At 40.6% G+C, this 72089-nt stretch overlaps 1 protein-coding gene across 2 annotated transcripts; it reads left to right on the top strand.

The window, feature by feature from the left end:
* Positions 1-35100: 35100 nt before the first annotated feature.
* On the top strand, positions 35101-53831 carry LOC141917634 (nuclear factor interleukin-3-regulated protein-like). 2 transcript variants are annotated; one of them, XM_074810974.1, is made up of 3 exons: positions 49585-50309; positions 51102-51178; positions 51293-53831. In XM_074810974.1, the coding sequence occupies exon 3, from the start codon at positions 51302-51304 to the stop codon at positions 52661-52663; it is 1362 nt and encodes a 453-aa protein (XP_074667075.1). In that variant the 5' UTR covers positions 49585-50309; positions 51102-51178; positions 51293-51301; the 3' UTR covers positions 52664-53831. The 2 variants fall into 2 exon arrangements, with proteins under 2 accessions (XP_074667074.1, XP_074667075.1); XM_074810973.1 differs by lacking the exon at positions 49585-50309 and adding an exon at positions 35101-35431 and having other exon boundaries at positions 51102-53831.
* The last annotated feature ends 18258 nt before the right edge of the window (positions 53832-72089 follow it).

Here is a 72089-nt window from a genome sequence, read left to right on the forward strand (position 1 = left end):
TTGGATGATAATTGTAAATGATTTATCATGTTAAGACACCAAATAAAATAATAAAATGTAAATATTTTGTCCTGATTGAGTATTTGTTTATTTTGGAGCTCTGGGAAGAGCTGTGGGAATTAGCTGTGTTAATTTCAAAATGCATGGATTTGTTTTTACTTTGCTGCTTGTTATATGTGTAAGTGAGAGTTTTAGACAGGATTCAATGCTTCATTGTCAAATGAAGGATGGTAGAAGTCCACTTTATGAAGATTAATTTCCACTGCCTGTGGCAGATACACATAAATGCATTTGATTAGGTTTAGGAAGATGCACAAAACTTCAGGAAAGTTTAAGGTGGCAACTTCTGAAGAGACTGTCATTTGAAGTGGATATAAAATTGCCTGTCACCTAAGGAAGGTACACATAAACTGTGTGTGATGGTTTAGCCCCTGCCGGGGTCTGAGACCACGCGGCCGCTGCCCCTCCCCCACAAAGGGAGTGAAATACAAAGCCCCGAGACTGAGATAAGGAGAGGTTTAATACAACAGTGCAATAGCAACACAACAAACAATAACAATACCAATAAGAATAACAGTGATAACAATGAACAGAGCAAAGTATATACCGATACAGCAGTGAGAGAACCGACTGTGCCAACCCACGCGATCACCGATTCTTCCCGCGCTCGCGCCAGGATGTGACGTCAGCATGATATATGAATAACCCGGCTAGAGCTTCGCCCCCACTGCTGGGGAAACTTAACCCTATCCTGGCTAAACCAGGACACTGTGACTGAATATCAAGCAGTTGAAAAACTACGTGGATTGTCTTGCCCAGACTAATGTTTAGTAAGGTTTTTGAGTGATATACTGGAATGAGCAACAACAGTCTAGGGTTAGGTAAGAAAATACATGCTTAGACATCTTTATTTTCAGCTTTACATCTTTGGTGATATAGTTATAGATAAATAATATATTTTATATAATATAGATCATTTTATTTTGGAAAAACTTTAATCTCCTGATTACTACTCCAAGAAAGGACTGCTTATGTAATATTGACCAGATCCATATGTATTTTCTGAATGTAAATCTGGGCAACAGAGATGGACTGCTCTAGATTGGAAATCCAGTGAGAAGAACTGTGAGTTTCTCCCTTAGGGAAGTGCAGATGTAGGCCATAACTTGAAAAAACATTCACTGGGAAACTGAATGTAATATTGCAGATAGGTAGTAATCAAACTTGGAAATGACAAATGTATAGCTAACAGTGCCATGCTTAGCACCCTCCTCCTCAGGCACCATGGTCTCCCTATGTTGCTGAAGTTGTAAAAGGGAGATTTTGGCACAGTATTTCTCCTTTTATGGTACATTGTTGCCTGTTCAACTGAAGTGTAGAGTATGGTTAACATAGTCCAAGACTGCTAGCATTCTGAAATGCTTTTCTGAGCTCTTGGTTGTTTTCCAGTACTAGCTTTGTTTTACTGCTTCTTTTAACATGGAAGTAATTTAAGATACCCTTTGACTAAGTATAGTCTACATAGACAGTGCTGTAGAGCTGAAGTTGTGCTTGGTCAAATTTCAGTGGATTGTTTTTTAATTAAAAAAGCACAGTTCTAAACGCTGTACCATTATAATGCCAATGAATGAAGCATTAAACTCTACCAAGATGTTTATTAGTTGTTTATATGATAGCATTGCTTCCATGATTGTTAATATACCTTTTTCTTTCCATAATAATTGTTAAAAATTCATTATAAAAATGGCACAGAAATAGAGGACCTGAATATTAAGATCAGCTAACTGTACTTCCTCACAGATCTAAGGATTAGGGAAGGAGATGGCTTTGCACTTGCCAATTCATTTATTCAGCCTCTGTCACTGCTGCTCAGCCTTAACATAACATAGCCTCAGCTGTAGTTTAGTTTTCCCTCTGGTAGTAATTCCAAATGCTGTTCTATGAGGGAAAGGGACTGTGCTCTGGATGTGGTTTTCATTTTCCTCCCACAAAAATAACTGTACCAAAAGAGGGGTTCTGCTGAGTCAAATTGTCTTTTGAGATCATGTTGCGGAAGCCCTCAAATAAGCAAACAACCAAAAATAAAAACTTTATTTCCAACACAACCAACTAGCACTCTACAAACATACAACAGCAGATTCGAATGTCCATAAGAGGAGAACAAAACTATCATCACAAACTTCCTAGGGTTTAACAACAATCCAAAACACTCTGTCACTCACCTAAAAAAATGAGGGCTCTCAACCTTGAGGAACTTCTTAGGGCAGCATCCCAACCCATAGGAACCTCAAGGAGTTTCCTTGGGCAGCATCCCAACCCAAGGGGGACTATCTCAAAATGGCTCCCCCAAGGGACTCCATTTATACCCAAGCTCAATCTGATCTGTGGTCAATATCAGCTCCCATTGGCCAAGGGCCCCAAGTACCATAAAGCCCTGAGAACAGGGGCATGGAAAAATGAAATCAATAGCCTCTACATTTCAGCAGCCAAGAAGCCCTATTTTCATCAGGCGGGTGCACCTGCCAGAGATCATCATAGCCAGTTTGCACACTGGTTATTAAAACATACCTTCAGTATGACCTGATGTCCACTGCTTCTATCCCCCTTCTAGTGGAATTAAAATAGTTAACACTTCATAGGCCTTTGCAGGTTGCACTAGTTAAGAAATACATGTCAGCATGACCTAACGGCCTCACTGAGTCAGCATGATTTAATTAACAAAGGAGTGAATTATTTGTAAAAAAGAAGTTGTGTCTGGAGCTTCCTTATCTGACTGTTTGAAGCCTCCATATATGAAGCAGTCCATATGTTATTGCTCTTTGTTGCAATTTACTATAGTCCTGCTTATCTGACATGCTTGGTGAAGAACAAGTTATGTAACCTTGGAAAAATTATGGAGAAGATCATACTGGGTGCTATTGAAAGGCATTTAAAGGACAATGAAATTTTTATCAATGATCTGGATGCAGGAGTTAAATGCACCATTAGCAATTTTGCTGATTATACCAAACTGGGAGGTGCTGTTCACTGTCTCGAGGGCCAAGAGGCCTTTCAGAGGGATCTAGATAGATGGGAGCATTGGTCAATCATCAGTGGCATGAAATTTAACAAGACCAAATACTAGGTTCTGCACCTGGGATGGAGTAACGCCAGGCACAAGTATAGATTGGGAGAGGAGTGGCCAGAGACCAGCCCTGCAGAAAGGGGTCTGTGGGTACTGTTGATGGTAAGCTCAATATGAATCAGCAGTGTGCCCTGGCAGCCAAGAGAGCAAACAGCATTCTGGGTGACTTCATTGCTTTCTACAGCTTCCTGAGGAGGGGAAGTGGAGAAAGTGGAGAGGGAGGTGCTGATCTCTTCTCCCTTGTATCAAATAACAGGATGCGTGGGAATGGTTCAAAGCTGCATCAGGGGAGGTTCAGACTAGATATTAGGAAATACTTCTTTACCAAGTGGGTGGTCAAACACTGGAAAAGGCTTCCTAGACCACAGAAAACTTTTTCTTTTCTAATTATGCACTGGATGTTAAGGGGGACAAAATTGCTTTGATGGTGTTACATAACTAGTGTGTTTGTTGGTTGGGGTTTTTTTTAAACTTACTGTGAAACAATTATTTAGAGAATTTTTTGTTTGTTTCCTTTGTAGTGTTCAGTGAGTGAGCTGATTGAAAATATTACCTAATACATTAAACTAATATAGAACTAAAGATATTTTATTATTAGAGTGAAGAAAGTAGATATATGAAATATTGGTGAAAAGAGATATAAGAGAAACATGAGATGAGGAGCTAGGAAATTAAAATAGGATATAGAAATTAGGCACTCAAGAAATGAAGGTATAACTTAGTTTAGAGATAAAGATGGAAGACTTAGAGATCAGGCTAGGGGCTAGAGGCCCATTAGCTAAAAGATAACTAAGATTGAATAGGATAATAGATCATAGTTGATGGGCCAGAGAGCAGAACAATATGGAAACCTTGACTAATGGAAGCTGTGAGGGAACGCTTCCTGATGGAATAGGAAGACAGCCCTAAAAACTGGTCAAAACCAACCCTATGGTCCGGCCCGAGTCCAGGAGGCTACAGAGACTGCGCAAGGAACGGAGGTAAAAAGTTCAACAGTGAGGAAGAGGAGCTACTTCATCTCGGCGACCCCAGCCCACGACCACCGGGACACACTGCGCAGGCGTGACTAGGAGGAGACCGGGGCGGAACATATGAAAAAGACTTTCAGGCTCATTATAATACGAAGCGGGGATAGGTCATGCATATGTATAGGCGTATTATGAATATGTGATGCTTTGTAGCATAAAGCCAAGACAAGGTGCCACGAGAGGTGTGCACGTTTGTGGTGGAGCGATCCCCCGTGTGCCTCAGCGCTGAATAAACATACCTACTTTATAACCTTATAGGTTGTGGAGTCGTGTTTCCGCAAGTCAAACATTTCTAGAAATGCTCAGTTAAAATGGTCACACTCTCTTAATAGTCCATATTTCATAAGGTTTTCTATTACTGGTTCCAGTCCTCTCCTTGCTTCCAATTTTATAGAATATTGCTTTCACCTTACTGGTTGGGCTCCTGACTTTAATTCAGTCTTCACTGGTTCAGCTAATTTTGACCAACCTGGTACTTTAGATGCCCATACAAGGGGATTCACTACATCCAAAACCTCTTCTGGTATCTTTGGAATTTCTTCTGCTGTTTCCTGCTGTAACAGAAAAACTTGCACCTCCAGCGCCTTTTCTTCAGGAATCTGCACACGGATGTGATTACCTTCAAACATGATTTGTGCATTCAATTTACTTAACGAGTCTCTTCCCAATAAAGGCATAGGGCAAATCAGGTACATACAAAAATTTATGCATAAAATCCCAAGACCCATATCCACATTTAATAGGTTGGAAAAATGGCCTGACTTGTCTACCCTCTGTGGCACCAACAATGGATAAACTTTGCTTACTCAATTTACCTTTACATGAATTTAAAACTGAACATGCCACACTGGTGTCAACTAAAAATTCCACTCTCTCACTCCCCAACTTCAGGGTAAGCAGGGGTTCTGTTGGGGAGACTTCCAAGTCACCCCCTGGTCCCCATCAGTCAGAATCCTGATCCAAAGTCAACAATTCAGTGAGTTTAGGATTTTCATTAATCCTAGGGAGTCTCGTCTGTGATCTAATTTGCGGACACTCCCTCTTCCAATGTCCTCTTTGTTTGTAAATTGCACATTGATCTTTTTCAAGAGGAGTAAAAGGACACTTATTTCTCTCCTTCTGATTCTGATTTCCTCTATTCTCATTCCACCTTCTACTTCCTTGATTCCCTCTCTCTATTGCTGCTGCTATTAATCTGTCTCTCTTGAGCTGCTCCCTCATTTGCCTTTTCCTTTCCTCCTCCTCTCTATTATTATACACTTTCGAAGCTGCCTCTAGCAGTTTATTTATAGATCTCGCATCCTCCCCCTCATATTTCTGCAACTTCTTTCTAATGTCTGGATAAGATTGTCCCATAAATATATTAATTAGAGACAGTGTATTTTCTTCTTTTTCTAGATCTAGATCTGAGTATTTTCTGGCTGTCTCACACAATCTTTTGTAAAAGGCAGAGGGCGTCTCATCTTTTCCCTGAACCACTTGATAGATTTTTGCCAGATTTTTGGGTTTTGGGACTAGTGATTCACAGAAAAAGACTCTACAACTCGAATAGAGTTATACAGCAGGTATGTTTACTCCGGCGCCGGGGTGCAAGGGGATTTCTCCACAAAGCTTGCACACCCACCGCACATTTTACCAAAAACTTATAGAGTGCGGATATGCATATTCATTGGATTACATAACACAAACATACATATGCATGAGTAAGGCTGGGTTAGTGCTAGAGGCTGGTGTCAGCAGTTTATGTTCTCTTTGCACCTGCGCATTGCCTCCTGGGGGGGTCTTCGGGGGGGGGGGGGGGGGGGGGGCTTTGGGAGGAAGGCTCGTAGTCTTTCTCACCTTGGTTTTTTCCCCGGAGCATGCGCAGATTCTCTTAGCCAATTTCTTGAACAACAAAAATGTTTTTCAGCCGGTTTACTCATCCTATCTTATCTAAGAGAACCAATGGAACTTCTACAATCCGTATATGGCTATCTTTACTCATTACCGAGCCCCAACTAGTTAGAGCACACCTGTTCCTCAAGGACAAACACATGATATTTTGCTGAACACTGCAGTTCTTGGTAGATTTTCACAGTAAACTGCTTTGTTTTGATGGACACAGCAGTCCTTGGTAAAATTCCACAGAACAGTCTGGGCAAGCAGGATTCTTAGCAATATTCAAAAATACTATAAGTAATACTATAACTTGCTAGAAGTAAGTAAATAAGTTGCTAAGCAGTTTTCTATAAGTAAATACGTCTCAAAACAAGTAATCATTTCTCTGTATCACTATGTTCTTTACCCCAAACAAAATCAATCTTTTGTATTCTGTTAAAAGCAACCTTTGTACTCTCTCATTCGGATCCCAGTTAGGGTTCACAGTGGGGAAATGATCATCCACTCTCCCTGCCTGCGCATCCTGTATGTGCACTTTCTCTGCCTCTTCCTTGGCTTTTGCTATTAATATTCGTCTCCCTTCATGCGTAAAAAGAGTATTCAGGACAACCTGCACATCTTTCCAATCCTGATCATGATTTTCAGTAATAGTTTCCAATGCCTGAGCTGTCTTCTGTGGATCTTCCCTGTAGATGCCTGCCATTTCTTTCCAGGCTCTCAAATCTGCTACAGAGAAAGGAACTTTTACCCACACCGGCTCTACAGCGGGCCCTACTGACTGTCTTAAAGGGGCCTGCAGCACAGCTCCTCCTCATCTAGTACAACCAGCTACAGAACCATAATTTCCACTCCCAGATGCTCTCTCCGCTTCCCTGCTAGGCTCTCCCTCTTCCCTCACTTCCACACCTTCACCCTGAACATCAGGTGGCTGCTGTGGGGCCAGTGGTCCCCGTGGGGTTGCTAGTATCTAAACATCCTCCTCTTCCTCAGTATCATTATACCTATTACATCATTTTCCAATACTGCAGGCTGAGCAGCAACGCTTTACCATTTTTGATTTTCCATTTTCTTGTTCCAAAGCCAATACATTCATATCATTAACAATTAATCCACAATCCTTTCTACTCATAGTCATTTCTGAGAGTAAAGAACAAATCAACATATGGTATATCATCCCATTTTCCTTCCTGTCTACAAAACAACATTAATTGCAATATAGTATTATAATTCAATGTTCCAATCTTTAGCCATTTTTCCTGATCGTCTGATATATACATCATCCACTAATAATTGCAATATTCAACCAACATTGTTTGAGTTAATGGACCACCTCCAAACTTTTGCCAGTGTTTCAATATACAACCCAAAGGGGAGGCTTTTACAATGCCTCCTTCAGAAGATGACATTACATTTCCCATTACCCTTATGTCTACCTGCTCCAGTTGTCACCATACAAACGCAGGAGAACCCCAGCAGCTGCAAATACCAACCTTTAATTATAATCCACCAACACATGTTTTCCCTAGTGTAAAGGAAAGAATGCTGTTTTAGCATAATAAGCCTGATGGGAATGGCAGGAGCATTCACCAAAGCAATCAACAAGAGCAATTCACAACCATTGAAATCCCTGGCCTAGGGCTAGAAGGCAAGTGGTCTTTTTGTCAACCGTAATGACCCAGTACTTGGAACTGGCTTTAGATGGATGCAGATACCGAAAGACTTGGGGAACCTGAATTTCGAACTTTTCCCTCTTAGTACGCTTGCGTGATGAACTCATGCATATTAACTTCTCCGCCCTGGAGAAAGCCAAGGTTCATTCCCATGAACATGCGACGTATGAACACATACATGAAGGGGCGTATCGGTAGGCGGTTCGGGAAGTCTGTACACCCTGTAGTACTCAGCCAATGAGGAATCAGGGGAGGGAACTGGCGGTTGGGAGAAAGGGATATAAACCATTGCACGATGGCTGGTAGGCGCGTCCACTTGATGGGGGCGCCCGGTCTTGCAAGAACGTAATAAAGAGTGCTTCACACCGCATCCTGTCTGAGCTATGGATAATTGGCAACTGAGCGTTTCTCACAGAGGGTAATAGGGGAGGACTAAAAATCCTACTGACTGTCTTAAAGGGGCCTGCAGCATGGCTCTTCCTACGACAAGCTACCGGACTATAATTTCCACTCCCAGATGCTCTCTCCGCTTCCCTGCTAGGCTCTCCCTCTTCCCTCACGTTCACATTTTCCTCCTGAACACCAGATGGCCACCATGAGACCAGCGGTCTCTGTGGGGACACTAACAACTGAACATCCTCTTCTTCCTCAGCATCCTTATACTTATTACAACGTTTCCCAATACTACAAGCCGAGCAGCACCGCTTTAACATTTTTGATTTTCTATTTTCGTGTTCCAAAGCCAATACATTCATATCATTAATCATTAAGCCACAATCCTTTCTACTAGTATAGTAATTTCTGAGAGTAAAGAACAAATCAACATATGGTATTTCATCCCACTTCCCTTCCCATCTACAAAACAACATTAATTGCAATATAGTATTGTTACCGTAAATTCAGTCTCAAAAGAACCCCCTAAGACTTAGTTTGAAGTTTTAGCAGGCAGGCATTCTTTATTGCAGCACTGGATGCACAGGGGATCATTCCACCTAACGTGCATGCCGAAAGACAAAGGCACACTTATTATATACAGTAAAAGAAATGAATATTCATGTAATTTCTGAGAAGTACACACCTATTTCCAGAGGATCTAATACATATGTTGATACATTGTGCAAGCATACTAAAATTTGGAGAAAGGTCTCTGAGGGGCTTCCATGGGGTTTTTTGGTGGTCTGTGGTGGTCCCTAGTGGTTGTTGAAGAGGTGTCTCTTAGTGTCCTTTCCATGAACTCTGAGTTGTGTTTTTTTCTTTTCATATAAGGCCTCATCTTGGCTCATCGCTCTGTCTGTAAAGTTTCTCAGCTTTCTTATCTTTGACTACCACAGGTGTCTGTTGGTTTCTCTGCCCTCCCCTCCCCTCCCCGGGATGTACCCATCACTGTGGGGACGAAATCCCGTGCAGGCCACAGGAGACAAGACCACAGCCAATCAATATGATTGGAAGTCAAGCTCAAAGCTTTATTAGCAAGCAAGCCCTTATATACTCTTGTGCCTTCTAAAAATAGCAGCAAGCCTTTATATATTGTTGTGCATTCTAAAAGTAGCTCCCCTTGGTACTTTCCACAAACATTGCTACCTGCACACAGCCAGTAGATAAGTTCCTGCTTTTGCAATTCCATAAGGTCCCTTCTTTATCAGTTTCTTCCTTAACGAGCACATTCTTTTCTTCTGGCCTTCTTGTAATTATTTCTTGTTTTCAGTTCAGTCGTTAATCTTCTGACCCAAGTGCTGGTTGTATTTTTCCATTGTCAGTGTGGGCAGAAAGTTCAGTAAGCCAGCATGCACACCCACACATCACAGTTGCAAAAATTATGTCCTTGGGTGCATTCTTGTCTGAGGCCCTTTACAGCAATTAGCACCAGCTGCTTGCAGGCATCAGCTAGCAGGCATCAGTATTATATTTCGAAGTTCCATCTTTTGGCCATTTTTCCTGATCGTCTAATATATACATTGGCCACCAATTATTACAATATTCAACCAACATTTTATGAGTTAACGGACCACCTCCAAACTTTCGCCAGTGTTTCAATATACAACCCAGAGGAGAGGCTCTTACAATGCCTCCTTCGGAAGATGACATTGAATTCCCCATTACCCTTATGTCTACCTGCTCTGGTCATCACCGTACAAATGCAGGAGACCCCCAGCAGCTGCAACCAACCTTTATCCACCAACATGTACTTTACCTAGTACAATTTACTTGTGGATTCCTTTTATTAAGCAATATCTCAACTTGCTTCCAATCGAGTACTCACCACCCTGCTGGGAAACCACCAGTGAAGTCCCTGGAGAAACTGTCTGGTGTGTGCTGGAGTTCTTCTCATGATTCCCGGTGGCAAAGAGAGTCGGCCGGACTTCAAGTCTCACTGTCGGCTGTGTCCCAGACAGCAGAGTCCCATCTGGGTTGCCAGAAAACTGTTACCTGAAATAAAGACTCTTGAAACCAGAAATCAGTTTAGAGAGAAGATATTGCTTTATTCTGTGCAGGGTGCTAGGTGGAAAGCATCCACAAATCAAGCACCCCACACCAAAGAATTACAAAGTATTTATATACTCCAAACTATGTGATTACATATTTTCTGTAATGATTATTAGCTACCTGCTTATCACTCCTATCCCTTATTGGTTAGTAACATACAGTGGGTTTGTCAACTTTCTGCGCAAGCTCAAAGGGTAAGGGTCTGCATCCGGGCAGGGGTCTTAAGCTTATTTACATAAGACAATTTTAACAAGCTTCCATGTCCTAGGATGTTTCTCTTCTTCAAGAGCTTCTGATTAGAAGTTCCTTACTAATTATTGTTGATGGTTTGAAGAACAGGCTGACCTATCTGGTGCATCCAATTTGTCCTTGTGTTTGATGAGAAACACTTGTATGGATAACAATACGTATTAACTGGCCTTGGGTGCAATGAGAAGCATTTGTGGGGCAGGCAATGTGTGATGAGAAACATTTTTGCAGCCTACAATTCCTGGTAAACAGTACATTCTTTCCCATGGGTTACAAGCACATACGGTTTAAGCAATTCTTGAACAAGGCCTCTTGTTCGAGTAGCAAGCACATACAGTTTGAGCAACTCTGAACAAGGCTTCCTGTTCAGGGTAACACTGGGAACCCTGAGTGGTGTAGCAATGTAGACTGAGTAAAACCATATGTTTGAGTTAATGCCTAAGCTATAGTGACACTTTAATTTAGGATTGAATGTACTGCACTGGTCTTCTAAGGAAGACCACTAATCACAGACTCTATTGTGTAAGCCTGATACTTTGTATAAACAATGCATGCCTTGCTAATGACTATACTGAAGGGAAGCTGCTACAAGTATACTTGAAATTGCTAATGTACAGGGACCTGTAAAATAAGACATTTAGTTTTTATGTTAGACATCACTTATGTTTTACTAGATTTTATTTTTTCCTGTATTTTACTGCAATGTATATAATTTCATTTATACTTTTTTCCTAACTACCCTCTATAGTCATTACCCACTTGTAAGATGTTTTGAAACCTGTAACTCCTTGCCTACTAAAGATAGGACAGACCTTGGACAGTCTGAAAAACTCCCTCAGTACATCCCTAATAGCAGGAACCTAAAGAAAACAAGTGCCTAAGAAGACACCAGAGTCAAGATAAGTGACTGGAAGCTGGTCTGAACTAACCTCCTTGGAACAAACAGGAGCTGAAGGACGGATGAAGTAACTCTATGCCCACATATGGACATGAGAAACCTAAAGTTCACTAACGGACGGTGTGAGAAAGGCTGTGGGGACCCCTAAGGAGGGGAGAAGACCCTCACTCTACTTTTACTACGCATGCTCAGACTATGTAAATGAATTCTGAGAAGCCAGTAGCATAAGACTGCCTTTTCTAGGAGATCTGATGCATATGTATGCTTTTTGTGTATATTGGTCAGAGAGTTTTGTTAGTAAGCACAGCACTCGTGGTGGAGCAATCCCCAGTGCTGCCCAGCGCTGTGAATAAAGAATTCCTGCTTGACAGTTATACTCAATTCTGACTGTTGAGTGAAGCTCTTTGTTTCAATACCTTTGAAGAGGAGCTAAAATATTGATAAAAGGGGAACATCCCACCCCAGAAGGTGCCTAAGGCTGGATGATTGCCTGAGAATCATAAAGTCAGCAAAAATCAGCGGTAACTGTGGGAAAGGTAAAGGCAGCAGGGGGAGATCATGACCACCAACTCAATTCAAGACCAAAAAGACTTGCCCCCTCCCGCCTGTAAGGAGCAAGCGTGCTAATTTACATAGCAAGCAAGGCTAATTTAAATATAACTAACCAATGAGGGACAAAGCAATAAGAAACTAACCAATAGTCATTACAGTAAATGTGTATTTGTGTAGTTTGAAGTGTATAAATGCATTGAAGTTCTTTTGTGCAGTGTGCTAGCTTTGTGGAATTACCACCTAGCACCCATCTCTGCGCAGACATGAGATAAAAGAAATGTAGCCTTGTAGCCGCACCAATGTTTCTCATCAAGCACAAGGAACACTAATCACTGGCTCCATTGTGTAAGCCTGATACAATCCAGGCCTTGCTAATGACTTCATCATTGAAAAGGTGATAAAAGATTGATAAGAGGTGAGCATCTGGCACCAGAAGCTGGATGATTGCCCAAGAAGCATAAAGTCAGCAAAAATCTGTGGAAACTGAGGGAGAAGTAAAGGTGGCAGGGGGAGACTGTTATAAGTGCCGAGGCAGAGGCGAAAATATCTTTAATAAATTTATTTGCAATAAGAACAAGCAAAAAAAACCAGGCATGCCGGGGGGCAGGGGGGGTTCCCACTCCGCACCGACGAGCACCGGGTGGTGCTACATCACTCTCTTTTATAGTCCCTCCTTCACACACGCAGCAGGGTCCCTCAAACTTTCCTGGGCTTTCTGGTGTTGCCGGGGCTCCTGGCAGGGATTCCTCCAATCATATTTCACCTGCGCAATCCAGTGTTGCTGGGGACTTCTGACAGGGGTCCCGCTGGTAATTTTCCACCTGCTTAGCATCTGTCACTGAGGAAAAAAACCTCCAAATTCCTTTCAACAATAAAACCATGACAAATCTCCTTCAACTTATGTACATGGCAAATTCTTAACAAAGTCATCATATTTTAACACGAATCACCACCCTATTCTTCACAATCCCTCGCCTTTTGTTTTATTAAATTGATTCGTGTTTCGGTTTCAAAACGTGCTAGGGTTTGTTGTATGGGATTTGGGTGTTCCGTTTTCTTTATTTTAACTATCATTAGTGGGTGTACCTCTCCTCCTTTGGCTAATTCAGGATCTATTGGTATTGCAGAGATTTGCATCCCTTGAACAACTGAATGAATCAATCTAATAAAACATGGAATCATACATGGTATAAACATTAGGGCAGCAAATGCACACAACAAGTAAAATAAAAGCTGTTTTACCCATGGAGCTCCAGGTAACCAGGACCACAGATCGCCATTCCAGCTACTCCATGTTTGGACATGGACATGAGCCAGTTTTCTGATATCTGTGGTCAATTGAAGGACCACTTCTCTTACATCATCTATTTCTAGGCAACAATTGGAGACATTTAATTTTCCACATACCCCTCCCTCTTCAGCAATCAGGTAGTCCAGGACCATGCGATGTTGGAGGATCGCAGTGCGCATCTGCTGAGCCTGTTGAGCTAAAAGATCTATAGCATTAGCAGTTTTATTCGTAATGATTTCTAAAACTGCTTGCAGTCTAGTTATACGATTCAAATTATAAATTGGTTCTCTTGCCCCTGATATTGGTTCATTAGGGTTCCAGGTGGCAGGTCCATAGAGTTTAATTATTCTCTCAGGAGGCCACTCATTTTCCCCCCACTTTTGTGTTCCACCTATTTTGAAATCAATGGATCGCTTACAACGGGTAATACTCTTATTTCCTAATTTTATTCCTAATTGGGGGCCATCCGCCTCTGGAAGAAGGAAAAATAGAGGTCGGATAATCCCTATATAACAAATTCCTGACCAGTTCATTGGCAATTGTTTGTAGGCAGTATGTCCGCATATCCAATAGTGGCCTTTTTTGGCCTTCGTACCTTTGGCAAATGGTCCCTCTGCAGTCCTTGGGGTTTGAAAATAAGTCGTATTTTTGTCACCCAAAGGGCTGAAAACTTTGTTTAAATTGTTATTTATCCGTATAGTACAATACCAGGACCCAGTGTCATTTTTCCATTCGCAAGTTCAATTATAAAAACTGTTTCCTCGTAGTTTGGCATATTCAGTTTCATTTTTGTCTGACCAGAACCCCTTGAATCCTTTGCTGCATCCTTGTCCATTAAGCCACAACCATATATAGATACCTCTATCTTTGTTAATTAACTTATGTGTAAGTGTCCATTGACACTTACTCTCTCCCACATCAACTCCTCCTTTCTGAGTTCGGTTCAGACAAAATTTACCCTTGTTAGGAAATTGAACTGGCCATTTTTCACCATCTTCCCAGGTAGTATTATTAACATCACTATAGTTACTTACAATTTGTGATGGGGAAAGCGGTACAGAAACCCACAGCCAACTTGACAATCCCAAAGGTCCCCCACAAACCCAGCAATGACTTAAATTGAAAGTTTTACTTATAGTTTTTGCTAACAGAACAAACTCCTTCTCTTCAAAGGGGTCATATAAGCTGGTAGTGTTTTGACCCTTTTTAGCCATCACAAGGCCAACACACAAAATGAGGAGAAAAAGCCAGTTGCCATCGTGAGGTCCGGTATGGCACATTTTTCTGTTTATCCCTGGACCCATTGGGTTGCTGCCAACGGTTGGGTTTGTGTCTTCTTAACAGCAAAAATGGAGGCCAACCCGGTCTTGCCCTCACTTGGACTTACTCTCAGCTTTTCCCTCACTCTCTTACTTCCCTTTTCTTTCAGTTTCTTTGTCCAACTATACAAACTGACTTATGTTTTCATGCAAAACCGTCTAAAACCGAAAAAAAACCCTGTGAATGTTACAACTTTTTAACATATATACATACACACAGGGTTCATGTGGACAATTCAAGATCTTTACTACTGTTGATGTCGCTCTGTCTGTTTCAGTAAGTCCAGTTCTATTTTAGCTTTGTTGTATTTGAAGCTTCAAATCTCCAGGTGCTGACTAGATCTTCCAATCTGATTCACCTGTGACTGGTCCTTTCACCCTGGAAATATGAGTCCATCCTCTTTCAGCAGTTCTTACAGCTGTCTCCGTAGTCAACAATACCAGGAATGGTCCTTCCCACCTAGAAGATAAGCTTTCCTCCTTCCAAGTTTTAATCATTACTTTACCAAATATAGTCAGGGGATAGTTGGTTAAGTAGCATATAGGGGTTTGCTACCACAGGGAAACGAGCCACAGTTCGCTGATTCACAGCCCTTAAATCTTGCACCAATCTGTAAGATCCGTCTGATTTTAAAACTGGTAAAATAGGTGTATTATGTGGAGACATGCAAGGTTCCAATGTGCCTTTACTTAGTAATTCATCTATTATTTGTTTCAACCCCTCTCGACCCTTTAGGGGAATGGGGTATTGTTTTATCCAAATTGGTGTCTCCGGATCAATTAAATTAATTTTAATAGGCTTTATTTCAAGTTTTCCAGTCTCTCCTTTTGTATACCAGACCTTCGGATCTATTTGTTGTTTGTCTTTTTCCATTAAAGTTTTTAGTTCTTTTTCTTGTATTATTATTAATTTTAACTCCATAATTAAATCTCTTCCCAGAAGGTTATTTTCAGCCTCTGGTAGCAACAGTAAATCCCCTATAACGATACGGTGTTGGGATTCTATTCTTCTACATCCCCGACACTTGGTACTTTAAATGGTTCCTCTTTAGCTCCTATTACTAGAGCAGTTTCTTTTTTCACTTTACATCCCCTCAGAATGTTTTTCACAGGTGATTTTTCGGCACCCACATATACTAAAAACTCAAACTCCTCTCCCTGGGGACCTAATTTCAATTTTATCAAGGGCTCCTCTGATGTCTTTGTCCCCAGGAAATAGAGCCCCTGACACCCCTATTCTTCTTTAAACATCCTTTCATCCCGCTCTCGCTTTCTACAATTCCATTGTAAATGTCCCTTCTTTCCACAATAATAGCAGGTTAATGTGTTTTCCCCAATTACTGTCCCTCTCTTTTCACCACCTAACGCTCCAGGTGATTCATTAGAGCGAGATCTCGGAGGCTTCTCCTCTCTCCGCTGAGTTTCTCTGACTGCTGCAACAAGTATTTTTGCCTTCACTCTCTGTTTTTCTTCATCCCTTCTAACATACACCTTCTGTACTTCTATCAACAGCTCCTGCAGACCCTGATCTTGCCAGTCATCTAACTTTTTTAATTTCTCTCTGGTATCACCCCACGATTTGGCCACGAACTGAGTTTTCAGTAAAGCCTCTCCCACCGGGGAGGTCGGGTCTACCCCCGAACATATTTGTAAAATCTGTTGCTCGCTCTCTGCTTTATTCCCCGGCCGTGCTCCTCTAGCACCGCGGTCAGACCGCAGCGCTCGGCGCAGCCCCCGTGGGGGTGCAGCCGCCGTCGGGCCCCCTCCCTGCGGTGCCGCGGGGGGGCCGGGTCCTGGCGCGGGGTCGTGCCGCGGTCCTAGGGGCCGCCCGCCGCCGCCAACGCCTCCCCAAACCTCTGCCCCACTATTTGTTGTTTGTTTCTGTTTTTCTTGGTTGCTGGTTCTGCTAGTTGATGGAGGGGAAGGAGCGGTAGGCTTTGGTTCCTCGTCCTCTGAGCTTCCCTCATGAGGAGGAGGAAGATTTTCTAAAGGCTCCCATTCTTTTTCTTTGAAAGTTTTATTCTTTAGTGTGTTTTATTCTTTAGTGTGTTTTATTCTTTAGTGTGTTTTATTCTTTAGTGTGTTTTATTCTTTAGTGTGTTTTATTCTTTAGTGTGTTTTATTCTTTAGTGTGTTTTATTCTTTAGTGTGTTTTATTCTTTAGTGTGTTTTATTCTTTAGTGTGTTTTATTCTTTAGTGTGTTTTATTCTTTAGTGTGTTTTATTCTTTAGTGTGTTTTATTCTTTAGTGTGTTTTATTCTTTAGTGTGTTTTATTCTTTAGTGTGTTTTATTCTTTAGTGTGTTTTATTCTTTAGTGTTTTGATGTTATTCGGGAACCTCTCCACACCTGAGCATAGTTACATTCTTCTTGATTATAGGGTTTTTTATTGCGTACATATGAATTTAATGCCTGACATGTCCAATCGTCCGTAGTTCCAAATTTTGGCCAAAATAAATCATCAGATTTGATAGGTTCTTTGGTCCACTCGACCATGCAATACTGAATCATTTTTTCTTTACTTTTTCCTTTTGGTTCAGGCCAATTATACCAATTTTTTAGCATACAACCCAGGGGACTGTCCTGAGAAATATCGGGCAAATCGCTCCCTCTCTGGGAACCTCTCCGTGGGTTCCCCGAGCCGCGGGATTTACTCCCTTTCTGGCCCATAGTCTTTGCCGGCGTCCTGAGATAAGACTGATCCCGTAAACCCTAGGATAATGCCTATCCTGAAAACCCTTGCCTGAGTCCTTTCAAACCCTTTCTTTCTTTCGCTTCGCCCCTTCGCCGGCCAGGCCCCTCGCGGGACTCTGAAACCGCGGCTAGAAGGGCTCCGCACTCGCTTCGTGACACTGTCATGTCTGTCACACCGCACTCAGGCAGAAAATCACCCCTCCCGCACCAGGCGTCACTCACAGTCCGAGGTCTTCGCCTGGATCCTTCGCGGGGAATCTCCGGGGAGCGTCGTCTGGGGATTTCGCTTTTCTTTCGCTTGTTCTTACTGCCTTCCGTTCGTGATACTGTCGGTCCGAGGAAGTACTGGAGTCCAGGGGCCACCTAAAAGGTGGGGCGCGCCTCCCCTGAAAACCAACACTCCACGGGTCCCGAAGTATCACGTCGGGGTCACCAAATTGTTATAAATGCCGAGGCGAAAATATCTTCAATAAATTTATTTGCAATAAGAACAAGCAAAAAAAAAACCACAACCAGGCACGCAGAGGGAGCTTCCCACTCCGCACCGAGTGGTGCTACATCACTCTCTTTTATAGTCCCTCCTTCACACACGCAGCAGGGTCCCTCAAACTTTCCCGGGCTTTCTGGTGTTGCCGGGGCTCCTGGCAGGGATTCCTCCAATCATATTTCACCTGCGCAATCCGGTGTTGCTGGGGGCTTCTGACAGGGGTCCCGCCGGTAATTTTCCACCTGCTTAGCATCTGTCACTGAGGAAAAAAACCTCCAAACTCCTTTCAACAATAAAACCATGACAAATCTCCTTCAACTTATGTACATGGCAAATTCTTAACAAAGTCATCATATTTTAACACGAATCACCACCCTATTCTTCACAAGACTGTGACCACTGACTCAATTCAAGACCAAAAAACTTGCCCCTCCACACCTGCAAGGAGCATACATGCTAATTTACACAGCAAGTGAGGCTAATTTAAATATAGCTAACCAATAGCAAGTGGAATGGTAATTATGGACCAATGAGTGTAAACTTAGATAGATTTTTGCTAATCATGTAATAGGATAAATAGGTTGTAGTTCCTTTGTGTGGCGTGCTAGCTTTGTGGAATTACCCCTAGCACCCATCTTTGTGCAACTATGGAATAAACTGATATCTTGGCTCTGTGTGTGAGATTGGCTTTTGCACACCGGGTAACAAACCCTGTTTGAGGGACAACAGAAATACCTCGACCCTGCATGTGTTGGCTTGCATACTGGGTGAAAGAACCCTTCTTTTGGGATAACAGCATCGAATGGGCCTCCAATCCACGTGCAGCACACCGGGCAGACCCTGTCCATAGAAGAGGTTCTCCCATTTCAGCCATTCGAGCTATTATATAATTTTTCTTACAAGAAAAAAACCTCTATTCATACAGGATGTTCACACGAGAACTTCTTGCTGCACTGTTAGATAAAGGCAAGGCCACGCAGGTGGCGTAATCGCGGTACCAAGTGGGAGCTGCCTGCAGGCTCCTCTGTTACACTGAGCTGGCCGAGTTTAACCTGCGTCCGAGAGATATGCGCAACACAACACAGTCCTGAAAATTCATTCCCGTTACAGTGATCTGCCAGTCAGGATCACTACACCTCCTAAGGGTGTTTTCCAAGCTGTCTACAGTCCTTGAGAGTGAGTGTCTAACACTAAGAATTAGACTCAGTCCTTTCACAAGGCTATAATTAGCCTGCCAACAGTGCATGTACCACTTCAACATACAATAACCATAAAAGATCTCATGCACAGAACAAAGATGACTTCTTGTCTTTCTGCTAATCATTGCTGTGTGACAATCTTTTTTATTAATGTCTTTAAGTTTACTACTTAATTTTCACTTCAGTAGAACACATTTACAAAGTATTTTGCAAAGCATAGAGGCTTCAACAAATGACTCACTGATAATTAGTGTCATAGAAAAGCCAATTGCTCAATATTTCAATACATATTTTATTATTCTTAGCTGTTATGGTGGCTGCACATCACATCATGTGATGTTTGCTCTCAGCATCATTCCTCAAAGCACAGTGTCATACGAAAACGTCTGTCCTCAGCATCTGTCTGTCTTCAGTGGTCAAACATTTTGGTGAAAATCAAGTGAGATATATTTATTATAGATTTTTTACTATCACTTGAGTAAGGATTACTCAAAAATGTAATACCATAAAAGGCAATGGGAAGACTAATGTCAACAAAGATTAAATGGCACGATCACATCTCAAATGTATGTAAGAAATTGCTGCAAAAAACATCTCACTGGCTTGCTTTATGCATCTCTCACCACAAATGAAGTGGGAAAGTAGATGACTGGCCATATCTAAAAAACTGTATCTAAGATTTTCCTTTCCCTTGTCATGGGTTTGCAGGATACCAGGAGGTGAAGTTTTTGGCCTGTGTCATCATTTTTGCATAATACCATTTAGATGACTAATTGAATCAAGCATGTTAATGTTGTCATTTGAGTAATTTTCATGCTAGTCAATTTCATGTTGTTTTGAAGATGGCTCATATCCATGGGGACAGAAAACAACAGTATCTTAAAGGGAAAGATGTGAAAGTGTTTTTTTATGCTTCAGCGTCAGAAAGCTTAATTTGCTAAGGCTTTAGACTAGAACCACTGTCAGTAATTGCTTCATTTTCTGTAGACTAAGAGACTCTCTAGTTACTAGGGACTTTCAAGCCCTCTATAGCAGAAATGGTCTTTCTTCTTCTCAAGAAATCATCATTTCACATCACAAATCCTGCAAATTATTGCCCTCATTTTATTAAAATTATTCAAATATCATCAATAAGGCAACTCTGAGTAACTAAACATTTCAAATCTCAGCACGCTGTCTGGTGAGCTCTTTTTGCCAAGAGCTGAAAATGGGTGTTTCTGATGACATTGTAAGGTTGTTCTTCTCCCTTCTGTGCTGTTGGCCATGAGAAATTGCTGATCTACCTGTGAACTTGTGTGTGATCTACCTTCTTTCAGTCATGTTCAAGTGTAATGTGTGCCATTTTTTTGAATGTTGCAGGGTGCCTATTGATTTCCTTTCTCCAGTACTTTATGTGGATTTCCCAGTCATGATTTCTCCTGCTCAGTCACATGTAGATGGATGCTAGAAGTGATTTTTTCTTGTTGTTGCTGTTACAGTGATATTCATAGCAGTTCTTCTGTCTATATACTTAATATACACTTCATAAAATGGCCCATTTTTACATTCTTGAGAGCTTTCTAGTGATTTTTCAGTCTGATCTTAAAAATGAATGGTGATACAGGTTTCTACTTTCCACAGTATTGGTAGCATTACTTCAGAGTTTCAGTAACTGCAGTGTTATTTACATCAGCAGCACATGTGCTCATTAATGAAAAGAGCCTTTTTGAAAATACTTCTCATCTTTACTGTGTTCAAAATTTTCAGGTGAAATCCTGATGATTTTTCTGTTCTCTAGATCCTTTTTAAATCTAAGTAGGGTAACGTGCTAGTTTCCAGTACAGTTTCCACAAATTTTCCCATATGCATGGAGATATTTTGATTAATACTTTGAACTGCAGTCAAATGACCTGCCTCTTTCTTTACTGTATTTTATTTCTGGCTTACATCTTTATAAAATCACAGCATCACGTATTTTATAGAACCTTCACTACTACTCATCTTGAGCAGGAAGCCCTGAAGGACTTGGCTAGTATTAAACATTTTTGAGTACTGATCACATTAAATATATAAAATGATTGGTGAATATAGTTTTCTCTGACTACATTGTTATGTACTAAATATCCTATGGATATAAAGAATGTAATGCAAGGAAACCAAGGATAATACTAGAAGTCACTATATCTCCAGTTAATTCCAGGGTGTGTATGTATATACATATGCATATGTATAAACTCATTAAAATACATTTCATATATCATGATCTTAAAAAGTATTTTATTCTTATTTCCCTCTAAACTATATGTTATTTGGAATATTATTTTGTACTGTATGTGAGCTATATTAAAGGTGAGGAATTAAAGCCTTTTCCTTGTGACTGGGACTTTTACTATTGACTTCAACCGATAATGAATTTTAGACTGGGTCAGATTCAGATGTTACGTTACAGAAGGCCCAAGACGTGTGGACATAAGTGAATGTAAATGAGTCAAAGGATGTTAGGATGTTACTTCCTGTTATATTTTTGTTAAATACTTTTCAAATGCCCTGTTTTCAAACACTCCATTTAGTACTGTGACTCAGTACAGACTCAGTTATACAAAGCCAAAATCAGAGATAGCATTAAGAGGGTTTAAATCAGGTGCTAATAAATACAGATGAGTCTAAAGGAGCTGAAGTTAATAGTGTTGTCCAAAAGCAAGTATAAATCCTACCATGCTAGAGTCAGTTGAGAATTTAGTTAAAGATCTCCATGATCTACTTCATCCCTCCAGTAGGAAAATCCAGAAGTAGATAATCACAGAAAGATTATATTTTAGAGTTTTCCCAAAGTCCTTAGACTCCCTTTGTGCAGAATGCTAACTACAGCTCTCAGCTGTGCTATTTTTTCTGTACTTCAGGAGAGTAGGAAAAATGATGAATATGTTCCTTCAGCCACATCAGCATTCTGCCCTCTATCTCACCTTACCCTTGGATTTACCAAGCACCCACCATAAGGTTTGGAGGGTAAGAGCAGATTTTTCTGTAGAAGGTGTTGACTCTCCTTACTTCTGTAGAGTAGAGGTAATATGAAATACAGTAGCTTGTCTTTGTTGTGAATCTGGGAAAAAGATCAGGTCCAGATTTACAGCTGATTATAATTAGCAATGAAAGTATAAGCAAATAGGTGAGCAATCTCCATCTGGAACATTATTTCCAGGACTATACACCCACATGGGAAGGATATTATTGCCTTGGAGACTTCTTTCTATATTTCAGTAATCTAAGTTATGAAGGCAGATTTGAGGCACTTGCATCTATTCTTTGTAGAAATGAGATTTTAAGTTGCTAAAAGTATATGCCCAGGCTTCATCAAAAATATTTTCCATAGTAAAAGCCGAATATACTTTTCAGTTAAAAACATTGTCTGCAATTTTGAGGTTTGCTTTAATTTTTGACAGTCCTGGGGAATCTCACTGCATTATATTAAATACAACATGTATAGTATGGGAAATAATGTGTGCAGGACAAGTCACCTAAGACTCGACTTAAATAGACCACCAATATTAATGAGAAAATAGATCTTCAAGCTCATTGCTAGCACTCACTTATGAAATTTCCAATAGCATGTCAATTGTCCAATTCATGTGTCCCCTGGCAAGCAGAACTGTGGCAAACAAATTGATCATGCAGCCTCCAAAGGGAGGCAACAGTTGATCTCTCTGACTTGGGCTGCTGATAAATCCCCTTCCTAGTAATGATGGGGTCTGTAGTCTGTTACCATTATTAAGGCTCTATATTCTACATATTAGAAGATTAGGAGTGGAGAGGGGGAAATTGATGTGAGTAATGTTTATTAGACTTGCACAATTAAAAACTCGAGGACATAAATATAAATTAATTCATAAATTTATTCAGGAGGGAAGGTATAGATAAGTATGATAAAAGATCAGGGACAGTGTGTTGGCCTTCATGGGCTGCAGGGGGGATTGGGTTTGTATATGTGTGGCGGGGGTTTTGGTAAGTGGGGGAGGGGGCTACAGAAGTGTCCCTTGTGAGAAGCTTCTCGAAGCTCCCCCAGCTCCAAATCGGACCTGCCTCTGTGCCAAGGCCAAGCCAATTAGAAATGGTGGCCGCACCTCTGTGATAACATATTTAAGAAGGGGAACTTGGGAGGGGGAGTGGGAGTTGTGAGGAGGAGTTGTGAGGAGAACATTTGTGCAAACACCGAGGTCAGTGGAAGAAAGGAGAAGGAGGAGGGGGAAGTGTGCTGGAGCAGAGACTCCCCTGCAGCCCAAGGTGAGAGGGCAGGCTGTGCCCCTGCAGCCCATGGAGGTCACCGGTGCAGCAGATGCCCACCTGCAGCCAGCGGAGGACCCCACGCTGGAGCAGGTGGCTGTGCCTGAAGAAGGCCGGGACTCTGAGGGAAGCCCGCACTGGTGTAGTCCATCACTGGGAGGATTGCGACACGTGAGAGGGACCCATGCTGGAGCAGTTCGTGAAAAGCTGCAGCGCTGTGGGAAGGACTCATGTTGGAGGAGTTCATGAAGGACTGTCTCCCCTGAGAGGGACTCCACGCTGGAGCAGGGGAAGAGTGTGAGGAGTCCTCCCCCTGAGGAGGAAGGAGTGGCAGAAACAATGGGTGATGAACTGACCGCAACCCCCATCCTCTGCCCCCCTGTGCCACTCAAGGGGTGAAGGTAGAGAAATCAGGAGGAAAGCTGAAACTGGGAAGAAGGGAGGGGTGGGGGAAGGTGTTTTTAAGATATGGTTATACTTATCACTGTCCTACTCTGATTGATTGTTAAATTAAGTGTTGTTGGTGGTATTTAAATTAAACTGATATTCTTTTTGTTCCCCTAAGGAGTCTGTCTTTTATCCATGACCATAATGGGTGAATCATCCCTCTCTGTCCTTGTCTTGTGGCCTGAGCCTTTTGTTGTATTTTTTCCTCCCCATCCCTGAGGGGGAAGGGGTGAGGGAGCGGCTGCATGGTGCTCAGTTGCCCTCTGGGCTCAAACCACGACAGACAGATAAACTGAAAAGTATTCAATGAATTAATCTGTTTTCTGAATTTGCCTTCTGTTAGGAAAGAAATACAGAATCATAGAATGGTTGAGGTTGGAAAGCACCTCTGGAGGTCATCTAGTCCAACTCCCCTGCTCAAGCACAGACACCTAGAGCCAGTTTCACAGGACCATGTCCAGGAGGCTTTTGAATATCTCCAAGGAGGAAGATGCCACAACTCCTCTGGGCAGCCTATTCCAGTGCTCAGTCACTGTCACAGTAAAAAAAGTGTTTCCTGACGCTCAGACAAAACAACCTCCTGCATTTCAGTTTGTGCCCATTGTCTCATGTTCTGTCACTGGGCACCACTGACAAGAGCCTGGCTCCATCATCTTTACACTGAAAGGGCTCAAATCAGTGAATTTCTGATTAAGTCTAAACTGTAATGCATGAAAGTTTTGCTTGTGTTTGTTTCCCAAGGACTCCTCAGCTGTTTTTCCTAGGCCTCTTTGTCTGTCTAGACAAAAGTAAAACGCTCCCTATATAACTCACTGATAGCAGCCTTCAATGGGCACTTGGGCAAACTAAGATAAGGGGGAACTTGAACAAAAGGACACAGAGATACAATCTAGGGAGGGTGATCTCGCGGATTTAGGAAGAAGACACCTGGACTTTACCTCACAGCACATGCTCTGGAAAGAGCCAACACCGTGAAGATCACATACTTCTTCCCTCGACCAATGAGGACCCTCACCCTATTTTCACTACGCATGCTCGGACTATGTAAATGAATTCTGGGAACTCATCATCATAAGACACCCCTTTCCAGGAAATGTAATGAATATGTATGATTTGTGTGTATGTAAACTGATGTCCCTTGCTAGTTCTTGGGAGCCCCGATGGTGGAGAATCCCCAGGGCGACCCCAGTGCTGCTAATAAAGAATACCTGCTTAACAGTTCTATTGGATTCTGACTGTTGAGTGAATTTCTTCGTTTCAACACCATCCCTTCAGGTATTTATATACATTGATGAGATGTAAGGAACTGAAGGAAGTAATGCTTCAAACATTCATCGACACAGAAAACCTCAAGGACAAGCTGTGGCCTTTGTGATTAGTCTAAGGAACGTCACCCAAGGAAGCAGGAGTGTATCGAAGGATGCACCCCCCACTCCCTTGCAGTTGTATTGACAAACTCCTTAGATAAGCCTCAAAGGGGAGAAACATGGACTGAGTGAAACCAAATGTTTCTCATCAAGCACAAGGGCCACTAATCATTGGCTCCATTGTGTAAGCCCAAAGAGGTGACAAGGCCTGATAAGAGGTGAGCATTTCTGCCCCAGAAGCTGGATGATTGCTCAAGAAGCATGAAGTCAACAAAATCTGTGGGAACAGAGGAAAAACCAAAGGTGGGCAGGGTCAGTACGACCACCGACTCAGTTGGACAAGGGGTTGGATTTCTTGCTGGCCACGTGTAATTTTCTACACAGAGGTTAAACAAGGGGCAAACCAACACCAGACTCTTCTATTTAGTCTTCCTTTTTTGTAATACTCTGCAAAGAGAAGTATGGTTTGAGGGTTTGGGAGATGTTGAACTGCAGGCAGGTACTCAGTCCCTATTGAGGAATTACCTTGTTACTGTGAGTGGGATTAGAAGCAATGTAAATGGGTTATCCAAAATATTTCCTCACTTTTAAGCATTTCAGCACTGGTATTGTTATCGATTTACCAATAAGTAGAAGAAATTGTGTTTGATTTAATAGAAATATAAAATCATCAGAAATATTTAGTAAAAATTTTTGTTTGTTGTGGTTTGTGTTGGCAACCGATTGCTGCTTTAGAGTCACCTATACAGTCCCATACCAAGGCCGAAGAGATTGGTCATAATCATTTAGTAGAAACGTTTGGAACCTAGGTAACCAAATACAAACTGATCTGTAAGTTGATTTATAATATATAGATAGGACCAGGAGAATACAAGTAGTTGTCAAAGTCTAGGATTAATAGAAACTTGGGGAAACAACCATAACAGCTTACAAGTACCTGCCAAGGAAACTGTGTTTGTGTATGAAGCTGTGTCCTTGGGAATTGTGTTTGTGTATGAAACTGTGTCCTTGGGAATTGTATATGAAAAGTTCTATATAAGATGAGTGATTTTAGTGCTTGGCGCGCGTTGTTGGTGAGAACACTCCCCTGCGCGCCCGGCCGTCAATAAAGAAGTGTCTGCTTATCTGCATCAAATTGGTGTTGATAAGTTCTTTATTCCGGATTTTCGGTAACAGTTTCTGGCGACCCAGATGGGACCTCGCTGAGAGAGACCGGAGGAATCGGGGACCTGATCGGTTCCAGCCGGCACCGAGGATTTCTCGGGGATACCCATCAATCCCCGATCCGTAAGGCTCTTCGCGACGTTCCCTGGATTTTGGTAAGACACTTCTTTTTGTATTAGGAGTGGGTTAGAGTCCCACCCTTGGAAAGTGGGTTAGAGTCCCACTTAGGAGTGGGTTAGAGTCCCACACAGTGGGTTAGAGTCCCACTGTATAAGCCTGCCTGTCAGACGCGGCGAAAGCTGCGCAGGGTTGGGCTAGAGGATCCTCGTGTATTGGAAGCCTAGGCGTCTGCCCGTAAGACATGAGCGAAAGCTATTGCAGGGTTGGACAATTGTGGATTGGGAAACAAGAGAACCTATATGCTATAGCGTTCTCAAAGGAAGTGTCTCTAACACAAAGTTAGAAGTTTTACATGTGTTATGTTGTAAAACTGTTTTGGAGAGTATTGTATAAGAATTTAAGAATTGTATAATATTGTGTTATATACCTTTGTATATAGTAACAGTTGTGGAAAGGTGTGAGTGTGCTTGTAAGCATGAGACGTGCAATTGAGCACGAAGCGAGTGCGGAGCTCAGATCTGTGTTTCTGTTACTCCGCGAGGAGTGCAGCCAGAGAAAAACAAAGCGACAGATTTGAGTGATTAATTGGTATTGTACTGTAAAGTGATTTATTATGGCATCTAAGTGGACTCATTTGTTTAAAAGTAAAAGTATGGGTAATCTGACTGCAAATGACAAAGTTCCGAAAACTTCTCCGTTAGGATGTTTGTTAGCACATTGAGGAGATTTGCATGATGATTTGCGGAAGAGTCAGATGACTGAATATTGCAATCAGTGGTGGCCTCTGTATATTTTGGAAGATCAGGAAAAATGGCCTGTGAATGGGACACTGAATTATAACACCATTCTGCAGTTAATGCTGTTCTGTAGAAGGGAAGGGAAATGGAGTGAAGTGCCATATGTTGATTTATTTTTCTATTTAAGACAGAGGAAAGATTGGCAGAAGGAATGTAAGTTGATTAGTAGGGATAATTTAGTAATGGCTCTAACTTCTGACGATAAAAAGGTGAAAAAGTGGTGTTCAACATGTGAGTTGGGAAAAGATTGTTTAAAGAAAAGAATTGCTTCTGCTGAAAAGGATGAAGGGCCAGAATTAGATATATCCCCTCCGCGGAGAGAAAGGCATCAGGGGCGAGAATATAGGGAACAGGTAGAGGAACCAGAGAGTAGTGGAAGAGAGGATGTGGAGGAAGGGCCGCCTGAGATTGTAATTCATACTCCTGTCTCCCGAAGAACTCGGCAGCAGGTGCAAACAATAGCTCCTCTACGGCAGGGCGTTGGTAATGATGGGCCAGTGTATGTGAAAGTGCCTTTTTCAGTTACGGATTTGATGGCTTGGAAGCAGGCAGCAGGGATATATAGAGAAGATCCTGAAAGAGTAGGCAGAGTGGTAGATACTATAATCAGAACGCAGAATCCGGACTGGAGTGATTTACAGGTGATCTTGGATAATTTACTGGATGATACAGAAAAGCAGATGGTATTAAAGGCTGGCAAAGCACAGGTAGAAGTGGCTGTATTGAGTGGGACAACAGGTGGAACAGTAGAGCAGAATTTTCCATCTGGGGATCCGCAGTGGGATCCAAATAATGTAGAGCACAGAGAAAGGCTGCATCGATACCAGAAGTGGATTTTGCATGGAGTTAAACATGCCATGCCTAAGTCTCTGAATTGGTCTAAATTATATGAGGTGAGACAAGATAAGACTGAATCTCCCTCAGCGTTTCTGGAGAGATTGAAGGAAGCAGCCCGAAAATATACTGACTTAAGAGTAGAAACAGAGGCGGCTCAGATACAATTGGCTTTGATTTTTATGGGACAATCGGCACCAGATATAAGAAAGAAACTCCAGAAACTTGAAGGAGAGGATTCAAGGAGTTTGAATAAAATGCTAGAAGCAGCATGGAAAGTATATAACAACAGGGAAAAAGAGGAAAAGAAGACCAAAGAAAGTAGATTGTTGGCTGTAATGACAGGGACAGCAGGCAGAGGAAGGAGCAGAGGAAGAGGATGAGGAATTGGTGGAAGGGGAGGATTTATGAATTATGGTAATCAAAACTTTAATACCCCCTTAGGAGTGAATCAGTGTGCCTTTTGTAAACAAGAAGGGCATTGGAAGAGAGACTGCCCAAGAAACGGGAATGCTCAGCAAGAAATAGCCAAATTGATGGTTTTAGATGACTGAAGGGGACCGGAGGGGAACCCAGCTGAGCCTCTGGTTGTAATTAAGCTGGGAGAAAAAGAAGTTAAATTTTTAGTGGATACGGGAGCAACATTTTCGGTATTGAATACTTGTAAAGGAAAAATTGGAACAAAAACAGCAAACATAATAGGAGCAACAGGGAAGGAGGAAAATAGACCATTCCTGCAACCCCTGGATTTAAAATTTGGAAATAAAATAATTACACATGAATTTTTGTATGTACCAGAGTGTCCGATACCCTTGTTAGGAAGGGATTTGTTATCCAAATTAAATGCACAGATTGTTTTTGAAGAAGGAGAACTTTTCTTGAAAATACCTGAATCAAAAACAGGAGAGATCCTGATGATACAGGAAAAAGTGAAAGAGCAAGAAATTCCACCAGAGGTGGATTCTGCAGTGATTCCTATAGTATGGGAAACAGATATTCCTGGCAAATCAAAATTGGCAGAGCCTGTGAAAATAGATTTAAAAGAAGGTGCAGGGACAGTAAGAATTAAGCAATATCCAATCAAACCAGAAGTTAGACAGGAGCTGAAGAAATTAATTGATAAATATTTGGAGTACAAAATTTTAGAAGAATGTGAATCTGAGTATAATACTCCTATTCTACCAGTTAGAAAACCCTCAGGTGAATATAGATTGGTGCAAGACTTGAGAGCAGTAAATCAAATAGTCAAGGACATATATCCTGTGGTGGCAAATCCTTATACATTGTTAACAGCGTTAAAGGAGACTTATCAGTGGTTTACAGTGCTTGATTTAAAAGATGCTTTCTTTTGTATACCTTTGGAAAAGGAAAGCAGAAAATTGTTTGCTTTTGAATGGGAAAATCCACAAACAGGACGAAAAATGCAGTTGACATGGACAAGACTACCCCAAGGATTCAAAAATAGCCCAACGATTTTTGGAAATCAGCTGGCAAGAGAGCTTGAAATTTGGAAACAGGATAAACCAAGGCCTGGACATTTACTTTTACAATATGTGGATGACATACTGATTGCCACAGAAGAAAGATTTACCTGCATACAGGTAACAACAGACCTTTTAAATTTTCTGGGACTGAATGGGTACAAGGTATCTCGGAAGAAAGCCCAAATAGCCTGCCAGACTGTGATTTATCTGGGCTTTGAAATTTCAAAAGGGCAGCGACAATTAGGAAAAGATCACAAAGAAACTATTTGTAGTATACCTGAGCCGAAAAATATTCATGAACTCAGAGCGTTCTTGGGAATGGCAGGGTGGTGTCGCCTTTGGATCATGAACTACGGTCTGATAGCTAAACCATTGTATGAGGCCCAGAAAAACTTTCCTTTCGTATGGGGCCCACAACAGCAAAAGGCTTTTATGGAACTAAAATGCCCCTTAATGTCTGCACCTGCTTTAGGACTTCCGGATTTAACCAAAGATTTTCAGTTGTTTGTCTATGAGAAACAACGTCTGGCGTTGGGTGTGCTGACTCAGCGGATAGGAAGCTGGAAACGACCAGTCGGATACTTTTCCAAACAACTGGACACAGTGAGTAAAGGGTGGCCGAACTGCCTTCGAGCAGTGGCTGCAACAGTGATGCTCGTACAAGAAGCTCGGAAATTGACTTTGGGAAGAACAATAACAGTCTATGTCCCACACATGGTGATAACTGTTTTAGAACAAAAGGGGGGACATTGGCTGTCTCCGAGCCGAATGATGAAGTACCAGGTAATACTGACTGAACAAGATGATGTGATTCTAAAAACAACTAACCTGGTAAATCCAGCAGTGTTTTTAAGTTCCATACAGGAAGAAGGACAACTGGAACATGACTGCTTGGCTACCATTGAGTATGTTTATTCCAGTCGAGACGATTTGAAGGACGTACCATTGGAGCGACCAGACTGGGAACTGTATACAGATGGTAGCAGCTTTATGGAGCAAGGGGTCTGATACGCTGGATATGCGGTAACAACAGACACCACAGTTATAGAAGCAAAGGCATTGACGGGTACCACATCAGCTCAGAAAGCAGAACTTATTGCTTTAATTCGAGCCTTAGAACTAAGTGAAAAGAAGAAAGTAAATATTTGGACAGACTCAAAGTATGCTTTTGGGGTGGTACATGTCCATGGAGCTTTGTGGAAAGAAAGAGGATTATTGTCCTCCCAGGGATCAAATATTAAGCATCAAAATGAAATTTTACAATTATTACAAGCAGTTCAAAAACCAGATCAAGTAGCAATCATGCACTGTAAAGCACATCAAATTGGGAACTCAAAAGAAATTGTTGGAAATAATTTGGCTGACCGAATGGCAAAGAAAATAGCAAAGGAACGAGCATTCCAAATGGCATTAATTCCCTCCAAGACAGTAACCCTTCCTAGAGAAAAGCCAAAATACTCGGTGGAAGATGAGAAACTAGGTCAATTTCTGAATGCCAAGAAAAATTTAGCTGGATGGTGGATAACTCCTCATGGACGAGTAGTAGTTCCACCTTTATTAATGAGAGAAATAATGCAAACCAAACATCAAGAATGTCATTGGGGAGCAGAAGCTCTAGTAACATCTTTACAAAAACAAGTTATATCAGTGAAGATGATGGACATGGCTAAATTAATAACTGCAAAATGCGAAGTATGTTTGAAAAATAATCCAGTGATCAAGAGAAGAGTTCAAATGGGTAGGTTAAAATCTGGTACGGAACCTGGAGATTATTGGCAAGTAGATTTTTCAGAATTACCTAGACAAAATGGGTATCGATACATCTTGGTGGGGGTTGATACTTTTACAGGATGGCCAGAAGCTTTTCCCTGTCGCACCACACAAGCAAAAGAAGTAGTAAAGTGGTTACTACGAGAAATAATTCCAAGGTTTGGAGTTCCTATTGGAATTTCCTCTGACAGAGGTCCACACTTTGTTGCAGAAGTAGTCCAAAATGTTAGCAAAATTTTAGGCATCACTTGGGACTTACATACCTCATGGAGGCCACAATCCAGTGGAAAAGTAGAAAGAATGAATCAAACTTTAAAGAGACAAATAAGCAAAATCTGTCAAGAAACTAATTTAAAATGGCCTCAAGCGCTTCCATTGGCATTGTTACGAATTAGAGTACAACCAAAGAGTGGAACCTCAGTCAGTCCTTATGAATTATTGTATGGGAAACCTTATGAATCCCCAGAACCAAATCCAAACATGCATGTGAAAGGGAAACAAGATGTGTATAACTATTTACTTTCTTTAGGAAAAACTTTGACTGCAATTCGGAGCGCAATACTGTGGAACAGACCATTATCCCTTGAAAATCCTGTGCATGACTTTCAACCAGGAGACTATGTCTATGTGAAGACGTGGACTTCCGAACCTCTGCAAGAACGCTGGAAGGGACCTTTCCAGATACTGTTAACCACCTTTACAGCTATCAAGATTGCAGAATCAGATGCTTGGATACACTATACCCGGGTGAAGAAGGCGCCCACTCCATGGAAGATTACTAGCTGTGACCCAAAGACTTTAAAACTGACTCTGAAACATGTCTAATTTTTCATATCAGTTTGTGATTATTCTCCTTGTGTTAGCTAAGCAGGTGATACTGGTGTGGACTGATTCGGTGGTGAGAAACAAAAGACAACAAGACACAGAACAATTGATCAACATTCCCAAAGAAATGCCTGAGGAAAATTTGATGTTAGGATTGATTAAGGGATTTGCCAACTTGCAGAATGTTACACAGATTACTGCTTGTTTGCCAATACCAAGAGCAGTAGGTGAATCTATTCCTTGGGGAATTTTAACTATGAATTTGATCAACCTGGAACATAAAAACGAATCCACTTATTGTGAGCAAAGGCCAGTGACTCAATGGAAAGAACAGGTGAAAGTTATCAGAAAACAATGGAAATCGGTGGGCAGAGAGGCAGATTGTCTAAAACTCTTGAACCATCAGTTTACACCAACGACTCATCTAGGTTTAGGGCTAGAAGCAGGTCCAGAACAGGGATTGTTAGGGTGGTGTTCATACGATGAACAGATTAAAAACAATGTGAGTAGAAACATCATGGAATGGCAATGTAACAAAACTGGTCAAAGTACACAAACACAAGCACAGTGGAATTCTGTATGGTCGATGTCCATATTTTCTCAGTTTCAGTACATGGCTAGAACTCCCTGGTGTTTTACTTGGGACGGTACTTGGATTAAAGGTGTACTTGCAATTCTTCCTTCAGTAGTAGATAAAGGTACTACACAAATAGAAAAGGAACATGTAGTACCATGGTGGAAGTGTGAAAAGGTATATGATTGCAGCAGCGCAGACTCAATAATTCAAAGAATTCCTCCCTTAGCAGCTGCTCTGAAGTTTGGTTGTTACTGTTGAGGTTTTCATAATAACCTCACTTTGACAAGCATATTCACGCCCAGGAGAGGATACTTTTTCAGTTGTAAGAAATCTACCATTCAAAGTCCAGGACATTTGGTTTGGGCATTAAGTGATGGAACCTGGACAACTCACTTGCCAGTAGATGGTAAGATGAAACAAGTTACTTTAGACCTGCTGACATTGTGTCCAATTTGGAAGAAATCGCCATTCAAAGGACCCTTAGAAGATTTAAGATTAAAACGAACCAAGAGATCTGAAACAGATGATGACAAATGGAATGAACCATCAACAGGATTGAAAATTGGCTGGGCTTTAGAGTCCCTTTTGAACCCTATAGCTTCATATAGAAACAGAGAATGGCTCTATCAGTTAACAGGACAAGTAGAAAAATTGGCCAACGTCACAAGGAAAGGATTTAAAGAATTAAATATTCAATTACAGGCAACTTCCCGAATGACACTCCAGAATAGGATGGCATTAGATATGCTTCTGCTAAAGGAGCATGGAGTGTGCGGATATCTCAAGGATAGCCCAGATCATTGCTGCATTCATATTCCTAATGTGACTCAGGATGTAGAACATGATCTAGATCTCTTAGGCAAAATCGAAAAGGAAACAGAAACGATTCGAGAAGATATGTCCGAAGATTGGTTGGGAAAGATTTTTAGTGGATTAGGATGGAACCGGAGCTCTTGGCTGAAATCCCTAATCAGGACCTTGTTTTTGCTGTTAATTGTCTTTGTGATGATCATGTTAATTTATGCCTGTCTTAAAAGACAGTTTATTAATAGACTTGCAGCACACCGAAGGATTATGAGAGAAGTACCACATATGCCACCTGGATACAGTCCACCACCAAAATATGGTGAAACAAATACTAACTTTGAAAATGAAAATTAATAAAATGTGAAAGTATTGAAATAATATTCAACACTTTCAAAGGGGGGAAATGTTATCGATTTACCAATAAGTAGAAGAAATTGTGTTTGATTTAATAGAAATATAAAATCATCAGAAATATTTAGTAAAATTTGTTTGTTGTGGTTTGTGTTGGCAACCGATTGCTGCTTTAGAGTCACCTATACAGTCCCATACCAAGGCCGAAGAGATTGGTCATAATCATTTAGTAGAAACGTTTGGAACCTAGGTAACCAAATACAAACTGATCTGTAAGTTGATTTATAATATATAGATAGGACCAGGAGAATACAAGTAGTTGTCAAAGTCTAGGATTAATAGAAACTTGAGGAAACAACCATAACAGCTTACAAGTACCTGCCAAGGAAACTGTGTTTGTGTATGAAGCTGTGTCCTTGGGAATTGTGTTTGTGTATGAAACTGTGTCCTTGGGAATTGTATATGAAAAGTTCTATATAAGATGAGTGATTTTAGTGCTTGGCGTGCGTTGTTGGTGAGAACACTCCCCTGCGCGCCCGGCCGTCAATAAAGAAGTGTCTGCTTATCTGCATCAAATTGGTGTTGATAAGTTCTTTATTCCGGATTTTCGGTAACAGTATGAGAGCAGTGATGAAGTCAGTGGAAGAAATACAGTAAAACCCTTCATCCTTGAAGATCAGTAAAAGAAAACACTGGCTGTACTCTTTGATGCATACAGTGTAAGCTTTGTAGCTCATAGCACAAAATGTCAAGTGGTGTAACAGCAGAGAACATATCAACACTGAGCCAGCATATCTTCAGCAAGCTTTTTTATTTATTTCTCTTTCTTTTATTTATTTTGTTTGTGAGTCAAAGATTAAGTATAATTAATTGGAGGATTACCCATATTCCATGGCTAGATGGTAGATATGTGCCTTAGAAACAGTTTTTCATTCTTATGCAATTACTTTGAAATGATGCTTTTGCCAGATCAGAGATTTTTATTTTTATGCTCTGGTCAGATATAATGGAATTACACTATATACCAAGTAAACTGTAAGGCTGTGAGAGCTATAGCTCAATTAATTTTCCCTGACAATAAAACTGACAGCACTCAAACCTCTGCATAAATCTTCCTCGGAATAAGGGCAGAGGCCCTCTCCACGTACACAGCTGCTCACCAGCCCGCTGTGGCCCCCACAGAGCACCAAGCCTTTCGTGGCCCTGGTCCAGAAGAAGCCCACCGTGCAAGCCACACCTCTTCTGCAGAACGTTGGAAAGAACACCCCCTTCCACGCTGCCACGGCTCGCCAGGGGCGATTACGTAAATGTCATCCCCGTCCCCCTTCCGCGCGCTGCCCCCCGCCTGGAGGGTTATGCAATACCCAGCACGTAGACCTACTGTACCACACACAGCCCCAGCGGCGCAAGGGTCGGGGTGTCCGGCCCCGCCCCCCGGCAACCTCCATTGACCACCCCCCCGCGAGTGATCGGCGTGGATTGGGGTGTTCCTGCTGTCACTTGCAGCTGACTGACCGGCCGGCCTGCCGAGAGAAAGAGAGAGGAGGAGGAGGGGGGAGGGGGGAGAACGAGAGAGAGCGAGCGTGCGTGCGTAGTTCTGACCTACTAACATACATCCTTTCGTGTTGCCTTACGCTCCCTTACTCACTCCGGGTTGCTGTGCTCCTGAACAAGTGGGACGCTGATTGCTTGCTCGTCCTTATCCGCCTCGCCTCGGCCAGGTGCAGGGCATGCTCCGCTTACCGTGCTGCACCGAAGGTAGGAATGCGCGCTTGGAGTGGCGAAATGTGCGGGAGCCTGGGGTGGGGGTGGGGGTGGGGCGCGCGTGTGTAGGTGCAGATTTGTTTGCTGCGTGCGTGTGTGTATAACGTTTTGCTGGCGTGTCAGTGCCGGGGCTTGGCGCCTGAAGGTAGCAGGCACGATGTGTGCGTGAGTATGAAAGGCCATGGTAATTTCGGTGCACAGTTAAGGATTAGGTCGTTAATTACAACCCTTTTGTGCGTTTATGAGAAAAATCGGAGTCTTTTACCGATGGATTGTCAGAGGCCGCGGGAGAGATCCCATTTTCACACGGTGTTGAGGGATGTTGTTTGTGGGCAAACTGAATTAATGGTAGCAGTCTGCCCCACAGCCCCCGTGTTTTGCTAGGCTGTGTTTGCCCAAGCCTTTTTCGACACTTTTGTCGCTGTTTTTCAGACTCTGCAGGACCAATCACATAATAGTTCCTGGAAATGTTGCATTATGTAACCACAGAATTTGCTGGCAGTCAGGCTAGGAAGAAGGAGCTAATTATGCGATTTTATAATCTTGCTACAAAGAAACTGGGACAATTGTGCTTAAAAATGTAACTAACAGATTTTGTTAAAGTACATTTAATAAGGAAAGTAGACAACTGGGTAAGTGGGGAGGTAAGTCATGCTTGCTGACCGTGTGTTGTGTACCCTAAAATGAAATTTGTGTTAATCTATATTTAGCCCTATCACATTTTGGCAATTGTGGCTTCATGTGCTATTCTTGGTCTTTTCTCCAGAGCTGTGCATATAGACGTTCAAGGCTATTTGTTTGGATTTATAACTCCATGGTTTCAGAGCCCTTTTGATAAGGCTGTATTTTTAGGAAGACATTTTACCTAGACACTAAACAATTTCTTTGGTACTAGCTTTTACTTGTCACCTTTTTAAAAGAGGGGATCATGTAATTTAAGAGAGGAATTAATTTAAGAAAATGTCAACAGCACCAAAGAAGTGAGATGGCCTGCCTGTGTCCTGACAGCTGCAGTGGGCTCAGGTGAAGAAGTAATGCCAGGCCTAGGGGGCAGAGGAGTACCCCAGTCCCATGAGATTGGGCATTTTAGTGTGACACACAACAAAAGCAGAAGTAGGTCAGTATGACATTCTCGGTAGCACTAATCTTCAGTTAGTTGGTGCATGATCACCACCAGAATGCGTGCACTGTGGGTCACGGGGAATGCTACTGAAGGGAGTATTGCAGCAGTGCTGGTATGGGGCAGGGGGGTCCCGATCCCGCGCCCCGGCGGCTCTGACCGTCCCGAGGACTTGCAGAACACGGGGCGTGGAGGTTGCTGTGTCCTCCTGCTGGGGCCATTCGAACGTCCGCGCGTCAGCGGGCGAGGACTGAGGGCACTGCCGCGCCCCACCGTTCTTGGGGCTGGGGCAGACACGGCGGCAGAGGCTTGCGAGGTCAGGAGGGGTGATAGTGCGGGGCCGCTTTGAACATAGCGGGCCGGGACGCATGCACCACCGGTCATGTAGGGGGGCGCCTCGCCGCCGCGCCGCGCCCCGCCCGTCTCCCCCTTGTGGGGGCGTCGGTGGGCCGGAGCGCGGCGGGACCGCAGGGCGAGTAGCGGTGGGGCGGATGTCATGTCTGACCGCCGCTTTCAGTCAGGGCGAATCAGAGAGAGCCCCGAGCTCCCTTCCCGAGGGTTTCCCCGTGGGCAGGTGTCCCCTCCCACTACCAGCTCAGCGGCCCAGAGGAACCCCCCTCCCCAGTGATTTCGGCCGTGCCCCACTGCCACAGGTTGGGTGCCACTGTAGGAAGGGTACGGCTCACAGATAGGCAGTAGAAATCCTCCCCTCCCAACCCCTCCGATCTGAATATTTAGGATTTCTCCTTAAACCACAATGAAAACTGGCCATTGCCCAATTCTGTTGTTGGCAAGTAATTTTGACATTTCAGTAGCAAAAGCTGTGGCTGCAAGTCCCGTGTTCTGGGGTCATCTTGTGCTCTGTCCTTGACAGAAGGCTACCTTGAAAGTTGCTGATGATAACTTGTCTTTAAATATGAGGCAATTTGTGTGTGTGCACACCTAAAACAGTCTTCTAAGTAGATGAAACCAAAATCACTGTGTTTTTGACTAAACCCTCCAAAGTGAAAATTTAGTATCACAACCATGGTGGTATGTTCAGTATAACTGTTGTAGGTAGTAACATTAACATTTTTATTTTTTTTTTAAAGGTGATATTTTTGATAACATGCACAAACTTTTCTGCTACTTGATTGTTGGGGTTAAGTACTGTTTTTCCATAGTAAAGTTGTTTGGAGTAACTGTGGGCTTTTTTAAAAAAATCTATATTTTTGTTGTCCTTGTAATTTGAATGATTGCACTCAGTTTCATTGTGCTCACTAGTATATATCACAGAATCACAGAATCATTCAGGTTGGAAAAGACCCTTGGGATCATCGAGTCCAACCATCAGCCCTACTCTACAAAGTTCTCCCCTACACCATATCCCCCAACATCTCATCTAAATGACCCTTAAACACATTCAGGGATGGTGACTCCACCCCCTCCCTGGGCAGCCTATTCCACTGTCTGACCACTCTTTCTGTGAAAAGTTTTTTCCTAATGTCCAGTCTGAACCTCCCCTGTTGCAGTTTAAAGCCGTTCCCTCTTGTTCTGCCACTAATCACCTGTGAGAAGAGACCAGCACCAACCTCTCTACAATGTCCTTTCAGGTAGTTGTAGAGAGTGATGAGGTCTCCCCTCAGCCTTCTCTTCCTCAAACTGAACAGTCCCAGCTCCTTCAATCGTTCCTCATAGGATCTGTTCTCCAGGCCCTTCACCAGCTTCGTTGCCCTCCTCTGCACTCGCTCCAGCACCTCGATATCTCTCTCGTATTGAGGTGCCCAAAACTGGACACAATACTCAAGGTGTGGCCTCACCAGTGCAGGTCTCTGACCACTTCCTTTTCAACTGTGCTGACCTCATTCTGCTTCCCCTCCCCATCTCCCAGCTCATGAGTCTGGGTGTCCAGGGAACAGCCAGTTCCACTGCTAAAGACTGAGGCAAAGTAGGCGCTGAGCACCTCAGCCTTTTCCTCATCCTTTGTTACTATGTTTGCCTCTGCATCCAATAAAGGAGGGAGATTTTCCCTAATCCTCCTTTTGCTGTTAACGAATTTATAGAAACATTTTTTATTATCTTTAACAGCTGTAGCCAGGTTGAGCTCTAGCTGTGCTTTGGCTCTCCTAATGTTCTCCCTGCATAACTTCACTACATCTTTATAGTCTTCATGAGAGGCCTGGCCCCTCTTCCAAAGGCGATAGATTCTCCTTTTGTTCTTGAGATCCAGCCAAAGGTCCCTGTTTAGCCAGGCCGGTCTCCTTCCCCGCCTGCTTGTTTTTCAGCACGTGGGAACAGCCTGCTCCTGTGCCTTTGAGACTTTCCTCTTGAAGTATGTCCAGCCTTCCTGGACTCCCATATCCTTCAAGGCAGCCTCCCACGGGATTTTGTTAATCAGTCTTTTGAACAGGTCAAAGTTAGCCCTCCGGAAGTCTAAGGTGGCAGTTTTACTAACCCCTCTCTTTGTTTCTCCAAGGATCGAAAACTCAATCATCTCCTGATCACTGCACCCTAGACAGCCTCCAGACTTTACTTCCCCCACAAGCTCTTCCCTGTTCACAAGAAGCAGGTCCAGGAGGGCACCTTCCCTGGTCGGCTCACTCGCCAGCTGTATGACGAAGTTATCCTCCACACATTCCAGGAACATCCTGAATTGTTCCCTCTCTGCTGTGTTGTGATCCCAGCAGATACCCGGGAGGTTAAAGTCCCCCAGAAGAACAACGGCAAGTGACCGCGAGATTTCTCCCAACTGTTTATAGAAGGCTTTGTCCACGTCACTGCTTTGGTTGGGGGGTCTATAGCAGACTCCCACAGTAAGAGACCTACTTTGAGTCATCTTTGTTCTCAGTAATTAATTCAGTCCAGACCCCACTTTAAAATATTGCTATGGGCATTAGTTTTACCATCCTTGTTCAATTAAAATGTTAACTTAGATAAGAAATTTGAATGAATAAGGCTTCAGGTTTTGTTCCAAAGACCTGATTTAAACCAACCAAATCAAGGTTTACTGATTGAAGATCCTTAATATCATTTGCAGTACCAAATATATAATTTTGAGTTCTCACATTGCAGATGTCTTTATTTGTCTGTTGAAGTATTAACAGTTTGTAAAATTATTTGCCTTATTTTCCATTCTTATTTGTTTTCTATTTTTAACTCATCTTATTCTCTAAAGGACTGTTAACTAGCTTTCAAAATATCCAGCTTCCTGAATTTGTCTTCAAGGCTTCAAGTTTCTTTTGGAATTCATTTATTTTAAAGGATCTGATTTGAAAGGTGTCAAAAAGCTTAAGAGTCTTCCCATGAGCAATAGGAACTTACATGACCTCTTCACAGCTTATTTTATCCTAAGAAGGAACAGTATTTTCCATGCTTTGGCTGAAACTTGTAGAACATATGTGCATTCTATCTATTGTAATAAAAGGAATGCACAGTCTAGAAAAGATCAGTACTCTGTTGCTTTTTTCAATCCTTTATCTTGAAATAAAGCTCATAAATAAAATAAACTTTTAGCTCATTCTAAATTGACTTATTTTAACAAATAGTTGTGCAAACTATGTTTATGCAATAGTTTCCTTTTCCAGACAGCAATCTTGCTGCTGTTATAACATTACTATGATGCAACAATGTGTACAATTGAGTCTTATTACACCCTGTTAAGCAATGTATCTGACTCCTCAGCTTAATTGACTCTTTTAGGTGACCTTGTCATGATTATAACAGTCAGTTATGAGATATAAATGTGCTTAGGATGTGTAAACCCACAAGTTCCTGTGTCCCATTCTATGACAAAATGACAGTTGATTTCAGTGTTACTATTTTACAGTGTTTGGGGGGGAGGAATTTCAAACAAGACATTTGTAACTGTCTAATACTGATGGTGATGACTGTCAAAAATAAGACTGTGTAAACAAGGGCATACTTGGATGTGATTCAAAATGTAATCGAAGCAATGTTTCTGAAAACTTTTTGGTTTTAAAGGTATACCTGAAATGGATTAGCATTGGACCTTGGTTTTTTTTTTTTTTTTTTTTTCTAATTCACATGTTGAATTGATCCATGTCCAAGTTAGCATACTCTGAGACTGAATCTGGTCACATATATAAATCTATTTATTTTCTGTTGGAAAGAAAGCCTTATTTAAAATATTTTTCCTTTTTTTTGTAAGTTGCCACATCTTGGTGTAGCTTTCAGTTCTGTCCCCAAAGTATTTAAATAATAAACCAGTTTTTGCCATAGAGATGACTTCACAGCAGTAAGCAATATAGATGCTAGTCCTGCAAAACCTCCTTTTATGATTAGAACCGAACACTTGGACTCTCAATAAAGAAAATGAGGCTTTGTGCGTGCAGTAGTTTTCCCTTATGGACTATCTTGCAGGATTAGAACTCTAAAGATTGCTATTTCTCCATTTCATTTGCAGTTAAGCGGTAGAGATCAAGATTTTTTACAGGCAATGTTTATTTTATATATTTGTACTTAAGTTTTTATATGATAAGATGCAATCATCAGCTGGGATGTACTGACATAATTCTACTGCCTTTTAATATAGTTATATAAATTTAGATCAGCTTGAAGGTCTGGTCCGTGCTTGACATCTATAAGACTACAGTTAAAGCATGTTATTAAGGGCATTGTCCAAATGCCTCTTAAACACTGACAGGCTTGGGGCATCGACCACCTCTCTAGGAAGCCTGTTCCAGTGTTTGGCCACCCTCTCGGTAAAGAAATGCTTCCTAGCATCTAGTCTAAACCTCCCCTGGCACAGCTTTGACCCCTTCCCACGCATCCTGTTGCTGGATACCAGGGAAAAGAGACCAGCACCTTCCTCTTTACTTCCCCTCCTCAGGAAGCTGCAGAGAGCAATGAGGTTGCCCCTCGGCCTCCTTTTCTCCAAACTAGACAAACCCAGAGTCCTCAGCTGCTCCTCATAGGACATGCCTTCCACCCCTTCACCAGCTTTGTTGCTCTCCTCAGACACATTCAAGTACCTTAACATCCTTCTTAAATTGTGAAGCCCAGAACTGCACACAGTACTCATGGTGAGACCACACCAATGCTAACTACAGAAGGATAATCACCTCTTTTGACTGGCTGGTTATGCTGTGTTTGATGCACCCCAGGATGCAGTTTGCCCTCTTGGCTGCCAGGGCACACTGCTGACTCACATTGAGCCTGCTGTCAACCAGCACCCCCAGATCCCTTTCTGCAGGGCTGCTCTCCAGCCACTCCTCTCCCAATCTATACTTGTGTCCAGCGTTACTCTGTCCCAGGTGCAGAATCCGGCATTTGGTCTTGTTAAATTTCATGCCATTAATCATTGCCCAATGCTCCAATCTATCCAGATCCCTCTGCAAGGCCTCTTGTCCCTCAAGAGAGTCACCAGCATCTCCCAGTTTGGTATCATCAGCAAACTTGTTAATGGTGCATTCAACTCCTGCATCCAGATCATCGATAAAAATATTGAACAGAACTGGCCCTAGAATTGAGCCCTGAGGCACACTGCTAGTGACTGGCTGCCAGCCAGATGTAGCCCCATTCACTACAACCCTTTGAGCCCTGCCCTTCAGCCAGGTCTTCACCCAGCGCACCATGAACCTGCTCATCCCACAGTTGGACAACCTGTCCAGAAGGATGCTGTGAGGGACAGTAGCAAAAGCCTTACTAAAATCCAGAAAAACTACATCCACCCCTTTCCCTTTATCCACTAGATGGGTGACCTTATCCTAGAAGGATATCAAATTAGCTAAACAGGACTTTCCCCTTGTGAACTCATGTTGACTGGTGCCTGATGATTGCGTTGTCTTTAAGTGCCTTTCAGTAGCACCCAGTATGATCTTCTCCATAATTTTTCCAGGTACTGAGGTTAGACTAACCAGTCTGTAGTTTCCTGGGTCTTCCCTCATGCCCTTCTTTTCAATTCATATAACACTGGCTAGCTTCCAGTCGTCAGGGACCTCCCCAGACTCCCAAGACCTTTGGTAGATGATGGAGAGGAGTCCTGCCATAACATTTGCCAGTTCCTTCAGTACTCTGGGATGAATCCCATCAGGCCCCATGGACTTGTGAACATTCATCTGGTACAGCTGGTCCCTTACAATTTCAGTGTCCACAAACGGAAAGTCACTGTTCCCACATGTGGTGGTTTAGCCCCTGCCGGGGTCTGAGACCACGCGGCCGCTGCCCCTCCCCCACAAAGGGAGTGAAATACAAAGCCCCAAGACTGAAATAAGGAGAGGTTTAATACAACAGTGCAATAGCAACACAACCAACAACAACAATAACAGTAATAGTGATAGCAATGAACAGAGCAAAATAGCTACCAAATACAGCAGTTTGAAGCACGATGTACAAAACCACGAGTGCACCGCGCTCCCGCGCCAGGAAAATGTGACCTGCCAGGATGTGACGTCGGCATGGTATCTGAATAACCCGGCTAGAGCTCCCCCCCCACTGCTGGGGAAACTTAACCCTATCCTGGTTAAACCAGGACACCACACTTGTGGTCCTCTGATGCAGGGGACTGGGCAGCCCAAGGTCTATCAGTATTATTAAAGACTGAGGCAAAAACCCGCATTGACTGCCTCTGCTTTTTCTTCATTCCTGTTTGTCAGGAGTCCATCCTCAACAAGTATTGGTCCAATGTTTTCTTTAGACCTCCTCTTACTATTAAAATACTTTTAAAAATCCCTTCTTGTTTTCTGACACAACACTGTCCAGTTTCAACTCTAGTTGAGCTTTGACCTTTCATATCTTCTCCCTGCATAGACGAGCCATGGCTCTGTAATCTTCCTGTGGAACCTGACTTTGCTTCCAGAGATCATACAATTTCTTTTTCCTCTTGAGCTCCACGAGGATTTCTCTGTTAAGCCAAGCTGGTCTTCTGCCCCACTTGCTTGACTTATGACACAATGGGATTGCCTGTGCCTGTGCTTTTAAAAGGTAGTTCTTAAAAACTGACCAGAACTCTTGGACTCCCTCAGAAGCCCTCAAAAGCAGATTCCTAGGGGACACTGCTAAGTAGCTCCCTGAGTAGCTTTAAGTTTGCTCTCCTGAAGTCCAGGGTAGCAACTCTGCTGATCTTTTTTTCTCATTACACCAAAAATTTTAAACTCAGCCATTACATGATCACTGTGGCCAAGACAGCCACCTACTATCACATACCCCACAAGTCCTTCTCTATTAACAAACAACAAATCTAGGAGGGCATCTTTCCTAGTTGGGTCACTGAGTACCTGTGACAAGAATTTCCCAGACCTGCTCATCTCAGCAGTATGGTATTCCCAATTGATGCCTGGGAAGCTGAAATATCTCATAAGGATGAGGGCTACCAATCCTGAAATTTTTCCTAATTGCATATAGAATAACTCATCAGTGCTTACATCCTGGCTGGGCAATTGGTAGAAGACTCCCACTACAGCATCTCCTGTGTTTTCCATCCCCCTAATCCTCACTCAGAGACTGTCAACCACATCATCATTAACTGTAAGGGCTGTACAATCAAACATCTCCCTTACATATAGTGCGACACCTCCATCTCGCCTGCCATCTATCCCTCCTTAACAACCTATAGCCCTCCATCCCAGCACTCCAATCATGAGACTTATTCCACCAAGTCTCACTAACACCCATGATATCGTAGCTCTGGGAGCTGGCTAACAATTCCAGTTCATCCTGTTTGTTTCTCATACTGAGTGTGTTGGTGTACAAGCATTTCAGATATGCTCCTGAGCCCTCTGTGCTCCTATGAGCAGTGTAAATGTTCCCACTAATATTGCCACCCTCAGGTGATGCCATGCCATCCCTTGACTTACCTACTGCATTCCTGTTGGGATCCCTTTCCCCCATCTATTCTAGTTTAAAGGTCCCTGGATCAGCCCCACCAGCTTATGCCCAAAGACGCGTTTTCCCTATCAGGACAGGTGGATCCCATCACGCCCCAGCATACCTTGTCTAGAAGGCCCTTCCATGCACAGGCACCAGTCCTGGATCCAGGGATTTATGTCTCGGGTTCTCCTGTTTCTTCCAAAGTCTCCCCCCATTATTGGGAGGATTGAGGAAAACAGTACCTGTGCTCCTGAAGTTTTTAGCATTCTTCCCAGGGCTCTGAAGTTTCTTTTGATTGATCTTGGACTTCTTTTTGCAACATCATTTGTACCCACGTGAAAGAGTTCAATAAGAGAAAGCTATTTGTCAGAATAATTAACATTTGATTTGGTGGTTTTGTTTTGTGGCCCTTAATTAGGGGAAAACAATAAAACAAAGTCATGAATTTCAGTATATCAAATTAGGGATGCTGAGATTTTACTTGCAGAACACTGTTGCTATTAAGTTATTGCTTTGCGCAATCTAGTTTTTCCTACATTCAAGTGTCATGGTTTAAGCCCAGAGGGCAACTGAGCACCATGCAGCCACTCCCTCACCCCTTCCCCCTCAGGGATGGGGAGGAAAAAATACAACAAAAGGCTCAGGCCACAAGACAAGGACAGAGAGGGATGACTCACCCATTATGGTCACTGACTCAGTTGGGGAAGAAAAAGAACATCAATTTAATTTGAACATCACCACCACTAATTTATCAATCAGAGTAGGACAGTGAGAAATACAACCACATCTTAAAAACACCTTCCCCCCACACCTCCCTTTTTTCCGAGGCTCAGCTTTGCTCCCAATTTCTCTACCTTCACCCCTTGAGTGGCACAGGGGGGCAGAGGATGGGGGTTGCGGTCAGTTCATCACCTGTTTTTTCTGCCACTCCTTCCTCCTCAGGGGGAGGACTCCTCGCACTCTTCCCCTGCTCCAGCGTGGAGTCCCTCTCACGGGACACAGTCCTTCATGAACTCCTCCAACATGAGTCCTTCCCACAGGGCTGCAGCTCTTCACAATCTGCTCCAGCATGGGTCCCTTCCATGTGTTGCAATCCTCCCAGCGACAAACTGTTACAGCACGGGCTTCCCTCAGAGTCCCAGCCTTCTGCTCCTGTGTGGGGTCCTCCATGGGCTGCAGGTAGGCATCTGCTCCACTGTGGACCTCCATGGGCTGCAGGGGCACAGCCTGCCCTCTCACCATGGGCTGCAGAGGGGTCTCTGTTCTGATGCATCTCCCCATCCTTTCTTCCACTGACCTTGGTATTTGGATAGGTATTTCCCTCACTCCTCCTCCTTGGTTCCCCTTCTTAAATATGTTATCACAGAGGTGCGGCCACCTTCTCACAGGGGCCACCTCTGTAGCTCCCTCCCCTGCTACCAAAACCCCTGCTACACACAAACCCAACACACAAGTGATGTGATATTTAAATAAAATGGCATGATATATACATATAATTAAAATTCAGAGAAGCAAAGATAATTTATATATTACTTTATATAAATATTTAAAGTTTTTCCTGGTTTTGGACAAATTGAACAGGTCCAATGGAATTATTCCAACTTTCTAGGCAAGTTGAAGGAAATATAGGTTGAATTTGCACCCATTAACCTTGACTGACCTTTCTGAGGAACAGCTATTTTTGACATGTGATTAGATCTCTTCAAACAATAATTTTACTTTCATAATTTGTGGATTTTGCCTTTGGAAAGAAAACTATACTTTCATGAGTTAATTTGTAGTTATTAGGATAAACAGTAACTTAACTAATTTTCCTAACAATAAAAGTCTTTTATATAAATTACATATCACATCCACTTTCTGGATACAACTTGGAGTTGGGTAATATGAAAATGCAATAGTATTCCAAGTGCCATGATGAGCTTATTCAGTTTTTTATATTTGATTGAAAAGTGTCATAATAAATGAATGATTCTTGATGTTTGCAGAAATTATATTGTGTAGACACCTACCATGATTTTCTTTCAATAAGACAAAGAAAATCAACATTTTATCAAAAATGCATCACCTTGTATGAAGCATCATCATCATCAGTGTTCTACTGACCTAATTACATGTTGATCCTGGAACCATAAACACTTAAAATGCCTATTAAATTGTAAGATAAGGGAACCCTAACGCAGAAGCAATAGTTCTGTATTTCTCCATGTTGTTGTAATGGATTCAGCAGTAATTGGTGGTAACACTGGTATTGTAAATTTTGTTTCCTTCTTTGACTTTGGATAGCCTATAATAGCATAACATCCAGTTACATAGTGTTTCCAGAAAGTTTGAACTTCATTTGCTCCCCATTGCCTAGACCCTCTTGCCCACAGATCTAGGGATAATATCACTATTCCAGTGGAGTTGGCATCAAAGTTTTTCTTCAGCAGGAACAGAATTTCACTGAAGGTGCTAGATATATGGCAAGAAAGAGTACGTTGGATGATTTCATTAGATGTTGGTTTGGGCTTTGGAGGCCACATCCTCAGTTAAAGAGTATTTCTTTATTATTATAGACATGAAAGGTGCAGAATTTCATGGCATACTTTTTGTCTATGAAAAGCAGTAGTGGTAGAGTAGCTCCAAAATGTTTAAGCAGTGTTTAGTTAGGCTGTGTATCCATCAACTAAAATTAAACTCAGTTTCCTACCCTGTATGTGCATAATATTATTTCTGTACCTCATAAAAGTCTTGAGGTAGTTAGCAAATGTTTTAAAAATGCTTTGTAGATAGAAAGTACAAAATATATTATTCAATTTTTCAAATTGCAGAGTACAAACTGGTCATGTTTGGGTATCTATGAGCAGATTCTATACCAGCCCTGGTATGTGAATGTCCTGGTTTCGTCTAGGATGGATAGAGTTAATTTTCTTCCTAGTAGCTGGTACAGTGTTGTGTTTTGGATTTAGTATGAGAATAATGTTGATAACACACTGATGTTTTTAGCTGTTGCTAAGTAGTGCTTACACTAAGTCAAGGATTTTTCAGCTTCTCATGCCCTGCCAGCAAGAAGGCTGGAGGAGCACAAGAAGTTGGGAGGGGACACAGCCAGGACAGCTGACCTAAACTGGCCAAAGGAATATTCCATGCCATATGGCATCATGCCCAGTATATAAACTGGGGGAGTTGGCTGGGAGGGGCAGATTGCTGCTTGGGGACTTGCTGAGCATCGGTCAGCAGGTGATAAGCAATTGCATTGTGCATCACTTGTCTTCCTTGGGTTTTATTTCACTCTCTTTTTGTTATTTTCATTTTCATTACTATTATTATATTTTATTTTTTAATTTCAGTTATTAAACTGTTCTTATCTCAACCCATGAGTTTTACTTGTTCTTGGTTCTCCCCGTCCCACCGGAGGTGGTGGGGAGGAGTAAGCGAGCGAGCGTCTGTGTGGTGCTTAGTTGCTGGCTGGGGTTAAACCACAACAGTGAACAAATTTTTAAAATACATAACCTTTGACAGAATGCTAGCAATAATATAATTAATGACACATATGTGGAACATGGAAAACAACAACTAGAAATATGTGCAGACATATCAATGTGAGCCTTTATTGTTTTTACATAGTGGTTTGAGCTGTTTGTTTATTAAAAAGACAGTGATAAATGCATGGTTCTTTACAATGGGAAGTTATTTTGCATTTATTTTTCTTTTTTTTAAGGACTGAGGTAAATTTTGTAGACACAGCTTTGCAAAAGTGGTTTGTTTGAAAGCATCTGACTGCTTGAAATGTGATTTAATTTAGTTTTGTAGAATTTCTATCAAAACGTTAGAGCAACATAATTAAATAATTAGATATCTCATTACAGAATACGTTTTGAAAAATTAAGCTTGGAGATAATGTGAATTATTATGATAAATACAAATAATAATTTGCAGTTACTCTGGAGAAACATGTATGTATGTGTGGAGACCTATGTGTGTGTTGTAAAGCAGAACTGACTTAAATTACAAAGAACAGAGGCAAGATTGAAGGACTGAGTCACAAGCCTTTGACACGTTTCAAGTATTACAATCTGAATACGCAAGCCCCCGGGGTCAAATTCTTAATGTACTATTTTGATATGGATAAATTTAATTTTCCTGATTTCTGCATATGTAATTTCTTGCTTAAATGGTATGAATTCTATGGAAGTCTCATTAATATTTGAATCTGGGATTGTATCCTGCTTCTATTGAAGCCAATAGCAAAATTGCTGTGGGAGCAAGACTGGATCTGTAATTGATAGGGTCGAGTGTTATTACACTGTTACATTGGCATGCAATGTCATTAACATCAAGCAACAACAAAAAAAATCTTTAATAATGACTAATGTAAGGTACTATTAAATGTTGGTTTTATAATATTTTATGAGGGAGTGATAAAGCAATTGAAAAATTAATCATAAGGGGAAATATTGGAATTTGAAATATAATCAGAGGAATCTTTACATTAATTTACGTGTAAATACTGATGTTTTCCAGTGGAATTATAAAATGCAAGTGAAGTAAAATGGCCATTTTTATTGAAGACATTTTACCATTATCATCAGATGTAATTTAATTTTACAGACTCAGTATTGGGCTGATCCACATGGAGAACTATTAACAAACTAGGGCTTTGAGTCCTGTTTGTAAAGCAGCAATTTCAGTTACCATGATAAAAGTGTTCAGGGAATATGTGGAAAGAGCTAGAACTTTATTGTTTTGTTAGCTGACTAAAGCAATGGCATTAGAACTAATTACATAAATATCAAACCAGTAAGACTGACATAAAACATGTGGCTTACACTTTTGTCTTGACTACTTTACTGATGTACTCTGGCTGGAAGCAGAGTTGAATGCTGCATGCAAAATCACCATTGTTTTGATACACACTTATATTTGCTGTAGACTTACAAGCTACCAATTCTTTGTTCATTCTACTTGTGCCAGGAACAATGTGTACAGGAGGGACACTGGCCAAAACAGGAGTTACCAGTGCTAAAAAAAGCAGATTATGCCCTCGAATGCCCCAAACTGTAGAAGGCCCATGAAGCAAAGGACATGAACTCTACAGCTTGTTGGATTTTAAGTGTAGGTCAACACCAGTATCTGGCTGCATGAGACTCTTTGAACTTGCAATTGAATTTTCATTGATTAAATAGAAGATCATACTGATGAGCTATGCCCATGGTCTGCATGTGTTTCGAAAAAAACACTTTCTGCTCTTCATTATTACTAGTTACTATCATTACTAATATCTTCCCTAAATTGTAGTGTTGGACAGATACCAAAGTGGCATCACTTTGAGCTGGAGACCATAGATAGATACAAAGACATAGTTCTTGTCCTGGAACAGTCTTATTTAAGAGAAAACATGTTGCTTCTGTATTTGCCAGAATTATGTGTGCATTTACTAGTTTGAAATGATATTGAAAGGGCTCAAACAAATTAATTTCTGACAGGGCTCAAACAAATGATTTTCTGACAATTATTAAGACTAAACTGATGTATGAAAGCTTTGCTTGTGTTTTGCTTCATTTGTTTCAAAGCTTTGCTTGTGTTTTGCTTCATTTGTTTCTCAAGGACTCCTGACTCCTTAACTGTTTCCCTAGGCCTCTTTGTCTGTTTAGGTAAGATTAAAACGCTCGTTAGGCTCCCTATGTAAATCACTGAGAGCAGACTCAAGGCCTTCAGTGGACACTTGGCCAACTCCTAGAATGGGCAAACTAAGATATAAGGGGGACCCGAACAAAGGGACACAAAGACCCTATTATAGGGAGGATGATTTTGCTGATTTAGGAAGAAGACACCTGGACTTTACCTCACAGCACATGCTCTGGAAAGAAGGTCAACTGGCGAACACCGTGAAGAAGACTACTTACTTCTTCCCTCGACCACCGAAGACCCTCACTCTATTTTTACTACACATGCTCAGACTATGTAAATGAATTCTGGGAACTCATTATCATAAGACACCCCTTTCCAGGAAATGTAATGAATATGTATGATTTGTGTGTATGTAAACCGATGTCCCTTGCTAGTTCTTGGGAGCCCCGATGGTGGAGAATCCCCAGGGCGACCCCAGCGCTGCTAATAAAGAATACCTGCTTAACAGTACAAACTTTACTGTTGAGTCAATTTGTTTGTTTCAATATGATTGATCAAAAAGGGATTTTTAAAACAGCACACATTTTATATATATATATAATTTTAATAACTTTATGGATAGAAGTGTTGTTTTAAGACAATAGAAAGCACTCTAGCTTCTCTAAATCCGCCTATGTTATTTTTAATCTGTGGAGGACCCAAATATATAGCATTGCCAAATCATGCACCACAGCTGTTTTCTGAAGAGATGTTTTAATTTGGAAGGACAAGATACTTTCCAGTGCTGCTCATCAACATGTCTAGTGTTCAGCAGTGTTAAGTACTAAGTTTAAGTTGGTCACTGATATTATGGAAAGTTCTGTAACATTATTGTCAGATCAAAATTCAAATATATACTTTTTTTAAATTCATTTTCCTTGGATCATATTGTATTTGTTTTGGAAGCAAATCTACTACCTAGGTATCATAAAGTTTAGAATATCAGTTGTTTCAGTGTCAGGCTTCCTTCATATTACAGCAGTTTTAATGAATCAAATGCTAATCTAAGATTTTTATTGAAAGTTACTTTTAAATGCCTCAAACCAGCAAGTCCTAAACAGTAATCAAATTCTTTATTTATTGAAGGTTATTTAGAAGATTCTCATCACCTCTGCCAAGAAAATTGGATCTAGACACTTCTGTTTGAGAATATAAAACAAAAGGTAGAATATGTGTGGATTTCAAAGTACTGCATTAAGTTGTGGTATGAGAAGTACCGGGGAAATAGTTTACTCTGTTGCTCATTGTAGATCTATTACAAATTGTTTCTGATGCAGCTGAGAAAAATGCAGACCCTTAAAAAGGAACACAGACCTGTTGACACAAGTAGCAATGTGGACAAAATCATGGTACTTAAGTCTACTTTAGCAGAAGTGTCTGAAGAATTGTCTACAAATGAGGAGATACTACGCACTGAAGCAAGTAGTGGAAAAAGCAAATCTTCAGCTTGCCGGAGAAAGCGAGAATTCATTCCAGATGAAAAGAAAGATGCTATGTATTGGGAGAAAAGGCGGAAAAATAATGAAGCTGCTAAAAGATCTCGTGAAAAACGACGACTGAATGACCTTGTCTTAGAGAACAAACTAATTGCACTGGGAGAGGAGAATGCCACTTTGAAGGCAGAGCTGCTTTCTTTGAAGCTAAAGTTTGGCTTAATTACTTCTGCAGCCTATGCCCAAGAGATACAGAAACTCAGTAGCTCAACAGCTGTGTATTTCCAAGATTATCAAAGTTCCAAATCAATTATTAACTCATTTGTGGATGAACATGAACCATCTATAGTTGATAGCAGTTGTATTTCTGTCATTAAACATTTTCCTCAAAGCTCTATGTCTGAAATGTCTGAAATATCATCAGTAGAGCATACTCAATCAAGTTGTATGCAAAACAACTGCAGAAGTCCTGAAAATAAGTTCCAGATTATAAAAGAGGAGCCCATGGAATTAGAGAGAGAGCCAAGAGATGACAGAAGTTCACAGAAAGCATCCATATATCCACACTACAGGGGAACTACCTTTAACATATATTCACATTCTCCTCCTCTGTTACAAGTCAATAGGTCCTCCAGTAATTCCCACAGAACTTCAGAAACTGATGACAGTGCAGTTGGAAAGTCATCTGATGGAGAAGATGAACAGCAGGTTCCTAAGGGTCCAATCCATTCCCCAGTTGAACATAAAAATATTCGTGCAACAGTTAAAGTTCCAGAAGTGAATTCTTCAGCTTTGCCTCACAAGCTTCGAATTAAAGCCAAAGTCATGCAAGTTAAAATGGAAGCAGTAGATAATGACTATGATGCTGCACAGAAACTATCATCACCTATTGATATGTCATCAAAAAGACATGTTGAGCTTGAAAAACACACTGCACAAAACTTGGTGCATTCTTCTCGTACTCCTTTCTCAGTTCAACTGACTAATATCCAAGATTGGTCTCTCAAACCAGAACTCTGGCATCAAAAGGAACTCAATGTAAGAATTCAGAGTGGTTGCAAAAATGAAATTGTTGAAATAAAAGACAGTATCTTCAATATCTCTGAATCAGAGAACCTGTATTTGAAGCAGGGCAGAACAAACTTATCTGCAAAGGTTGCTTCCCTTAAAAGACTTATAACTACACAACAAATCTCTGCATCAGACTCTGGTTAAGTTGCTACTGAATAAAGGCTTATTTTTGTTTTTTAAAAACAATGTCATTTGCAGTAGATCAATATGTTTTGTATTATGCTGACTTATCACTGGACTTGTGTTACAACCTGGACTGGGAGCCCAGAGAGTAGCAAAGGTTCTGTGATCCCCTCGGGTTAAATTAAGGCAAAACGACACCAAATGGTTAAAATGTTTTACTTGCAGTAGAAATGGCTTAAACTTGGAAAAGGATAATAAGCAATGTGGTCTCTTTTAAATCTATAAGAAAGAAAACAAAGGAAAGAAAAGAAAAAGAAAGGAGAGAATCAAAGAAATCCGGTTCACCACCCCTGGATCCAGCGTTGTCTCAGGTCGGGCAATCTTGGGTGGTGGGTGCACACACAGCAGTTTTCTGTCGCCTTTTAAGTTCATCTTATCAGCTGATTAGCATACTAGACAAGGAAGGGCAGGTATTCCACAAACTCATTTCCATGAGAGACGAGGAAAAAAGTGGAGCATGGGTTCTGCACATGCATTGAGGGTGAATGGGGTGCACCAACCCCCTCGTCCAATTGAGTCGGTGGTCGTGCTCGCCCTTCTGCCTTTACTTCTCCCTCGGTTCCCACAGATTATTGCTGATTTCCTGCTTCTTGAGCAGTCATCTGTCTTCTGGGGCAGAAATGCTCACCTCTTATCAGGCCTTGTCACCTCTTTGGGCTTACACAATGGAGCCAGTGATTAGTGGCCCTTGTGCTTGATGAGAAACATTTGGTTTCACTCAGTCCATGTTTCTCCCCTTTGAGGCTTATCTAAGGAGTTTGTCAATACAACTGCAAGGGAGTGGGGGGTGCATCCTTCGATACACTCCTGCTTCCTTGGGTGACGTTCCTTAGACTAATCACAAAGGCCACAGCTTGTCCTTGAGGTTTTCTGTGTTGATGAATGTTTGAGGCATTACTTCAGTTCCTTACAACTTGTGATGTCATTTCACTGTAATGTTCTCATAATGTCTGGTGTCTTTTTGTGCACAAATTATTATGGAGACTAGGCTGTGTTATGATCATTATGCCTTGTGTATAGTCAAGTAACCTGTATGAAGGCTATATATAATGAACTTTTTCTTTTCTTCTTCTAAAGCGTGCAAGTTACCATTTACAATAAAATATTGGTGACAAACACAAAACATCTATTCCAGTTCAATTGTTTTTTATGAACTTGTAAATATGTTGTTAATTAAAAAAAAAAAGGCTTGTTTCTTACACTGTGTTCAACTTAACTTATATGTTTGGTTTTTACAGCCAAATTTACACATATTTTAAATTGTATTTTTTTCCTTAAGACCTCTTTTTAGAAGAGAATTGAAATAAAATGGATATTTATAAATGAGTGTCCAATTCATAGCCTTAGCTTTCTTTAACTTACTTCTTAGTATAAATTAGCCAAAAGCCACACAAATTCTAACAGAGTAATTGTAATATCAAGGATCTTTTTCTCCTGTCTCAAATGAGAGAGAGAGTATTTGGTTTCTTGAATGACTTACAAACTTTTTTCAGTATTCTAACTTTGTGTTTTAGATTAAATTAGTTATGTTGGACTTGTGCATCTTCAAGTTTTAAGAGCCTTGAAGTGACAGAATCGTACAATGTCATCTTTGCCAAGGGCTGTACTTATGCCTGTACAGGCATGAAAAGAAGTATGGTCAAAGGCTATTGGATCTGTAAACTCTGAGCTTAACTTGGCAAAATCTATATAAGGACAGGCAATAATAAGTAGCAGTGTTAGAGGAGATAATTTGCTATTTCAGCTCCCACTGTGAGACATAACAGAATTGTAAGTATGAAACAAGGTTCACAGCCAATATGGCTTTGGTTTTAATGGCTTAGTTAACTGAACTGGAATACCCTGGCTGACTACAAGGCATTTTGCAAGAAATTCTTAAATATAAAACAGAATATGTGGAGAACAATCCAGATAGTACTAGCCCCTTAAAATTTGCATAGACAAGAACTTCTTCATATGATGAATGGACAGGGTTTTAGTGTTCTTGTCTGAGAAGAGCCATTGGAGCATGGAGATTGTATTGCATCATAACCCCTTGGCTGGGCTTACTAAAGCCTTTCATTTAAAAAATAAAAATAATTTATAAATAGAACATAGATTTGGCAGAAGTCCTTCTCAAGATAATTCCCCGTTCTCTTCAAGTACTAATAAATCAGATTAGCGAATAAGCACTTTCTGAAGAAATTCTTTATAGAAATGTTCCATTATAGATCATGGAAATTAATAGACTTAAAATACTAATTAAGAAACCAGAATGAAGTTAGTGATTTTTAATTTCATGTTTGACTAGAGTGAGAGGAAGTTTGTTGATTTAGTTTTGGGATGAAGAGGAGTCTGAGCCTCTTCTAAGAGCTCTGAAGTTTGGTCCAGCAGCCAGGGCAACGGCAAAACTCCCTGATGTCAGCAAGACCAGGATTTTATTATTTTTTTTTTCCAGGCACTGATGATTCACAGTCACATTCTGGGTGGACCTTGGCACAGAAATCACTGGTACAATTTGAACTTTTTTGAGCCTTTTAATTGCTGAGCTGTATTTGTGACATTGAGAGTTAATAACACACAGATTCCTTTCTCAAAAATTGCCTGTTATTCTTTTCTTATGCCTTAATAATACAATAGACCCCATAGCCAGGCTCTCTATATATTTGGTAATTAATATAGATGACATCTCAGTGTTACTGAAAATAAGATCAAGATTATTGCATGAAAAAATAAATACATTGAATGACAGGGATATGAGACACCAGGCAGTGACTGCTACTGGCTTTTTGCTTGCTAAATATCTTCTGTAAGTAACCACAAAAGTCTTTAAACATTTTGTATATTATTTATCACATGTAATGTGTTCAAGGAGAGGACTTAAAAATCTCTGTGTTGCTATGTGTGTAAGCCTAGATCTATTGTTTTGTGGGTTTTTTTTCAATTTATTGTTACTGTTTGTCATAATTGAAGATTATTATCCTTCTTTTGGCTCATTTTCCACTATTTTGTGTATTTCTTTTGTGCAATTAATACTTAAAAGCAATGATGTAGTTAATCTGTTGAAGGGTGTCATTGCAAGTAAGCTATAGCATGGAACTTAAGAGCACAATCAGATGCTATTTATGCTCCCCCCCCCCTTTACTATTTGCAAAAAGAAATAATTTGTCTTTTGTTCAAAACTAGAACTAATTACAATATGTTTTTCTATAATGTTCATCATATTAGTCCAATATGTAGGTTAGTAGGTGTTATCTCTACAATTCTGCAGTTGATGACAAATCATTCTATGCCCAAGTTATTACTTCTATGGCTAAAATTTGGAGTATCTTCCATAAACTGAAGTTATAAAATGCAGGAGTGTGGATGGTTCATATAAAGATAGATTTTTGTCTACAGTCTCATCCTCTAAACTGGACAACTGAAAAATAAATTTGGTGCAGCTGACCTTCTCACCCAGACCCATCTTTAGCCTGCTTTCCTCCAGCATGTTGTATCAGGGAAGGGGAAGAATTGCCACTGATCGGTAGGGGGAAGACAATGCAGTGGGTCTCTGCTCCCATACTCCAGCTTTCAGCAGCAGTGACTAATAAATTAGATCATAAATAGTAAGGATATATTTTCCTGTCTTATCTCACAGGAACACTTAAAAGATGGGTATGGTTATGGTTATGTGTAAGTTTGCACTGCAGATTTATATTGTTACCCTTTTACATGTTTGGGTTTATATATGACATATTTAGAGAACAGGTAAGGATCTTTACATCCCCAGGAGTAAATTATTCACTGTTAAAAACGTGTATAAGTGGTGATTTTGGCATGTGGATATGCTTATTTTGGAAAAGGATATGTAACATGAATGCTCTTATACTCTGTCAAATCCCGTGGAAAACACTTAAATCAAACTTGAGAAGGGGGATAGACTTATTTTGGTCAAGTTAGGCATATACTAGAATTACAGTGACTGAAAAATGTCTGTAGGGTATGCTTTCAAATGAGAATGTTAAGAAAGGTCATATATGGAAACTGGAAACCCCATTGATTTATCAGTACAGAAGCCATCATTTTCATGGGAACATAGGAATTATCATGCCAGATAAGTTTGATTAGTCCTGAATCTTGCCTCTGATAATTGTTAGTATGAAAGGCTTCACAGAAAATTTTAACAAAGCCCATAGAAAATAGCTGTTGATTAACACGGTAAGTTTTTTCCTAGTGACATCAGGTAGCGGTTGATTGATACTGTGAAGTGTGTGTGTTAGTCCCTCTTAAATCTGCCTAACTTAATTATTTATAAATACAGTAATATATTTTCATGTTTCATCAGCATCTATATTTTTGTAGATATAAATATTGAATATACATATGCTTTTCTGAATCCCTTCGAACTTCTGCCTTCAGTAAAGCTTATGTATTGCACAGGATAGTGATATATTTAAATCTTATTAGTATTATACTGTATAGCCAAATATCCCCTCGTTCATGAATAGGAGATGTGTTAATGGCAATACCTGATTTGTCTTCTCTTATTATTTTGTATGCTTTCATTATGGTCCTTATGTCCATGTGAGCGGTTCATGAGAATACATAGTGTTCATTTTCTGTAGAACTTAACAGAAATGTACAATTGCACCATAAACACATTTCTGAAGTTATATTAAAATACCAAATTCTACAAATCTTTTCTACTTGCTAGAATACAAATATGCTTTTGAAAATAGGCAATGCACAATTAATTTAGCAGAAAACCCACAGAGAATGTAATTAGAATATGGAATTTATTAACACTATATTGTTTTTAAAATACTTTTACAGTTTATTACACAATACAAGCTTGGTAACTACAAAAATACAGCAGAATATTTTTTAGTATTTATTGCATGAGAATGAGTAACACATATTGTTCCATTACAGAATGCCAAATTCAAAGTTAAAAATACTAGGCTAAATCCTGAGGCCTTTAACTTAGTGTCAGATTCCACTTTCCTTATTCAAGGGGACTTTTTCATCAGTGGAATAAGGGATTTACTCAAACTGAGTAAGATTACCAGCACATAATCTTTACTATTCACTCATGCCACAGAGTCCTACTGATTTTCAATATCTCTAAGGCTAACTGTCTTGTGACACAATAGTGATATGTGAGTCAATTAATATTACTGGAGTTACAGAGAACTTACTCATGAAGAAAGAGAAGGCAGACAGGTCTTCAACTATTATTTATTCTATGTCAACTCTAAAAGGACTGGGTGAATTATGAGGAAAAGCTCAAAGTAAAGGCATAATGTTTATTTGCTTGAAAGAGAAAGCAGCAGAAGACATTTACTCTTATAACTCCAAATATTTCAGGAACACACCTACACTTATGATTCTGCCAGCTATTACCTGTGTGCCAATCCTAATGTATGAAGTAGAGTTATGGTAATTCCTCCTCCTCATCTCTCCTCTAAACACTATGGAGCTCCACAAGATTACAAGACCAAATGCAGGGCCTGCAATTCTGCTATAATTTTATGTGGGTTTTCATCTCCTGTAAGCATCCTTCTTGCCTTTGCTACATCTGAGAGATCTGATCTGAGAAAACCTGCATCAGCCCAAGAGGTTCTGGGGAAGCTACACATGCATCTAATACTATTGACATTTGGGTACCATGGTCAATTTTTCCTCCTCTCTCCCTTTTCCCCCGCACAAATGTATACATGACTTAAAATGTCAGACAGCTATTATACTTTTCCATGCTACTCAGATTCTGGGATGTGCAAATGGCTGAATGGGCATCTAAATAACTTGCGTAAAAACCTAAATTTGTCCTGATATCTCTATGTGCCAGAGTCAGCATCCATTATATCTACATTTCTGAGGCATGACATTAAACCTCTGTCTCTTTCTAACAATTTGGACCTCTAAAAATTCTCTGTGTTGTATATAAATACACTGAGAACATATTGCATTGATTTTCATGGGATTTGTGTTAGGCAGCCCTGAAAGCCAGGATGTTAATGTTATACATAACAATCAGAAAGTACTAAAGCATAATACTATATTATATAAAATAACTGAAAAAATGATAAAATGTGATGAGAACCATTGTAGCAGAACACAGTGTTCCTTTCTCTGGGCCCTGTTCCCATTAAGGATTTAGAAATACTAAAGGGATTTCGGAGGAGAGCAAAAGTAAAATAATCAACTGTCAAGGGTTGATCTATGAATTAAAAGTACACATTTAACTAGTCCTCAATATATACATCAACATCATACATACTTGACAATATACATGTTAACATAGATTGAATTATGTAGTTCCCATTCTCAAAAAAGGCTTGATGACACATTTTTTTTTAAAAGCCTGTTAAAAATGTGAACATACAAATGTCAAAGATATTTATGTAAGAAAAGCTACATTGGACAAGAGACTGTGACAGTTGGACATATATTCTCTACAAATATTGTAGGGGGCTGGGAGGAATTGTATTTTCTCATTTTCTGTAAGAATAGTGAGATTACTTTGAAAAGAAGATTTTTAGCTTCTTTTATCATGAGATATTTATGACAGTGAAAACTAGAAAACTGGGAGAAAGACAAACAATCCTGATTTGATGGTATTGCAAAGTAGTGTTTAACAGGCATGGAAGGGACAAATAGTGTCTCGAGTGATGCATTAATATACATCAATTTCTAGACCAACAACAAATTTTACTGTAAATCAGTGCAAGATACATGAAAACAGTGCAAGATACATGGAAATTAAGAAGAAAAATCCATGCCTTGTATCTTCTATTAGAATGGTGCAAGTATGCTACTCATAGGCAGGTATGAACACTTTTAAAATAATGACAAAGAGAATATAACAGCAAATGTCATATCAGAACCTCCTATAAATATAGTCACGGTGACACAAAAATATCTGAGGCTCCTCTGGAACTTTCGATGTCTGCATTGGATCCCTAGTATGTGATTTATGTAATACCTATGTACCAGCCTTTTCAGGTATGGGAAAACTGTAAGTGTGGCCTGCAAATGACATCCAGAGAGAACACTAATTCATCTGCAGTCTGAATTATTTATAAACCACTCTGTTTTGCCAGAAATGTCTCATCTTCTTAACAAGTGCAGGATTGTGGCTGAGAACAAAATTAACTTATCTGCCTTAAAAAAAATTTGCTACAAACTCCTCATTTATCTATTTATGATTGTGTTTGATGTGATAAACGGTTAAGAAGCATGTCAGAATGTACAAAGTCAGCTGGCTTTCAGAAGATTACTTTATATATATAAAGTGATATAATGAAGTTGAGTAGTAAGAAAGGTGTGTGAGCCTCCAGGAGACACTTGTTAATCTGATGCTTTCATCCATTATCTTGCTTCCTTGCAAGTCTGTAGTGTTTGTTTATTTTTCTTCTGATAAGTCTTCTCATATAAAACTCATGGGATAAAGCTCCTTAAGGAAGATATTCTCTTCCTGTTCATGTTTGACTTCAAGAGATCACAGAGAGACTCCATGCTAGAGTCTCCTGTCTCTACACCACTTCTTTATAGCGTGGCTGGAGTGAAATCATGCTGCAACTTTCTCCCTATGCGTTTGATCAAATTTGTAACAATTGCATGGAAACTTTTTTCCTAAACAATCTCTGGAGTGTATCAGGATAACAATGACTTAAAATATACTGCTGCTCAGGATGATTAATGCATGTCCTCCAATCCCTGACAAAGATCTTTTTTCTCTCCTGTCCATTCACATGGCCATATCTTGGACTGCTTCCCTCAGTAACAGTAGCGATCCAATAGATCGCTGTTTCATTTTTCCATCCATTGCAGTTAGGTCAGATTCCAGCTGCTCAAACTTTCCATAAGCTGCTGAAGCTATCTCCTAAAATAAGGAAATTGCAGCATTATAAGTTCAGTCCTTGGTCAGTTTGAAATGTTTCTTTCTTTAGTAACCTGTATCTTTATTATATTTATCTGTATCTCCTCAAAAAGCATTTATGGGTATCTGAGCATAAAGGAGTATTCCTAATTTAAAAAAAAAAATATTTGGAGCTGAGCCTAAAGAAACTTGACCTCCTAGTTTATTACTGCACTCCAGACCATGCCTCTCAATATCAGTTTTGAATATTATGGTATATTCCATATACAAAGGATATCATCTGTCTAAAGTTTTTCATGGCTCACAGTGAGCTAATCACAATTCTATTATCTTACTGTGGCTTTAATATGACATACATTTTCTGACAGCATTGAATTTACTTGATATTTACATCAAATGACGGAATTGGAAACCAGCCCTCAGCAAGGATCTCATTTTATTATGGCAGAATATTTTTGTATAATAGAGGTGTTTGCAACAGGAAGAATATAAAAAAGCAAAGAAAACAGCAGCATATTCTTGGTTACGTAGTTGTGGTTTGATAGCTCAGGCCATGTTTGTTATTTATTATACAAGTCTTTTTTACAGAATGTGGTGTTATAACTGGTTTTCAGTATTATTTTCTTTGTCAGTTTCAGCTTTTTAAAATATGATTCTTTGCCATCTCTGAAAATGCTCAGTTCCAAAACCTGTAGTAATTATGCTTACTTCATATAAACAAAAAATTTTTTTTGCCATTGTGAAAGCTGTAGAACAGGAAGCAAAATGTGCTCCTTAGAGAGGTAGGGAAGGGCTGGGATACCAGACAATCTATTTTTTTAAAGACTGCACACAATCCCTCTTTTTTTCACTCTTTCCAAGTATCCCTGAGTCAGCTGATGTTACAGTCCTAAAAAAACATCCAGAGTGTGGTGTCCTACATATGGCAAATGAAGATTTTCCCAAACTGCAGCAGATTCTTTCATTTGAATTTCAGTTGGGACCATTCATGGTTATTAAAGTGCTTTGTTAAAGGAAAAAAGAAGCAAAACTACAAATGCCAGTAATTTTTATTTACATTTGAGGATTACTAAAGGTCCAAGGTCAGTCTGCAACTCAATAATAAGATTATTAAATCTGAGATATGAGAAGAGGGACAGGTTTACTGGAATATGAAGTGTTTTTCTTGAAAATTATACAGTGTATGTGTTTGCTTATCTATCTATTTATAACATGAAACATTACCAAAGCACATTTTTTTCTGTGTAACATGAAGTGTTGCATGGATTTTTGAATGCATAGATAATGGTGAAATATGTTCAAAAGCAGCTGTTATTAAACTGACCCAGTTTTCTTGTAAAATCTTTAGGAAACAATAATGATAATTAATAAACAGATTTGTATAATAGGTTTTGCACCTCAGTTGAAAAGAAAATGTTTTGCATGTGGTGCTGAGTAATTTTTGTAACACTTTAATAGTATTTTTCTAGCACTGCAAGATACTTTTTCACAGTTTAATATGAAACACAATGTCTGTTCAAAACTTCTGGTAAATTTATGCCTTAGTACATTTCTGAGGTGTTCACTAGAGAAATGGGAACTCTAATGTTCTTGTGTGTGACCATTTTACCACTCAAAGTTTATGGGAAAGAACATTAAAATGGAGTAAAAAGCAAAAGAATATGCAATCAAAATAATTTCTCTCAACGTGGCTGATTAAATACAGCATCAGACAGGAAGTTAAGTAAACATGCAGTCACAGAAAAAAAATCCTGTACTGGGGGAAAGACTCCTTTGGTTCTTTTTATAAGAAGAATTGCTAGACAGCAACTTTAATTCTCACAAAAACTTTGTTACAAACTCTGTGCTCAACTTTTGTAGTTTATCCTGTCAAGCAGAAAGTACAACCACATGCAACGTGAGAGGAACATTTCCGTTCGTATGACAAATGTCATTTGAAAATGGGCTTTGCTTTTAATTTGTCTGTAAACACATCAGGAGAAACTATTTTTGTTCAGTTGCCAATTATTGCACAAGTATGTAGACTAATGAATAGTCTTATATAACAGGAGGTATACTGTGTATTTTATGTGTTCCCACAATTTTTAATAGAAAGTCTCATCCCTTCTGTTTCACAGATGTTTCTGAAGAAAGAAAAAAACCCCACTAGATAAAATAGTATGTATTATTATCAAAAAGCATTTAAATCATCAGATTTTTCATTTCTTTTTTCATCAATTTAGGGAACATTAATAGTACAATATAAATAAGAGTACATTTTAATTAGAGGGTTCTGCTCACTGATTAGTCTTTCAGACCCCAGGTTAGTCATGCCTTACTGAATAAAATATGGTGTATAGTTAAAAGATAATCATAGGGCCTAACATCTGTCGCGACCCGGACTGGAAGCCCAGAGAATCACAACAGTTCTATCATCCCCTCAGGTTAAATTAAGGTGAAACGACACCAAACAACCGGTTAAAATGTTTTACTTGGGGTAGAGAACAATTTAAACTTGGAAAGGATAATAAGCAATGTGGTCTCTTATAAGAAAGAAAAGAAAGGAAAGGAAAGAAAAAGAAAGGAGAGAAAGAGAGTCAGAGAAATCTGGATTACCACCTCTGGATCCAGTGTTGTCTCAGATCCGGTAATCTTGGGTGGTGGGTGCACACACAGCAAAGTTTCTGTCGCCTTTTAAGTTCATCGTATCAGCTGATTAGCATACCTGCCCACCTTTAGTTTTTCCTCTGGTCCCACAGGTTTTTGCTGACTTCATGCTTCTTGAGCAATCATCCAGCTTCTGGGGCAGAAATGTTTGTCTCTTATCAGTTCATTAGCAATGCATGCATGGTGTCTGGCGCACACAGTAGAGTCACAAATGGCTACACGATGGAGCCAGTGATAAACATTTGGTTTCCGCTCAGTCCATGTCTCCCCCTCTGAGGCCTATCTAAGGAGTTTATCAATGCAACTGCAAGGCAGTGGGGGGTGCATCCTTCGATACACTCCTGCTTCCTTGGGTGACATTCCATAGACTAATCAGAAAGGCCACAGCTTGTCCTTGAGGTTTTCTATGTCGATGAATGTTTGAGGCATTACTTCTTTCAGTTCCTTACTACATCTCATTATTTTAATTGCGTAAATTACACAGTAAGGCATATTCAAGCTAGTAGCCAAACCAACTTGTCTGATTTCCTACAGCATTATTAAATCATGTGGATCAGACCTAAGAATGTACAATGTACCAAATGTTCTGTCTCACACTGTCGTTACCAAGACTATGGTATACACAGAGCACTTGATTTGTTTTGTAAACTTTGTGCTGGACTCTCCCTTTTGTATCCAAAATGTCACAGGAAGCAAGCAAGCCCAAACAACCTCCATGTCTTTAAGGCATGATAAAAGCTCTCTTATTTATGTACCCTTACCATCCCACTCAAAGGGCTCATAACAGTATGGAACAAGCAAAAGTAGTTCCAAACACGGGAAGAATATTTCTAGTATTAGCTCTCCAAATAAATTGGGGGGGGAGGCACATTTGATCAGAGTATGCATTTATGAATTTGAGTAATCTTATTTATCTTTATTTAAGTTTTTATGGAGAAAGATTGTTCTGTGGTTGACAGAGGTGACTTGGACTAAATTCTGCAGAAATTTAGTGTGACCCCGGGAAAGGTACAAGACAGTATGCAAACTGCTCAGCAAGTTCTTGGAATGAGTTGGTAATATTTTTTTGATGCAGACAGTAAAGTATGCAAGTAGTGAAAGAGCTAACCAATGAGGTTGAGAATGTGAGAGAGCAAAGTGCAGTGAATTGGAGTGACCATGAAATGGCAGAGCTAATAATTTTTAGATAGAGGAGAAAAGTAAAATAAAAATAGCAGTCTCAAATAAATTTAGAGATCAGGAAGACAAATCAAAGGGGTAAAAGTTTAAGAAGAACTGGCAACAAATTATACTAAGGACACAAAGTAGAGGATGGGGAATGTAAGAAGGGAACAATTTGCTTAATGATGGGTTTCACTGACAATAAGCATAAGCAAAGCATATAGAAAGTGGAAATGGGTCATTTATATAAGCACATATAAAGAAAGTCCGAGGTAGAAAATGAGTTATAGATATCAACAGTAACAAGAAATGATGCTATAATCTCATCAGCAGCATGATACTGAGAAAGGAATTGTTGCTCTACTACAGAAGCTAATGATAGACAATGCAGAGAAAGTTGAAGGGTTTAATTTTTTTTTTTATTGGTGTTTTCTAATAAAAGTTAATGCAAGTAAGTGGCCAAGACAGTACCTCTGTAGGATAGAATAAGAATATTAAGTGAACTGTATGCTTTCAAATTGACCAAAGAATTTAATCTTTGGACTCTTACAAATTGTCCTGTAAGATTTTTGCTTAAACAATCATCTAAAGCTTTCTCAGACAGCAGATTGCTCATCTGCTTAAGAAACCTTTCCTGCCTTAGAAGCCATTGTGTATGACATTAATTAATATTTGTAATGTACTTGGGAATAATACTGATCAGATCAGTGTCTGAGTACAAAGAATCGACATTTAGGTAAATGTCAAGGAATTCATGTCCTTATCTACAGCTATACAAAACATGTGTTCTTTCTTTCGCCACTTAGAGGTCTGAAACATCGTAGGCTCAGCTGTATGTGGATTTGCTCTTACCAACAATATAGCAGATTGGAGATGCTGGAGGAGAATCTGATTTACTGGTATGTAGACTAGGGAGTCATTCTCACACTTCTTACTAAGAAGGGGTAGGAGGGTTGTATTGCAATTTACAGTCTAGCTTTTATTAGATATTAGTTGCATCTCTATAGTTGCAACTCAAAACTTACAGAGTGAAGTGTAATATAATTGGATGACATATTTCCTCTTTCTAAAATATAAAAATGCATATGTGGGCTTTGTGATTTATTCTGGATCTGCCTTCAGCCACTATTGAAAACTTACTGTTCCCTAATACATGAAAAAGTCAGGTAGTGTTTTAGCTATCTCTGCTCCTTGAGTGCTTTTTGAATTATGGTTCTATTTAAGAAACATGTGTCTATTATAATGACAGTTTTTGAAGTGATTCTTTAACTTATAAAATATTTTAATTATCTTCGAGTTGCTATCAGATCTTGACACAAATGCTATCACATCTGATTCCTAGATAATTAAAGGCTTTATGAACTCATCAATAACTTCTTGAAATGTCAATTTATTGCTACTATTATTTTATTGTAGAACACTAAAAATTATATTGGTAAGAAGATGCATTACTATCTTGAAATAGCATTATTTCATTGGATCAAAATTTGCATACATATCTAACTAGGAACTTGATTTAGTTCAAACATGCAGATAAAAAGAAAACTTAATACACATTTGTAAGATTTCTCTAAGTGTTATTTCACATTTATAATGTGAAAAAGCTGTATAGTCCAACAAAGAGGTTTTTGAAATTTTTTAACTAGGCTATAGTAGTAAAAAAAATTATTAATTACTTTTGGAAAATGTAGGAAGAAAAGAAAGTTGTAATTCCTTTGAGTAGATAATGATTTTTCTGAGCCTATTTCCTTACTTTGATTCCAGAGAATGAATCACAGACACTACAGTTGGAAAAATCCAGTTAAGTAACATCTACTATCAATTCAATATTTTTCCAGGCTAATTTAAAATCTCTCAAATTATTTTTTTTCAGTTCATCCTATGAGAAATACCTTACTTGTTCTCATTGATAAGAATTTATTTATTTTTCCTGATTCAGCTTAAATACAAGTTTTATCTTGCAAATTTAATGAAGTGCTGACTGAAAAAAGTTGTTTATGCTTGGCTTTCTAATTGGAAATTAGATACTGTGGGAAAATAACGGAAGATTGGTGAGGAGAACTGTAAACATGCTCAAGTGACTTTCAGCTGGGGTGTTAAAAAACACATATATTGTACTAATTATTGTTTGGCCTTGTGTGTTGGACAACATAGGCCTGTGATAGACATAGAGACACCATATTGAACATGCTTGAGATTCCTGCCCAGCTGTGGGAAAGATCAAAGCACAGTGGTAAATTATGCCTGTGCAAATCCCTGAAATACAAGCAAAACCAGCAGGTTTGTTGATCCTCTAGCATGGACTGAGCTCCGCAGTGCCTGCGTCCCCACTTGTGTGCCTCTGCCCAGGTGTTGCTGCGGAGATCCCCCAGGTTGGGAGGTAACAAGAATAAATTTACTCTTTGCATTTCATCCGTGGTTTTGTGTTTGTTCCTGCATCCTGCCTGTGCCAGCTCACACAGATACTAATAATCTAATCTTAGGTAGCATAAGCCCATTCCTATTATGAAGATGGAATAAGTTAGCTATAAGGAATCTTAGAGTGCCTAACTTAATAACGTAGATAAGACTTTTTCACAGAATAAGCTTTTCTTTTTAACATCTTGGCTCAATTTAATTATTTTCAAAGTCAGCATGAGTATTCCCATTAATGCCAATGGTTATTGGATTGGGGTCTTAGATGTGCAGCTGTTGTTGATACAGGGTTTTTCAAAATATTGCACAAAGTGAATAACAAAAAATGGTTTATGAATTTATCTTGCACAATAATCTAACCCAGATGATAGAACAGTGGACAAAGAGATATCTATTTCTACTTCTTGGATCTCCCAGGCCATATGTAGACAATGGGACTTCAGATAGTCTCCATCTACCCTGATCTAGTTGCATGCTCCAGCTGTGTCTTGACTCCATGTTTAGGTAACATCTGGGCATAGCTCATTTGTCCCTGTGCCTATGAGAAAGTAGCTAGAGTGGAACAGATCTACAATATGCCTCACCTGCACCTTTTATGAGGTCTAGCTGTATCATTAGGAGATGAGGATCTCGGGGTCCTCTAAGACACTCAGTAATTGTGCATATTTAATGTAAGCACTGTGGCCTCTGTTATTTTGTACAAGCACAACATTCATGTTTTCTCAGGTATCAAAAGAGAACTTGACTTTTAAGTTCTTCAAAAAGGGAACTGGGTATCATAATACTGAGGATTTCAACAGGATACTAAGTTCCTCTGATAGATCCTATAGTCTTTTGGAACTTATACCTGCTATGGGTATATCTGTTTCTTACCTTTGTTGCTAGTTTTCTATTAATGACAGTGTAAGAGCTGGTTACATTCTGTAATGGGAATGGAAAGGTAGCTTAATTAGTGCCACTGAGCATTTTATAAGTGCATTTTTTCCTCCAAGATGTGCTGTTTCTGACAAGTCTTACAGACCACAGAATACATCTAGTAAGAAGTTTTTATCCAGCATGTAACACTGAACAGTCCTAGATAAATAAAACAAGTAAAAATAGGCTACTAAAATGATGAAAAATCCGATCTCAGAGAAATGTTACACTGGGCACATGTCAGCATTCATTTGTTACCAAAGTTTTGCCTTCTAAAGAGTGGCTTCCTTCTTCTCAAGCCCCATTTTCTTATTATATTTGATCCCGTCATGAAGTTCTAAGAGTGAATTTGTGACATTAGCTCTCCTTTCCATGACAACAGACTGATGCTTTAAATATAGGATTATGATGAATCCAACAGAGGATCGAGTAAAAGGAAAATAAAACTATTAGTATGTGAGACTTTATTATAACACAAACATATTCAGTTAAAAAGGTGAAGAAAGGAATATAAATTTTGAATACAATTCCACTTTTTAACATTACAGTTATGTATGATGGTCTGTACATTGTTGTTATTTCTTTCAGGTGTTCTCAATATTTGATGTAACATCTGTGGCACTCAGATGTTGCCAAAAGTTTCAGACATATTAATTATTCTTGTTCTTACATATTGAATATAAGTCACAGTGGGTTTTACTGACTACTTGCAGTTGTAAATAAGCTCAGTAGAGGCAGTAGGCTCTCATCACCTTTGAAAAATCATGCTCAAAACATTTCAGGATGAACTCTGAAAAACAGGAAAATGTTGGGAAATATGGCTGCACATTAAGCTGTCTTAGTAAGTATGCATTTTATGTTAAGAAATGCCATGTATTTAACATACTAAGAGTAAAAATATCACTTTTGTTTTAAAATATTTTCAGTCCAGCACAATCTAGTTTATGTAAGGAAAAAAAAGGTAGTCTTCTATAAGTGACATCCCCTTTGGCTGAATTCTATCATTATGAATTGTCTTGAATATAGTCATAGAATCATTTAGGTTGGAAAAGACCCTTAAGATCATCAAGTTCAACCATTAACCTAACACTGCCAAGTCCACCACTAAACCATGTCCCTAAGTGCCACATCTACACATCTTTTAAATACCTCCAGGGATGGTGACTCAACCACTTCCCTGGACAGTCTGTTCCAATGCTTGACAACCCATTCGGTGAAGAAATGTTTCCTAATATCCAATCTAAACCTCCCCTGGTGCAACTGGAAGACGTTTCCTCTCCTCCTATCACTTGTAACATGGGAAAAGAGACTGACACCCACCTTGCTACAACCTCCTTTCAGGTAGTTGTAGAGAGCGATAAGGTCTCCCCTCAACCTCCTTTTCTCCAGACTAAACAATCTCAGTTCCCTCAGCCATTCTTCATAAGACTTGTTCTGTAGACCCTTCACCAGCTTTGTTGGTCTTCTTTGGATGCGCTCCAGCATCTCAATATCTTTCTTATAGTGAGGGGCCCAAAACTGAACACAGCATTTGAGGTGCGGCCTCACTGGTGCCAAGTACAGGGGGATGATCACTTCCCTAGTCCTGCTAGCCACACTATTCCTGATAAAAGCCAGGGTGCTACTGGCCTTCTTGGCCACCTGGGCACACTGCTGGCTCATATTCAGCGGCTGTCAACCAACACCCCCAAGGTCCTTTTCCACCAGGCAACTTTCCAGCCACCCTTCCCCAACCCTGTAGCATTGCATGGGGTTGTTATGATCCAAGTGCAGGACCTGGCACTGAGCCTTGTTGAATCTCATATAATTGGCCTCGGCCCATCGCTCCAGCCTGTCCAGATCTCTCTGTAGAGCCTCCCTACCCTCAAGCAGATCAACACTCCCACCCAACTTGGTGTCATCTGCAAACTTACTGAGGGTGCACTCGATCCCCTCATCTAGATCACTGATAAAGATATTAAACAGAACTTGTCCCAATACCGAGCCCTGGGGAACATCACTTGTGACCGTCCACCAACTGGATTTAACTCCATTCACCACCAAGCTTTGGGCCCAATCATCCAGCCAGTTTTTTACCCAGCAAAGAGCATGCCCGTCCGAGCCATGAGAGGCCAGGAGAATGCTGTGGGAAGTGGTGTCAAAGGCTTTACTAATGTCCAGGTAAATAACATACACAGCCTTTCCCTTGTCCACTGAGTCATCTTGTCATAGAAGGAGATCAGGTTAGTCAAGCAGGACCTGCCTTTAATAAACCCATGCTGACTGGGCCTGATCACCTGGCTGTCCTGTACATGCTGTGTGATGGCACTCAAGATGATCTGCTCCATAACCTCCCCCAGCACTGAGGTCAGACTGACAAGCCTGTAGTTCCCTGAATCTTCCTTCTGGCCCTTCTCGTAGATGGGCGTCACATTTGCTAACCTCCAGTCAACTGGGCCCTCCCCACTTAGCCAGGACTGCTGAAAAATTACTGCTTGGTGAGCACTTCCACCAGCTCTCTCAGTACCCTTGGGTGGATCCCATCCAGCCCCGTAGACTTGTGTGTGTCTCAGTGGTGTAGCAGGTCACTAACCATTTCCCCTTGGACTATGGGGGCTTCATTCTGCTCCTTATCCCTGTCTTCCAGCTCAGGGGGCTGTGTACCCCGAGAACAACTGGTCTTACTATTAAAGACTGAGGCAAAGAAGTCATTAAGTACCTCAGCCTTTTCCTCATCCTTTGTCACTATGTTTCTCCTCACATCCGATAAAGGATGGAGATTCTCCTTAGTCCTCCTTTTGTTGTTAATGTATTTATAGAAACATGTTTAATTAACTTTTACTGCAGTAGCCAGATTAAGTTCTAGTTGGGCTTTGGCTCTTCTAATTTCTTCCCTGCATAGCCTCACAACATCCTTGTAGTCCTCCTGAGTTGCTTGCCTCTTCTTCCAAAGGACATAAACTCTCTTTTTTTTCCTGAGTTCCAGCTGAAGCTCTCTGTTCATCCAGGCTGGTCTTCTTCCCAGCCAGCTTGTCTTTCGGCACATGGGGATGGCCTGCTTCCGCACCTTTAAGATTTTGTTCTTGAAGAATGTCCAGTCTTCCTGGACTCCTTTGCCCTTCAGGACTGCCTCCCAAGGGACTCTGTCAACCAGTCTCCTAAACAGGCCAAAGTCTGCCTTCTGGAGGTCCAAGGTAGCAGTTCTGCTAACCACCCTCCTTACTTCTCTGAGAATTGAAAACTATCATTTCATGATCGCTGTGCCCAAGACAGCCTCCAGCCATCACATCACCCACAAGTCCTTCTCTGTTCACAAACAACAGGTCCAGCGGGGCATCTTACCTAGTTGGCTCACTCACCAACTGTGTCAGGAATCTATCTATCTATCTCCCACACACTCCAGGAACCTCCTAGACTGTTTCCTCTCTGCTTTATTGCATTGCCATCAGACATCTAGTTGAAGTTGAAGTCCCCCATGAGAACAAGGGCTAGCGATTGTGAGACTTCTCCCAGATGCTTACAGAATGTTTCATCTGACTCTTCTTCCTGGTTGGATGGTCTGTAACAGACTCCCACCATGATACCTGCCTTGTTGGCCTTCCCCCTGATTCTTACACATAAACACTCGACCCTTTCATCACCATTGTCAGGCTCTAGACAGTCAAAACACTCCCTAACATACAGGGCTGCGGGAGATACAGACATGCGGATGATCACACTGTGATTATGCAATGCCAATTTTATTATGGTGGACAAGTCTTTTATAATGCAGCTGAAAATCACAAGATACAATCACATGGTACAATTCTTTCTGATTGCACAGTTGGCTTTGCACATGCTCCTTAAGCTCTCTTCTGATCGGATGAGAACTGCCACATCGACATTGTACAAACTTCTTCTCTGCCCAGACCCACACCCTGAAGTTGTTTACCTTCCTGGGTTCTTCCTTATTCTTCCAGGGTCATTTCATCACATCCTTGCCGACGCTGAGGCTTTACCAGCCTTGCTCATATGCAGGATTGCTCACACGTCCATTTTCTTGCAGGGACTCCTTCCGAATCCCCACACAGGGCTACCCCACTGCTTCTCCTTCCTTGCCTATCTCTTCTGAAGAGCTTATAGCCATCCATTGCAGCATCCAGTTGTGTGAGCCATCCCACCATGTTTCCGTGATTGCAACTATATCATAGTTTTCCAGCTGCACAATGGCTTCCAACTCCTCCTGTTTCTTGTCCATGCTGCGTGCATTGGTGTAGATGCACTTCAGTTGGACTATTGATCCTGTCACTTTTTGGGGATAAGAAGCCCTAATTCCTATGTGACTGTTTTCAGGTACTTCTTCACTTCAACAACCCTTGCATCTGCTGCCACATACCCCTACCCCCACTGAGATGGTTAAGGTGCTGCACACATTAGTACAGGGTGTAC

Source organism: Strix aluco, chromosome W, assembly GCF_031877795.1.
Source record: "Strix aluco isolate bStrAlu1 chromosome W, bStrAlu1.hap1, whole genome shotgun sequence".
In the NCBI taxonomy this organism is placed as follows: Eukaryota; Metazoa; Chordata; class Aves; order Strigiformes; family Strigidae; genus Strix; species Strix aluco.

Coding starts and splice junctions, on each gene's coding strand:
- LOC141917634 (XM_074810973.1), top strand. CDS start 51,287: ATGCAGCTGAGAAAAATGCAGACCCTTAAAAAGGAACACAGACCTGTT.